The sequence below is a fragment of the Carya illinoinensis genome, chromosome 10 (genome assembly GCF_018687715.1).
Source record: "Carya illinoinensis cultivar Pawnee chromosome 10, C.illinoinensisPawnee_v1, whole genome shotgun sequence".
Taxonomy (NCBI): Eukaryota; Viridiplantae; Streptophyta; class Magnoliopsida; order Fagales; family Juglandaceae; genus Carya; species Carya illinoinensis.
In genome coordinates this window covers 28,811,450-28,883,538 of record NC_056761.1, presented here as the reverse complement: position 1 = coordinate 28,883,538, position 72,089 = coordinate 28,811,450, and the positions used below count along the sequence as shown (strand labels likewise).

At 36.5% G+C, this 72,089-nt stretch overlaps 2 protein-coding genes, 1 long non-coding RNA gene and 1 other non-coding gene across 5 annotated transcripts in view; 1 reads left to right on the top strand and 3 right to left on the bottom strand.

The window, feature by feature from the left end:
- Positions 1-14,938: 14,938 nt before the first annotated feature.
- LOC122278605 (zinc finger BED domain-containing protein RICESLEEPER 1-like) lies at positions 14,939-18,517 on the bottom strand. The gene is made up of 3 exons (XM_043088786.1): positions 18,355-18,517; positions 15,256-17,324; positions 14,939-14,971 (listed from the first exon to the last, which is right to left on the bottom strand). Exons 1-3 carry the CDS (start codon positions 18,515-18,517, stop codon positions 14,939-14,941), a joined length of 2,265 nt encoding a protein of 754 aa, XP_042944720.1.
- A 13,829-nt stretch (positions 18,518-32,346) lies between these two features.
- Positions 32,347-47,876, bottom strand: LOC122278053. Of its 2 annotated transcripts, none has more exons than XR_006229279.1 (2): positions 47,717-47,876; positions 32,347-34,076 (listed from the first exon to the last, which is right to left on the bottom strand). It is a non-coding gene; the product is annotated as an uncharacterized LOC122278053 (long non-coding RNA). The 2 variants fall into 2 exon arrangements; XR_006229280.1 differs by lacking the exon at positions 32,347-34,076 and adding an exon at positions 45,314-47,097.
- Positions 47,877-54,621: 6,745 nt separating this feature from the next.
- Positions 54,622-54,728, top strand: LOC122280294. The gene has a single exon (XR_006229872.1). It is a non-coding gene; the product is annotated as a small nucleolar RNA R71 (small nucleolar RNA).
- Positions 54,729-68,785: 14,057 nt separating this feature from the next.
- LOC122278604 (heparan-alpha-glucosaminide N-acetyltransferase-like) overlaps positions 68,786-72,089 on the bottom strand; it is a 3,959-nt gene continuing 655 nt past the window's right edge. Inside the window, exons 2-12 of the mRNA XM_043088785.1 lie at positions 71,397-71,481; positions 70,957-71,033; positions 70,620-70,729; positions 70,311-70,419; positions 70,041-70,160; positions 69,853-69,920; positions 69,685-69,751; positions 69,517-69,598; positions 69,319-69,410; positions 69,045-69,188; positions 68,786-68,932 (exon numbers count right to left, since the gene is read on the bottom strand). Of these exons, the coding sequence (XP_042944719.1) occupies positions 68,786-68,932; positions 69,045-69,188; positions 69,319-69,410; positions 69,517-69,598; positions 69,685-69,751; positions 69,853-69,920; positions 70,041-70,160; positions 70,311-70,419; positions 70,620-70,729; positions 70,957-71,033; positions 71,397-71,481 (1,101 nt within the window). The remainder of the gene's footprint in view (positions 68,933-69,044; positions 69,189-69,318; positions 69,411-69,516; positions 69,599-69,684; positions 69,752-69,852; positions 69,921-70,040; positions 70,161-70,310; positions 70,420-70,619; positions 70,730-70,956; positions 71,034-71,396; positions 71,482-72,089) is intronic.

Sequence of the window (72,089 nt, the reverse complement as noted above, 5' to 3'; positions counted from 1 at the left end):
AGTTTTCCACTTGCTGGTAGCACTCATCATCTAGGAGCCACTTAGCTTCAAACCTGAATATCTTTGTTGCCAAGGGGCCTGGTCTTGGTAGTTGGTTATAGGTGATCTACAGTGGACTATGGTCAGAACTAAGAGTTGGAAGTATGTGAACTCTTGCATCATTGGTTTGGTCTAACCATTGGCCATTACAAAAGGCTATGTCCAACCTTTCTTTAATGAAAGCTGGTCTTTGTCTCCCATTGTTCCACGTGAACTTACTTCCAACATACCCATATCAAAAAGGCCACACTTAGTCACTGCTTCTTGGAACCTATCCATTTGTTTTTGTGGTCTTGTAGGGCCCCCCTTCTTCTCATTAAAATGGAGCATTTCATTAAAATCTCCAACACATAGCCATCCTAAATTGGCACTAGGATTCAAACTTTCCAAAAGCTCCCAGCTACCCCTTCTGGCTTCTGTGACAGGGTTTCCATAAAAACCAGTTAGAATCCAGTTCTTTGGTACATTCCCGGTTGAGACTTGTAAGGATATGTGTGAGTTAGTGTATGAGATCACCTCTGCCTCCATAGAAATGCAACACCACCTCTGGCCCCTACTGATCAACAATAAAACTGTTTTCATACTGCAACACTCTCTTGACAGTTTCCACTCTAGATCTTCTGCTCTTTGTTTCCATTAAGAAAACAAAGGTGGGAGACTTTGATTGCACTAAAAAATGCAAATTATTCACTGTCCGAGGGTTCCCAAGCCCTCGGCAGTTCCAGCTCAAACAACTCATAAGCACTGGTGGGGTTGGGATCCAGCCACCACCATCTCATCACCATTTTGTTGTTCTGGTTCCACCCCCTCCTGTTTTATTTTTTTCCTGTGTAACTTGACAGAGGAAGAGTCCTCATGGTTCTACCTTTTCCTTGAATATGGAATGGCATTTTCTTTGTTACTAGTTGCCTCAGTAGTAAGGTTGCCCAAATTTCTGTCACGAGCCTTTCTCTTCCATGTGGCCTTTTTCTTAATTCCTACAGCACTTACACCTGATTAGAGACAAAAAGGGCTAAAGATGACACTTGGTCCTTAAGCCCATCAGTATGGCCTTTTCCCACTGGGCCTACCTGAGGCCTTTTTTGTTGACAGGTTTTCATATCACTCTTTGGAAATTCTGGTTTGTTGCTTTTTCTCATTAAGCACGGTTCAGTTTGGTTTATATACTCAGAAGTGACATTATACATAGGTAGCCTCATTGTTTCCTCTACAGGAAGGAAGGTACCTTTTACAAGTGATGGGTTGACAAAGGTCTTCTTGTTTCCTCCTTGAGCTGCTGAACTGTCTGCATCAGTGTGTTTTGGTGTCTGCATGGTTGGTGAGATGTCAGGTTCCTTGGTAGCAGGGTCATCCCTGACCTCCTTGTCTGTTTTCCATTGCTATTTACCGTGGTCATGCTTGCTGCTGTTTGTTCCATACTTTTTCTTCTCACCATCCATAGGTCTGGTTGCTGGAGCTCGTAACCATGGTCCATACTACCTCATTTCACTACCTATGTTGTTAACAGAACAGCCTTTGGCATTGTGCTTTATGCAGCCACACCTAAAGCACAGGTTGGGCAGTCTTTCATACTTCAGAACAATCCATGACTTCTTCCCTTCAATCGTAAGGAAATGACCTCTTTGTATTGGCTTTGTAATATCAAGTTCCACCTTCATACGTATGAATTCTCCCCAGCATATCCCTCTGGTATCTGCTTGTACTTCTAAACATTTTCCAATGCTATTACCAATCTGTTGGCCAACTTCAGTATTCATGCTTGCAAAAGGTGTGTTGTGTGCCTGCACCCAGAAGATCTCCATGGAGAAAGTGATCTCTTTAACCGACTTCTTTCCATCGAATGAATGTAAACAGACCCACCATCTATCAAAATACCATGGCCTTCCTTGTAGCACCTGTTCCAGGTCCTGTTCTAGGTGAAATTCTACCAGATATTGGTTGCTCCCTACTTCAAAAAACTGCATCCAACTAGTGCATTTCCAAACTTTTGCCATGGTGTTTTTGAAAGCCTCCTTATTGACAGCCCTCTCAGCGATGACCATAGCTAGTAGACAATGTTGTCCTTGTTGCACCATCCTTTCCTTTGAGCTGTGTGAGATGACAACCACTCCTTGCTCCTTTTCAGTGAGGCTGAGAGCCTCCCATTTCATAGCTAAATCCTCTTCCATATCCTCTTCAAACTAACCGAGATAGCTTAAGAGACCAGACTCTTCAAGAGAGAACAAACCTCACCCTGAACTAGGAGAGGACTCGGCTACCATTGTACGTTATTCTAAGAAAAAGGTATATTAATCTTCATAAACATATAGGTATAAGGTATGTTCTGAATAATCAACAAGAGTACGCGTACGTAATAAATTAATACGATCACCGAGACATGTTGACTAATTTCTAATCACCCAGACAATCTGGGTGATCTTTTAGTACTATAACAACTACGTAATCGATCTAATTAACAGATCGACATGTTCCACTGAAGACGTACGAAAGGATATTTCATAATACAATATGTAAGAAAAATGAGTATTTATGATAAGTAATCATTTGTAATTAGAATGTACTGGCCATTTTGATAAGAAACGATCAATTTTATTACATATAATTGATTATAAATAAATATTCTTCTTTTAACTAGCTAGCAGATTATTTCCGCCTCGTTTGGATAGGTATTTTTTTTTTTGTTAAGTAATAAGAGATTTTATCAATGCAAATAAATAGACATAGTCAAGTACACATAAAGTATATAAGCTGAAACATCTAAATACAAGTTATGAAATAGGAACCAGCAAAATCCAAAAGAAAAAAAAAATTTTAATTATCTTCATTCAATACAAGAACTTTTGCCCAAAAGTTAAGCTCTTAAGTTCTCATGGTTAACACACATATTCCAACTAAGGAAAGAGCTCCATATCAGCAAGTTATAGATGGAAAGTCAACTTCCATTTCTACTGGAATCTCTCAGGATCAAGCCTCAAATGGGAACTAATTCTCCTTTTGATCTTTGTAATATATTCCTTATTGTACACAATCTATTGTATCTTTTATTTCTTTCTCTGTTGTACTTTCTATACTAAGTGTAAACAACATTGCTATTGTTCATATATGTATATTCAATGATATACACGTTGGTTTGGTGTGAAATTACCAAATTATTTTCTCATTTCTTTCATGGTATCAGAAAAACCATGGACCACGCCTCTGATCTTGCTCTAGAAACATGGAATCCAACTCTAACTCTCTTGCTGCCACACCCATTGCAACTACACTTGCATTGCCCAGCATCACACACCATATATCCACCAAATTAGATGGCACCAACTACCCAAATTGGGTGCCACAACTTCTCCCAATTCTCAGAAGCCATGAACTCATGGGTATTGTGGATGACACTGAGACATGCCCATTGCAGTTCCTTACTGATGCTACAGGGAAGAGCACCACAATAATCAATCCTGATTATTCTTTGTAGTAGAAAAGGGACAAGTATCTCCTTGGTTGGTTCACTACAACACTTTCTGAAAATGATTTGTCCTCTATATATGGACTGAACACCTTAAGACAAGTGTGGACATCATTGGCAGCAAAATTTGCTTCCCAATCTCGCTCAAGGCTTGCTTATTTGAAGCGTCAACTGTAATTGTTGCAACAAGGTTCCCAAACATGCTCCCAACATCTTGGTCAAGCCAAGTCTTGGTTGTTGGCAAACTTGTAGCCATCAACTTATGCTGTTGGCAAACATGTGGAAGATGATGATCATATGATGGGCCCCAAGGTGGACCAAGTCTTAAGGATCAATTACAAGATTAAGAGCCACGAAGATTAAGGGAGCAATGCAAGAATTGGTGCAATCCAATTGGGATGAAACTAGCAAGAGCCCAACACACATGATGGGCTTGAAAGAATGAGAACCAGTTTTGATCCACTTAATCCAAGCTATGGAAGACACGACTTGAGCCGATTGTTATTAAAGACAATGGACTTATTTATTTCATTGAAATGACTTATTTTATTAGTCAAAGGAATTATTCTAGAATAATTGGGCTTGGGAGATGTCTAGCCCATATGTCTTATTTCTAATGAACTAGGGTTTTTGGGAAGGCCTTGTATTTTGGCCAAGGGCATATTCGGAAAGTTATTAATTTATGTGAACTAGGGTTTTAGAAGTTACTGTAGCGCGGCACTGTTCACGCTACAGTACCCGCGGCACTATTCCTTTAGGGTTTTGGGAATTGTTTATTTAAGGCACTTGTAGCCTCATTTGAGAGGTAAGACATTTTTTTATTGAATTTTCATTGTGAGTGAGTTTTCTCCTCTTGTTCTTAATTGAACTCTTGAACTTATCAAAGGTAAATCACAACCTTTGTGGCGTTCCTCCTTGTAATTTGGGTTCTTGAGACGGGATTTCATCGGGTCTAGATTTTAATATAATCTAGGTTCTTGAAACGAGTTCTCAACGGGTCTAGATTCTCCATCCATAGACTTGAGTTTGGCTTTCTTGGGTTTGTTTTTCCAATATTAATGTTGGGTCTCAAAGCGAGTCGATTGGGGTTCACATCATTTGGTATTCAGAGCAAGGTTTCCAATCAGGTCTGATTCTATCTTTTTATTTATTGTATTGTTAATTCTAGGGCTTCAATGTTCTAGAATTGCCCAAAAAAAAAAAAAAAAGCACAAAAATTCATTTTTCCTAGGGCTGCCAAAATTTGCACCATCTGGGTTTCATTGATTTCCTTCTATTTCCTTGCCAATTTGTATGTGTTTGAATTCAATTGTTTGATTATCACAATTGAATATTCCTGTTTGTGGTTGAATTTTTGAGAAAAGAAAAGAAAAAGAAAAGAAAGGAAAAGAAAAGAAAGGAATAGAAAAGAAAAGAAAAGAAAGGAAAAGAAAGGAAAGGAAAAAAGAAAAGAAAAGAAAGGAAAAGAAAAAAAAATTCGAAAAAAAAAAAATTTCAAAAAAAAAAAAGGGAGAGAGAAGGAAAGTAGAGGTAGCATATTCAGTGGTTGCTATATAGTTACAATAAAAGAGAAAGAAAGAAATTTGTTGATTGGGTCTTGTCCTTAAAGGGGCTGAATTACCTCTTGTTACCTCTTTCTAGTTGGTATCTTCTCTTATAGTTACCCTTCCATTCCAATAATTTCCTTGATTCCCTTGTCATTTTATTCATTCCGTGTTTCTCTTGTTCTTGTTTCTTGGATCTAATTATTAGTTGGGATAAAACAAGGTTGTATTGTCTTGATTTAGTTCAATTAGTTTTGAAAGAACTTGAGTGGGAAAACTCTTGAGGTAAAAGGCAAGAGAATGTGAGATCATTATCGGGAAAAAGCCAATTAAGAGTGAAACACGAGTGGAGTGCCATTATTTGAGTGTAAACACGTGAGGGAGAGCGTGTGAGGTCTTTTTCCACTAACATTCTTTTTTGTGCAGCACATACAATGTCTCATTAAAGTGACTCATAACCAAAGGGGATGTCAGACAATTCATTCTTTTTGTTGCAGTCCATGCAACAAAAGTTTGAAAGGTTAAATTTGAAGTTGGGGGAAGTGATGTATAAGATGGAACAACAAGGTGCATTGATTAGAAATTTGCAAAGTGGGAGAGATAGGAGGAGATGTGAGCCTAGTATTGAGAATAGGTACAATAAGAATGAAGAGTATGGCGAGTCTCTTGTTAGGCGTGCTCCCAATACAGAATTTAAGATTGATGGTATAGAGCAGCAAAGAGAGAACATTTTTCGTACTAGATGCCACATCAACAACAAGGTATGTAGTATGATTATTGATGGAGGGAGTTGTACTAATGTTGCTAGCACTACTTTAGTTGAGAAATTGAATCTACCTACTTTGAAACACCCTAGACCATACAAGTTGCAGTGGTTGAATGATTGTGGGGAGGTTAGGATAAATAAGCAAGTGCTAGTTTCTTTTTCAATTGGGAGGTACAAGGATAATGTACTTTGTGATGTTGTGCCTATGCATGCTGGCCATATTTTGTTGGGGAGGTCGTGGCAGTGTGATAGGAGAGTGATCTATGATGGGTTTAGAAACATGTACAGTTTTGAAAAGGATGGAAAAAGAATCAAACTTGCTCCTTTAACTCCAACACAGGTCCATGAGGACCAACTGAAGTTGAAAGGTGAGGTTGATCAAAAAAGAAATAGTGAGGCCAAAACCTCAAGAGAAGGAGAGAGTGAAAAGAACAAAGAGAGTGAAGAAAAAATTGAGAGTGAAAAGAATAAAGAGACTGAAGCAAAGAGAGAGAGTGAAAAGAAAAAAGAGAGTGAAAAGGAAAAAGAGAGTGAAGAAAAAATAGAGAGTGAAAAGAATAAAGAGACTGAAGCAAAGAGAGAGAGTGAAAAGAAAAAAGAGAGTGAAAAGGAAAAAGAGAGTGAAGAAAAAATAGAGAGTGAAAAGAATAAAGAGACTGAAGCAAAGAGAGAGAGTGAAAAGGAAAAAGAGAGTGAAAGAAAAAAAGAGAGTGAAAAGAAAAATGAGAGTGAAAAGAAAAGCTGGAGTGAAGAAAGTGAGAGAAAAGCAAAGAGAGAAGTGAGTTTTTATGCTAAGGCGAATTTTACTACTAACGGATTTAATGAATCTTTGCCTAGTATTGTTATCTCTTTGTTGCAGAGATATAAGGTCGTAATTCCTAGCGGAGTGTTTAGTGGATTGTCATCTATTAGAGAGATAGAGCATTACATTGATTTTATACCAAGTGCGACAATCCCTACTCGACCTTTCTTTGAAGAACATGAGTCCTTGACGCACTTGAAAGGACACTGTAAGTTGAATAGAATGCATGACAAGTGGGTGCAACTCATTGAGACATTTCCTTATGTAACTAAGTACACACAAGGTAAAGAAAATTTTGTGGTTGATGCTTATGCAATAAGGTACGTCCTTGTCATCATTATAGATGCAAAGTTATTGAGACTTAAATATGATAAGAACTTGTTTGTTAATGATGATGGCATGACTAGTGTGTATGGAGTACGTAAGAAAGCATCGTTTTCTCATTTATATAGACTAGATTGGTACTTGTTTAGAGAGAAAAGATTTTGTGTGCCTACTAGTCTTATGCGTGAGTTGCTTGTGCATGGATGTGGTCTGTTGGGAAATTTTGATATAAAGAGGATTTTAGACGTGTTGGATGACCATTGGTGGGAGTACTACTTACCATTCATTGAATTTGCATATAATTGGAATGGTCATTTTGGTACAAAGAAAACCTTAGATGCGTTTCATGAACGTTTGTGGGAGTATCATTTGCCATTCATTGAATTGTTGGATGAACATTTCTTTTGGCCTAAGATGAAAAGAGACGTCAATTGCATTTGTGGCATGTGCATTACATGTAGGAAGGCCAAGTCTAATGTTTTGCCACATTGGTTGTATACACCCTTACCCGTTCCTAGTAAACCATTGGTAGGCATATCTATGGACTTTGTTTTGAGGCTGCGTACAACTAAAAGTGGTAGTGATTCTATTTTTGTGGTTGTGCATAGATTTAGTAAAATGTCACATTTCATTCCATGTCATAAAATTGATGATACCACAAACATAGCTAACTTATTTTTCAGGGGGATAGTGCGACTTCATGGTGTACCTAGGAGGATTGTTTCTAATACCCAGCTCTTATGCACTGTTCTTCATAAGAATTTAAAAACTTGGGAGGATTGTTTGCCATTTAAAGAGTTTGCATATAATAGGACGTTGCATACTACTACTTCATATTCTCCTTTTAAAGTTGTTTATGATTTTAATCCACTTACTCATTTAACTCTAATACTTTTGTTTGTGGATGACAGAAGTAGCTTGGATGGACATTTCCAAATTCTTGATAAAATTAATGATATTTCATACCTAGTGGATCTTCCAGGTATGTATCACGTGTTTGCTATCTTCATTGTTACTGATCTTTTTCCCTTTGATCCAGGTGGAGATTCGAGGTCGAATCCTTTTGAGGAGAGGGGGAATGATGGGCCCCAAGGTGGACCAAGTCTTAAGGATCAATTACAAGATTAAGAGCCACGAAGATTAAGGGAGCAATGCAAGAATTGGTGCAATCCAATTGGGATGAAACTAGCAAGAGCCCAACACACATGATGGGCTTGAAAGAATGAGAACCAGTTTTGATCCACTTAATCCAAGCTATGGAAGACACGACTTGAGCCGATTGTTATTAAAGACAATGGACTTATTTATTTCATTGAAATGACTTATTTTATTAGTCAAAGGAATTATTCTAGAATAATTGGGCTTGGGAGATGTCTAGCCCATATGTCTTATTTCTAATGAACTAGGGTTTTTGGGAAGGCCTTGTATTTTGGCCAAGGGCATATTCGGAAAGTTATTAATTTATGTGAACTAGGGTTTTAGAAGTTACTGTAGCGCGGCACTGTTCACGCTACAGTACCCGCGGCACTATTCCTTTAGGGTTTTGGGAATTGTTTATTTAAGGCACTTGTAGCCTCATTTGAGAGGTAAGACATTTTTTTATTGAATTTTCATTGTGAGTGAGTTTTCTCCTCTTGTTCTTAATTGAACTCTTGAACTTATCAAAGGTAAATCACAACCTTTGTGGCGTTCCTCCTTGTAATTTGGGTTCTTGAGACGGGATTTCATCGGGTCTAGATTTTAATATAATCTAGGTTCTTGAAACGAGTTCTCAACGGGTCTAGATTCTCCATCCATAGACTTGAGTTTGGCTTTCTTGGGTTTGTTTTTCCAATATTAATGTTGGGTCTCAAAGCGAGTCGATTGGGGTTCACATCATCATATCTCATATAAACTGGGTGGAACCAACCCAACTTATACTGCATTTATCACTTCATTTCATTTTGGAACTCATGAACTTTCCAAGATTTTCAAGCTGAACTCTCAAACTATGAAACACTATTAGGCACTCAACATCACAATACTGCAGACTCAAGCAATTTTGCCTTGTACAAACAGAAACCAAAGTCATTTGGATCACACTTCAAGGGGAGAGGCTTTGTACAAAACAAGGGTCATTACAAACAGAGTAAAAAATGACCAGAAACTAAAAATTCATTCAATGGCAGCTCAAACTCCACCAACTACAGCAGAGCACCTTGTCAAATATGTGGAAAACGAGGTCATCAAGCTCTTGATTGCTACCAACGCATGAATTTTGCCTTCCAAAGAAAGCATCCACCTGCTCAACTTGCTATCATGGTTGCTAGGACAAATTCCAACATAAAACATACTCAAGAACAACCATGGTATGCAGATGGTGATACTAATAGTCATGTAACAGCAGCTTTAGAGAATCCGTCAATCCAGGAGCCTTACCAAGGTGATGAAGAGGTGGCTATAGGTAATGGAATAGGTTTTTCCATCTTAAATCAAGGATCCACAATATTGTATAACTCCAATACTCGATTAAACAAAATTATGCATTGTCCCTAGGCTACTGCCAACTTATTGTCAATCCAAAGATTTTGTTTAGATAATCATTACATATTTGTTTTGACTGACTCTCATTATTTTGTGAAGGACAAGTGCACGGGATAGATTCTTTTACAGGGTCTAGTAAGGATGGACTCTACCCAATCTTCTTGTCCAAATCAATGAACAAAGCCAAACAACTTACTGCTTTCATTGGAACCACAGTTGATCCAGTCACATGGCACAGAAGATTAGGTCAGCGTCTTCTACATTTGAAAAACTAAAGAGTCTAGTTCAGTTTTCACATAATAAATCCAACTTGCATAAGTCCCTTTGTGAACCATGTCAGTTGGCTAAGTCTAAGTCTCTTCCTTTCTCTGAGTCCAATATTGTAACTTTTGAACTTCTTGAAATAATACACTCAGGTATTTAGAGTTCTCCTATTATTGCTAACAATAGATGCAAATACTACATGATTTTCATTAATAATTTCTCTTAGTTCACATGAATTTATCCTCTCCACACCAAATCCCAAACATTTGAATGCTTTGTTAAATTCAAGTGCTTGGTAGAAAACATGTTGACTAAAAGGATCAGGGCCTTTCAATTTGATGGAGGAGGAGAATTTACTTCTACTCAATTCACCAAATTTATTGAAGCCAATGGCATCTTGCATAGAATATCTTGCCACTATACTGCCCAACAAAATGGGCTAGTTGAGAGAAAGCATAAGCATATAGTGGAAACTGGTTTGGCTTTGTTAGCACAATCCAAACTTTCTCTTGAATATTGGAGTGATGCTTTCAGTACTGCTAATTATCTCATTAATAGGCTGCCCACTATAGTTTTGAAAATAAACCCCCTTATGTTCAGCTTCTTCACAAACTACCTAATTATTCCCTTTTGAGAGTCTTTCGTTTTGCTTGTTTTCCCCTCATTTGTCCTTATAACACTCACAAGCTGATTTACAGATCTAAAAAGTGCATTTTCCTTAGCTATTGCTCTAATTACAGGGATTACAAATGCTTTGATCTTGTAACTCGAAAACTTATCCTGAGTAGACATGTGATCTTTGAAGAGGACTCATTCCTAGCCCAAGATTGGATTCCATCTCAGCAAAGGCCCTTTGCACAAGAATCTTCTCTAGCAACTACCACTTCACAGGTACTGAATGCTAGTCCTCAGCACATTCAAATTATTTCTCATGTCTTACCAACTGCACCTGCAGGTTCTCACTACAAGAATTGTTGTCTTTAGCAGCATTAAGAATAGTCGTCATTGGTCGCACAAAACGTCAGCAATTAGCAACCCCTGCATTTATTAAGTGCAGCGTGATGGAAGAGAAAGAAGTGTGGCCCTTACGTTGAGGCGTCGTTTTCCTGTTCTTGCTGTTAAATATCCTCTATTTGCAGCACCAACAATTCACAGCCAATATTCCATAACTATGCCGCAAATGCAGAGCCATTTGGTCCTGAAAAATGTCGTAAATATGCTATTTGCTCCGTTTTCATTACTTAGCTGATGCCCATCTCATTTGCTGCAAAAGGCCAAAAACAACTATGACGTTTAAAGAGATGCTGGTGATATGCCTTATAGGCAACATTGACGGTATGCCGCAATAGTTATTTCTGACGTTGTAGTTAGTTAAAGATAACAATATTATGCCCGTTGAAGTAAGTTGCACAGTAGCCGCAAATAGCCCATGTTGGGTTTTAATTTCCTTTTTTCATCACTTTGTGTTTGCTGCAATAAGCCTGGACAATGCCGCAATAACTTAACATTCATGATAAGTACTGTGAGAGGTTTCGTCAATGTTGTAAAATGCCGTGTAAGATATTCTTCCTCTTCTTCTTCTTCTTCTTCTTCTTCTTTTTTCAAAATTTATATTATTGCATAATATTCCTTTGGACATATTGTTTGATAGTTGGTTTGTCATCAACCCGATGGCCTAAAAATATATATATATATATATATATATTAAAAAAACTAGTATAAAATAGTACTAGTAGTGGTCTATAGTGGGGGGGTGGTACTTAATTAATACCCATTTCCTGTATATAAGAATACACAATTTAGCAACAATATTAATTACTAATGCAGTTAAAACAAATTGATGATGATCCTAACAATTAGTTCTTATAATTTTTTTTATAAGTACTTATAATAACTTCTCGTGTACATAATTATAAGCACATAATAATTGGACCCCTGGTAATGGGACATATAAATTAATATATTACCTACTTTACATGAAAAGCAAGCCCATAAGGAACATGTCACACAGTAGGTCTGAGACTGAAACAAGTAGAACTTATATATATTCAACTTCATTATAGCACTTCACATAGTTTAAGGTCGATAATATCAAAATACCAACACATGGATTCAAGGGCAGCAACTACCACCCTATTACATTGAGACATCCCTCTAGAATAGATAGAAATCGTGCTACCCTTGGCGTGGTGCATTAATCCATGCTATTATCAATATATCAACATTACTCCAATTAATCTATATTAGTTAACAGCTGGAAAGTCTTAATTTCCATTTACAAGAATATGAGTATGGCATATTAGGTATGAAAACTTCAACTTCATACCAACTTAAGTCCTTAACTTGTAATGATTGATGGTGTTGAGGGTGAGCTGGAAGATCCCTACTACTTGTTGGCATCTTTATAATCAATACGAAGTCTGTGTTTTCCATTTCCACCATACTATATCCCCATTAGATCCAAACATAAATTTGAGAAATTTGCACCAGAAAACCATGAGACAATTCTGCACTTCATTTTCTACCACACATGTTCTCACATAGTTTCCATCAACCCCATTGGTGTGCCATTTTACTCATCAGTTGGTACCTTTAATTTGTGCATTAGTGAAACTAATTAAAGTTATATACTTCTAAATACACATGGTTGACTAATACTAGTAAACTAAATTACAACATTTGCTAGGGAACAATTATCCTGAGGATGCAAATTAGTAATAATTGTTAATCATATTTTCTTTTGAAGAATAATTAGCTTGAGAGAGAGGGGTAAGAAGTAAGATGAAATCAAGATGTGAATTGTTGACATAGCCTTTTTTACTCACTTAACAGATTGTAAGATAGTGTTAAATTCTTAAGCAAACCTTACACCCGCCTTGGAAATTTAGGAGAATAACTGCAACTCTACTACTAGTAATCTAGCATGCATCTAATGCTATCCCATGTATTGTATTCTACACATGCATCAGATTAAAAGTCCCGACACTTAACCATTATTATTTTTTTGTTAATATACTTAAACAACTGGTGTGACAAAGAAAGTTTAGTCTAGACAATTAATTTATTTCTATGAACCATGATTTTAAGTTGCCAATAAACTATAGTAGAAATCCTAAGTCTAAGGGAACCTCTCATGTAGGGGGTAGAAATCCTAAGTCTAAGGGAACCTCTCATGTAGGGGTAAAACTGAGCCATGTATTTTTTCATGTTTTTACAACAAATGTAATCTAGCATAGGAACATACTTGCATGTTCTAGTTCAAAATTTAATTCATTGTATTCTAACTACCCCACAATAATGCCAGTTAAAATTTCAATTATAGTTCCTAACAGTCCCACAAGATTACAATATAACTTCTACTGACACATTGTAAACTTCTAATGTGTCCACCAATCATTAAACGTTGAAATTAACCAATGGTCACAAGACATATATTACCTGCTTGGTCCAGCTTTTGTTGTCCATGATTAAATTTTAACACTATGTGCAACAACCATTTGGGTTATTTTGCCAGCCAAGTTCTGATTTTACATTGCAGAGTGTGTGGATCACCAACTCCTCACCTATGACCTCCTAACTGTTTTCATTTAGAACCTATGATTACAATCTCTAGTAAGTAGATATGCATTTTTGTCCAGAACTAAATTAGTCAAAATTATAAAATTTTTAAAACAACTTACCTTAATTGTGCACACATTAACACCACCATTTTGGCCACCTATAGATCCCTTAATACTATAAGTTTCAATAAATTTATATTTGTACTGGGACATGAGTTATATAGTCCTGCAGTTGTTTGGTATACAAAAATACATAATGGACAACCAAGATGCACTTAAACCCCACATTGGTCCTCCCCTCCTCTCTTGTCATTTAGTTAGCTCCCTAAAAAACTTATACTCAGTGTAGACTCTCACACCATTAATCCAAACAGATTATCAACCTTATTGCCAAAAACTTTGAGGCATTTTCCTGCCACCTAACTACCAAAAATTCTCAAAAAGGGACATCCACAAGCTGCATGCAGCTCATGGAGTCAACTAGGGTTGCAAACGAACCGAATCGAGTCGAATTCGAACAGGGGGTCAAGAGCTCGTTTAGCATATATATCTACTCGAACTCGACTCGAGCTTGAAAAAGATTGAGAATTTCTGATCGAGCTCGACTCGTCTAGTGAAAATTCTAATCGAACTCGACTTGAACTCGACTACAAAAAATACTCGAGTTGATACGAGCTCGAGTAGCTCGACTCGAGCTCGATTTAAATCAGACCCACAATTTTTTATTTTTTATTTTTGTTGGCTGAAGTAAAAATGAGATTATTTCTCCTAATGAACTTTAACTAGAATTATGATAATATATATTAAATTGAGTTCTTAATGGTTATTAGACATAAATTAATGATTCATCACTTACCACAATATAAGTAAAACTTACAAATAGGTAAAATAATAATTCCAACATATAAGACATCATATCACAATAAATTACAATTTAAAATGGTAGATCACTAATTACAATTACAAAATCTAGCAAACTTACAAAAATAATAAATTATAATTTCAAATGATAAATCACTAATTACAGTTACAATTTCCAGCAAATTTACTAAAAGAATAAACTAAGTAGCTTCAAAAGCTTACAAACTTACAAATAATGCCCATTACAAATATAACACAATTCAATGACTTAGTTCTTAGTAGCTTTAGAGCTTGACAAATAATAATAAACAGAAAATTATTACAAATAAATTAGTAGATTGATAGAACAATATCAAAGTCTCCATGGCACACATTCAGAAATCTGACTAAAAATTAGACGAAATATTAAAAAACAAGCCCACTTACCTTTGTTTACAAATCTCTATCAAATAATAAATTCCATTTCTTTGATCACCAAGTACAAAAAGAAACACTACAAAATACCTTCTTATAATTATCCATATTTCTCCATTCAACACAATTATACTTTTACAAAAAACTAGGGCTGCAATTCAAGTAAGTCAGATATTCAATTAATGAAATCACCTAGATCCAAGCTTCCAAAAAATCCCAAATTCCCAACCTTGTCTAGTTGGACAGCTTCAAGCCTCCAACCTCCAATGAGTCAATAAGTTTGATCCATAAAAATAATTACAACTTTTGTCTTAAATAACATGTTCTATCATTGTTCCTTGTAGTATTTCTACTAGATCAATTCACAAAAGGAAAAAGAGATTAAAAACTAGCCAAATGCCAATCACCATCAACCTATAATGCAAAACACACATGATATAATTAGTAACATGATATAACAAAATAACAATTCAAAAATAAATAGCATTATACTACAAGGCAAAAATATACAACTTGTCACTTGATTCCCCATCAAGGCAGTAAAATCTCCTCATAAGTTGGTTCTTCTCTCTAGAAAATGAAAGAAAAAATTAGTTAAGACAAGTTCTCAATAATTTAAGACAAGTTATAGATGGCAATAAAAAATCATTAAATAAAGTTATACTTACATTCGATGATTTTTTTAAACCATGAAGTACCCGAACCCAGTCAGCCCCACATAATAACATTTCTACTGTTTCAACAGACATTGATGCGCGATAAGGATCAATTACTCTACCACCAGTACTAAATATAGATTCTGAAGCCACTGTAGTAATTGAAATTGACAAAATATCACGTGCCATCTTAGATAAAATGCGGTATTTTAAATCATTAACCTTCCACCACTCCAAGGCATCAAAATGTAAATCTGAATCCTCACTACAAATATAGACACCTTCCTCTAAATAAACATCCAAATCAGATTTCACTGGACGAATGGTATCATTCCTTCTAACGAATGATTCAAATATAGACTTGCCACTCATCACATTCTTCCCCACAACATTGATAGAGCCACTACAAGAAGAACCTATGTCTCGAGCATTTTCATGTCCACTCGACTCCACATTAGCTAAATTATAATCTTCAGCATACTCATCATACAGCTCATATAAGATTCTCAAGATGGTGTCTATGTTTTTAGTGGCTTCGGGTTCTGAATAAATTACTGGAAAACAAAATTGAACTAGCATCATCTTGAACCTTGGATCCAAAACAGCAGCCACTGCCATAAGCAAATTACATTCTCCCCAATATTTATCAAATTTTGTATTCATCTTCACAACCATTGCTCGTATGTAATCATTTAGGTCAAGAGACTTCTTGTTCAACACCTCTTTTATTCTCCATACCTCAGGAAGGAATAAGTTAGCAGTTGGATACTCAGTTCCTGAGATAATGTTTGTAACCTCATTAAAAACTGCCAAAATTTGACAGACATTTTCCACTTTGGTCCAATCCTCAACACTTGGAACATAATTAAAGCCTTGATCTCTATCTCCATATCTCGGAAAGACTTCCCTAAACTCTAAGGCTGCAGCTAGCATTAGATAAGTGCTATTCCATCTGGTAGGAACATCCAAAAAAAGTTTCTTGCTTGGTAATTGCAATTGTTTTGCAATATCACTAAACTGCTTGATACGAGCTTCTGATGCAACCAAGTACTTCACCCCTTCTCGAACACAGTCGACAATTTCACCAATCTCACTTAGTCCATCTTTGACCAATAAATTTGTTATATGTGCGCAACAACGCACATGAAAAAGCTGCCCCCCGATAGATAACTTCTTTTTCAAACTGAAAACATCTTTGAGAACCCTTAAAGCTACATCATTATATCTAGCATTGTCCACTGTTATTGTAGATACTTTGTTCTCAATTCCCCAATCAATGAAACACTTTTGAAGAGCATCAGCAATAATAACCCCGTTGTGTGGTGGTGGGACATTACAAAAATTTAAGACTCTTTTTTGTAAATGCCAATCAGGATCAACAAAATGACAGGTAATAACCATATATGAGATCTTTTGACCTGAAGTCCACATGTCGGTTGTTATACTGACTTTATTCACACCTCTCAATATTGTCTTCAACTTCTTTTTCTCAATCTCATAAGTGGATTGACAATCATTTCTAGCTGTAGTACGACTTATTTTTTGCCAATAAGGAGTATTAGCTCTCATAAATTTATTAAACACCACATGTTCCATCATGGAAAAAGGATACTCGTGATAAAGTATCATGTTAGAAGCTAGTTCTCTTACCTTTTTCATATCATACGAGAAATTTTTTACAAGATTCACACATTCAGAACCCTTCATGTCAATAGTCAAAACCTTTTGTCTCTTAGAAGCAGCTATGTGTGGAAGACAACTAGTCAAGTGCCTATGAAAGTGAGTTGTAGAACCTGATGAAGAAATAGACAAGAGATCTTTGCAAAAGTTACACTCAGCTTTCTTGACACCATTCTTCTCCACTATTTTAAAATCTTTCCAAACTGCAGAAGTTTTCTTCCTAGGCTTCCTTTGGTATGCATATTTTTGGGGATCTATAGGGGCACTTGGGTTTTCTTCTCCACCAATAATACCATCAACTTCATTATTCCCATCATTACTATCACACTCTATAGCATTAAATTCTTCTCTACCAGTAATACCATCAACTTCAATCTCTACCAGTGGACTTGCAGATGAGCATTCAACAGTTGGTACTTGTTCAGACATGTCTAAACAAAAAATTTTATACAAGTAGTGGCAATGTTAGACACAAATATTGCAGATTAATATTTTTTTAAGAAGAAAATGTAGCTACAAATAGCTAGAGTAAAAAACTAAAAATAAAAATAAAAACAGATGTCTTCGCTCAATAAGGCGCTCGAGCGCAGTGTCGAGCGCGTGTCGAGCATTCAACTCTGCCTGAATTCGCTCGAGCGCTCGAGCAAACTCAGGCAGAGTTGAACGCTCGACAAGCGCTCGACATTGAGCTCGAGCGAACTCAAGCAGAGTTGAACGCTCGACACGCGCTCGACACTGCGCTCGAGCGAACTCAGGCAGAGTTGAACGCTCGACACGCGCTCGACACTGCGTCGAGCGAACTCAGGAAAAGTTGAACGCTCGACACGCGCTTGACACTGCGCTCGAGCGAACTCAGATAGAATGTGTCGGCAGACTTTCGCTTGACACTTCGCTCGAGCCAATGTTCTAGATCTCCCCCCCAACTTCACAACAACAGAAGCAAATCCAAATGTTTTATCATTATGGAAAAGGTAAAGCTATAAGAATTATCAAATACCAATTTAAGAATCTTAAAACAAAATGGAAATTTGTTAACTTAAGAAAGAAAATCCACAAGAAAGCAAATCCATTCTCAAACCTGTGAAGTATGCAGCTCAGTAGCCCCCACAAGAAAGCTCTACTTCTTCAAAGCCCAATAGCCACCATCAGAAAAGCTCTACCTCTAAGACGATTTGGCTCTTGGCTTTGGCTCCGGTTGATGATGAAAAGAATAAGAAGAAGATCACTCAATCTACAAAAGAAGATGAATCCGCTGCTTCAAAACCCTCTGCTTTTGTTTTCCTTAGATATATTTCACTGGAAATCAGATTAATGAGGAAGAAATATAAAGGGAAAAGAGGAAATCCAAACAGAGCATCCTACGTGTGAGCTTCATCTTAAAACAGAGCACTATCACACAGAGATGTTTGTGTAACTGTGTTAGCTTCAGCCTTCATCTTAAAACAGAGCAGTACCTCTTACCAATCCAAAAACTACCGAAGAAACAGAGGAACTGGAATTGGAACTGGAACCGTGCTTGCTTGATGAGCTGAGGAACTGGAGTTTGGAACCGTGCAAGTTTGGAACATTTGGCACGCTTTCTCGCTTTGCAGTCTGACTTCTGAGAAGCTCGACGACTATCCATCTTCTCAAGCCGTAAACGTCCCACCAATGAGCTGTTGGGGAACAGCGCCGTGCAAATAAGCAAAATTCAAAATAAGGGAAATAAACAAACTAAGGTGCTAAACAATCTAAAAGGAAAAGGAAAAATATTCTAATATATTTGAAATTGTACTATTTTATTTTTCTATAGAGTCATGAATTATAAACTAAAATGTAATTAAAATTTTTATTTTTGTCAAGTACTTTTTTATTATTTTTAATCACTAAGAAAAAAATTAAAAAATTAAAAAATTTCACTACTAGTCACTACTAATAGTGAAATAAATAAAAATGCATATGGCATCAAGAATGCCTAATACATTAAAGTCATTTAAAAAATTACATAATAAAGCTATTAATTTAATATTAAAATATTCAATTATCCTTAATATAATATTAAATATAGCCAAATAATCAAAATATGATTAGTTAAGAAAGTGTCGCAATCAATTAGAGTTGTTTATTTTTATAAACATTTAATTACAATAATACATTATTATTGTAAAATACTAAAACATGTTACTTATACATAAACTTAAACTAACAACATATATTATTTTATATATATATATTACTTAACATATATATAAAGTATAAAAAATAATATATGTATAAGTATAAAATATATATAATAAAAGAATACATGTAAGTATATATGTAAATATATATTAATATATATATATATATATATGTATAAATATTACGAGTACTATGACGAGCTCAAAACGAGTTGAATCGAGTTTATACGAATATTGTTCACGAGCCTAAACCGAATCGAGTCGAGATTATACGAGTTTTGCTCGTTTAATATTCGAGCCAATATTAATGTTCACGAACAACTCATTTATTAAATGAACCGAATCCGAGTTGAATTTATACGAATCGATCTCAAATTGTTCACGAGCGGCTCTGTTCATTTGCGGCCCTAGAGTCAACCATGGAGTGGGTGAGTGATGTGAACCCCAATAGACTTGCTTTGAGACCCAACAACAATACTGGAACAACAACCCCAAGAAAGCCAAACTCAGGTATATGGATAGAGAATCTAGACCCAATGAGAACTCGTTCAAAGAACCTAGATTATATTAAAATCTAGACCCATTGAAGAACCCGTCTCAAGAACCTAGATTACAAAGGAAGAACGCCACAAAGGTTTTGATTTACCCTTGATAAGTTCAGAAGTTCAAGAAGAACAAGAGGAGATAACTCAACTCTCAATGACAATTCCATATAGTCTGCCTCTCAAATGAGGTTACAATTGGTTTAAATAGACAATCTCCAAAAACCCTAAGTAAACAATGCGTCGGGTACTGTAGCGTGAACAGTGCCATACGCCGTGCTACAGTAACTTCTGAAACCCTAGTAAAACATAAAATTATAAATTTCCAAATAAACCCTTGGCCAAAATACAAGGCCTTCCCCAAACCCTAGTTCATTAGAAATAAGACTTGTGGGCTGGACATCCCCCAAGCCCAATTATTCTTGATTAATTCATTCGACTAATAAAATAAGCCCTTTTAATGAAATCTAAGTCCATGGCGTTCAATAACAATAAGCACAAGTCGTGTCTTCCATAGCTTGGATCAAGTGGATCAAAACTGGTTCTCCTTCTTTCAAGCCCATCATGAGTGTTGGGCTCTTGCTAGCTTGATCCCAATTGGATTGCACCAATTCTTGTATTGCTCCCTTCCTCTTCGTGGCTCTTAATCTTGCAATTGATCCTTAAGACTTGGTCCGCCTTGGGGCCCATCAGTGAGATTGAATCTGAGGAGGCTAGCTCCTCAGATTCTGATGCCGGCTGCCCATGTGATTCAAACAAAGGCTGCCTTGTAGATTTAGTCCATGGCTGCCTCTGCTACGTTTCTTAGCACAATTGCATTTTCGATATTAAGGACATCAATAATTTTTCAGTTTGAAGTTGCTTCTCCATCATCTTATTCTTAGATTCACGTTGCCTCTCCATCATCTTCCTCATATCTTCCTATATAGCCTCTAGTTCATCCTTGTGAGTTTGAGCATCTTTCTTATGTCGTTCTACCAATTCCACATACTCCTTATCTCGTATACGATCATTTTCTCTTGTAGAGTTTGAAATTACCATTTCTCCTAACCCTCGTGCATAACTTGCTCTTTGACCAAGTACCGACCTAAATATTTCTTTCGCTGCTTCATCCGTCCATTTTTCAAGCTCTAATGCATCCATTCTGCTGGTTATCTTGTTCTGTAACAACATTAAAACATGCATGGGTATGTACATTCTATTCCCATATTCATGGTAACACCATTATTTCAATAATTATACTAGATATGAAACATTACGACCATCTCTGAAAACAGTATGTTACTCACATAATTATGTTCCGTTGCTGGTGTCACGAACTTCTCTTTCTTCTTTGACCTGGGAGTGTGTCAATAGAAGTCCACTATGTTGGTCCTGTCTACTCGCTAGATAGTGTGTGGCATGGAAATTGTAGGCAAATGAGTAAACACATAACAAAAATAGGTGAAATTACACAATCTAGCCACACATGATAATAGGTGAAATTACATGTGCTGACATCAAAAAGCAGAATGAATAAACATGTGACAAAGATAGGCAACTTCTAACCTTGCTACTATAAACTGAACTGTGGCAAATAATCTAAGACATTTCCACAAAGATATTTAAATAAAGGTCAATATATGACCGCTCAAGTTTTGTATTATTACAGGGCATACATTTGGGGGTATCTTTTTATGTAAAAACAACTGATCATGCTCATAACCGACGAAAACACAAAATGTCCGAGACAACCAGCAACATGAAGATTAGTTTACCAATAGAGAAAATGAATATCAAGTGTGAGCAAATGCACAGGATGCCACACAAGTACATATATGATTATACATTCCAAACCTATGCAACTCAGATGATTGGAATGCAATTTGGTGAACATGATAATCAATAGATTGATATAAAGAAAAACTAGATACTGAATTCGAATAACTATTGACAGGAAAAAGAAATATTGAACCAAAAATATGAACAACATCAATGCATTCAGTAGCAATAAATATAATTTATTAATTCAATCAACGGAAGAAATATAGCCACTATTGCCTTTTCCTTCTGACTTATATAAATCATTTACATTTTTCTCGAGTACCCTAACAAATGACTTACACCCCAATGTATGATTAACATTGAGTTTCTTATGACTCTCTCTATTTCTAGCTGACATTTTCTACCATGATACCAATGTCAGTTATATTCTTGGAGTGAATTAGCATAAGAATATCAATTATGTCTAAACTCAACATATATATGTATAGATTCACAAATTAGTATCAATGGATATCTTGAAGGAATCACTTCCCCATCTCTCACAAAGTTTAGTCCATACTATTGGGTTGACCATACTAGTCTCGGAAGCCAATGCTTCTTCATGAGTGGCAAACTTCATATACTTCTTGTGCAGATCATGGTGATAAGTGTTAAAACGCTTACGTAGGGATTTCCAAACGGCCATTTGATGATTGTTCTTCTCTCAATCCAATTCAAAGTCACCCTACACACTTGAGTTTGTTAGTAGCATACTTGCATTTCTATATTCATCAAGTAAAGAATTTAGAATGCATGTATAAGCTGTCTTACTCGGATGCACTCCATCAACTCATCCTTCTCAGGCTTGGATACATTCGTCCACCTTGCGTGACTCATGTCTGCATGGTGTTTCAATATCCATGTTATCCTTGTTGTGAACATACCGGCATTAGAACAATATGGTGCCATCTCCCCATCATTGATCTTCAAATGTATTGGCCCGTGCTTACAAAGCTTCTCGAACTAAGTGCATTTGGTTGGGTCACGTTCATGTTTCTTCTGTGCCGGGGTGGGTACCAATACTGTTACATCCTCTGTGACAACATCCCCTAAACAACCTACCAAATACTTTCAACTAAAACTTAACTTGTAAACTTATCTTAAGTGGCAATTAATTAATGTAAAACATTATGAAATAGCCAGGAAATACTCATAATTTTTCTTACCACTATCGGCAGTTGTAATCCATGGTCTCGGGATCAAATAAGGATGGGAAGTCTCCTCTTCTATGATTAGAGATTCTGTAAGAAGATTAAAGGTTGGCCCCACAACTGGCTCTGGGGTGCATTCCCTCAGGATTGCACCACATGGTCGACATGGAAATCCAGGGGATCAACTCTATATAGGACGCACTCCCCTTCCTCTCCCCCATTCTCGGACACTTTGTCCCATTTGTTTACTTGAGTAAAGCATATATTTGTAATTATAAACAGCGATATATGGACATGCATGGATTGTTAACGTAATATTCAACCAACCCCACTCATACAACAATTGGTAAATCTAGTGATATGGAGGAAAAATTAATGTGTTATTGAAATTGTACCTTTTTCACCCATGTTAGTCCTCCTTTGCCTCACTTTCCTCGCAAATTTGTGGACTTAAGTAAGCATGAGATCGATTGTTTGTGAAAGTATTTGTTTACAGTATCAATATGCTTTCAATTGTGACTCCCTGTCCTACACTGGAGAAACATTAGTTTTATATTATAGAATGAATGTCATATCTATTCAAATAAATTGTAAGCAATTTTAAATCATAAGGCTAGGTACACACATGGCACAAAAATTTAAAGTCTTGCCTCACACATGACACAAATGTGGACATTATTCACCATCTTCATTCATTGTGTATGCTTAGTAATCATGTTATTGTTGGTGTAGAACTTTGAACTTAAATCAAATACTACCAAATCTTAATAACCAATACAATCAATTCAGGGAAGATTATGTCATTTTCATGCATTCCAACATAAAACACATCCAGTCAAAAACAGAACACCAATGGCAAGTTAAAATGCACATAATGCACCATTGTGATGAGAAATACAAACTCTTTTATATTTCAAATCACTAATTGCTAATGGACTTTCTTTATGGAATTTAATGTGTAAACGCATTGGGAAAAAAACATTTGGAGTGTCAAAGCAATTTTTTTTTGCAATTATGTTCTGTAAGGGACAGAATAACCATTAAAAGCGATATTTGGAACTAGAAATATAACCAACATTAATTCTTCCTGACTAACTACCATATTGTGGGCTTAACTTAAAAGTAATTTCCACATGCATATCAACTATATAACCATGCATGCGGATTTTGAGGTAATGATGCTGTAAAGAATCCATGTGCATTTTCTAACATAATAGAGCTTATCCCCATGAAATAAGCTCCGAACGTTCATAAAAAAATAAATGGGGCAAACCCATCAATATATGAGTATTGTCTGGACTAAGAATGAAGAATAACAAAATTAAAGCTTTGCAAGAAATCAGGAAACCACATGTGCTACATACCTTTAACTAGACTTTATTTACAATGCAAGAAAGGGATATTCTATGAAATGCACGAGCCAATTCACCCACCAACTAACCCAGGCAGCAGTGCAAAATCACCCAGCAACAATGCTAGCAGGCTACTCTTATGGTGAATCCTTCTGATTGCTGAAACGAAGGAAGATTTTAAAGATATCTGTGATGACCCGCTTTTACGTGTATTTTCACTGAAGGGTTGTTTTTAATTTAATTAATATATTTGATCAGCTTCAAGGAGCAGCTGTGTTCTCGAAGATTGATTTGAGGTCGGGATACTACTAGCTGAGGATCAGAGACAAGGATGTGCCTAAAACTGCTTTCAGGTCGAGGTATGGGCATTATGAATTTAAGGTGATGCCGTTTGGGTTAGCTAATGCCCCTGCTGCTTTCATGGATTTAATGAATCGAGTATTTCGACCTTATCTGGATTCCTTTGTGGTAGTGTTCATTGATGATATTCTGATTTATTCCTGAGATGTTGAAGAGCATGTGTATCACCTTCGTCTGGTACTTGAGAAATTGAGAGAACACCAGTTGTATGCCAAGCTCAGCAAGTGTGAATTCTTGTTGGAGGAAGTTAGATTTCTTGGGCATGTGATTTCCCTAGACGGAGTGGGCGTTGATCCTAGTAAGGTGGAAACCATTTTGTCATGGCAGCGTCTGACTACAGTGCACGAGATCCGGAGTTTTTTGGGGCTTGCCGGATATTACCGAAGATTTGTAGAGGGATTTGCTCGCCTATCCGGACCTCTCACAGCTTTGACTCGGAAGAATATAGAATTTGTTTGGTCAGATAAGTGTGAGAGAAGCTTCCAAGAATTAAAGAATAGATTGACGACGGCACCAGTGTTAGCGCTTCCAGAACCGCATAAGCCATTCGTAGTATTCAGTGATGCATCTAAGTTTGGTTTGGGTTGTGTCCTTATGCATGAAGGATGGGTTGTTGCCTATGCATCTCGTCAGCTAAAGGACCATGAGAAGAATTATCCGACGCACGATTTACAATTGGCTGCAATTGTTTTTGCTCTCAAGATCTGGCGGCACTTCTTGTATGGGGAAGCTTGCGAGGTATACACTGATCACAAGAGCTTGAAGCATTTGTTTTCCTAGAAAAATCTGAACATGAGGCAGAGGCGATGGCTAGAGTTAATCAGTGACTACCAGTGTGAGATCAAGTACCATCCGGGGAAGGCCAATATAGTTGCTGATGCTTTGAGCCAAAAATCGCACTTGGAAGATGAAGCCGAGCCGTCGGAATTGGATTCTTTGCTCTGTGGGATGAGAAGGCTCCTTATTGACAATTCGCAACAAGAAGAGATTTTATCTTCAGTTCTTGATATTCGGGTAACTGATTTTGAAGAATTGAAGACTCTTCAAAGGAAGGATTCGAAGCTGCTGAATATCAGAAAAAGAGTCAGAAAATCTCGAGGGCCGTTGCATTATAGCATGGATAAAGATGGAATACTTCGGTTCCGAGATCGCAGAGTGGTCCCCAAAGATTTAGAATTCAAGGAGCGGATCATGGCAGAAGCTCATGTGGCCCCTTATTCAGTTCATCCCGGCAGTACAAAGATGTATTGGGACTTGAAGAAAAATTATTGGTGGGATGGAATGAAGAGGGATATTGCCTTATATGTTGAGAAATGCCACACATGCCGTCAAGTGAAGGCCGAGCATCAAAGACCCGCAGGTATGCTCCAACCCCTCCATATTCCTTAGTTGAAATGGGATGACATCACGATGGACTTTGTAGTGGGTTTGCCGAGAACGCCTAGTGGGAAAATTTCTGTTTGGGTGATTGTTGACCAGTTAACGAAGAGTGCTCATTTCTTGCCTGTTAATAACACCGATTCCTTGGGTAAGTTGACACGCTTGTACGTGAAAGAAATAATGCGGCTGCACAGCATACCAAAGAGTATACTGTCGGATCGAGACCCAAGGTTCACGTTGCAGTTCTGGAAGAGTTTGCAGGCAACTTTGGGTACTAAGTTAAAGTTCAGTACTGCTTACCACCCACAGACAGACGACCAATCGGAGCGCACCATTCAGACCCTTGAAGACATGTTGCGAGCGTGTGTCATGGAATTTCAAGGGAGTTGGGAAAACCATTTGCCGCTCATAAAGTTTGCATATAATAACAGCTTCCATGCAACCATTCAGATGGCTCCCTATGAAGCTCTTTACGGGAGGAAGTGCAGATCGCCCTTGTGTTGGGATGAAGTTGGGGAGAGTAGGATAATTGGACCTGAAATAATTCAAGAGATGCAAAGCCAAGTTCGGATCATCAGAGATAAAATGGCGGCAGCTCAGAATTGCCAGAAAAGCTACGCTGATACCAGGAGGAGAGAGTTATCTTTTGAAGAAGGTGATTGGGTTTACCTCAAAGTCTCTCTCATGAGAGGTGTTAAGTGTTTTGGTAAGAAGAGGAAACTGGATCCGAGGTATGTCGGCCCTTTTCAGATTCTGGAGAAGGTATGGCCCGTCGCCTATAGAGTTGCTTTGCCAGAATATTTTGAGGATATTCATGATGTCTTTCACGTATCGTCCTTAAAGAAGAGCTTTGGACTATAAGAGCCACGCTTTGTCGACCTAGAGAGTATTCAGTTGCAACCGGATCTCACTTATGAGGTTGTTTCGTCGTAGATCATAGATTGGAAGGAACAACAGTTGAGGTCCAAGACGATACATTTGGTTAAGGTGGCATGGAGAGATCCATTAGCTCAAGACTTCTCTTGGGAGCGAGTAGCGGACATGAGGGAACAATGCCCATACTTGTTTGAGTAAAGACGGTACGTTTCTTAATCTTGGTCACAGTTGGTTTATGTGATTTTATGTGGCTTGTTTTAAGTTGGTGGTTGATCTTGCAAATTTCGAGGACAAAATTTGTTTTAAGAGGGGAGGATGTGATGACCCGCTTTTACGTGTATTTTCACTGAAGGGTTGTTTTTAATTTAATTAATATATTTTAATTGGTTTTTATTTATTTGATGCAGTATTTAATTTAATTAGTCGTTTTACGGTTTCTAACGTCGTTTTCGGCGGATCTGTTTTAGTTTCCGGAGTGAGGATTGGACCTCATTTCTTCCCTCCATCTTTTCTTTTCCTTTTTTCCGTTTTCTCTTTTTTCTCTTTTCTTTCTTTTTCTTTTTTTTCTTTTTCTTTTTCCCTTCCTTTTTTCCCCTCCCCTTCCCTCGCGTAACCCCCCCGTTCGTCTCTCTCTCCTCTCCCATGTCGAAAATTTCTTCTGCCCAGACCCACTGCCGCCAGCCACCGTGCGGCACACCACCCCCACCAAAATCTTTCCCTCCCTCCGGTGAACCACCCCACCAATTTTCACCGCCAACGGAGCCGCCGTTTGGCCGGAAAAAGTCCAGCAAGCCTCACAGATTTTGCTCTGATCCGCCGCCGTCGCTCCACCTCCGGCCACCACCTCTTCACCACTTCATCACTGACTTCTTGCCATCCTAACCCACCCATTTCCGGCCTCTAATAGTCACCGGAACAGCTCCCACGAGCTAACTTTCCATTTTGAGAAATCCGACCATCAACCACCGTTTTCGCCGCCACCCACGGCCAAACTCCACTTCCATTAGCTTCATAAACATCCTTAGACCCTTCCCTATCAATCCCAAGCCTTGGTTTGTCCCCGTTCAAAAGTGGGTATTTTACAACCCACGGCCACAGTGAAATTTCACTGTTACGTTGCTTTCCTTCCGCCGTTTGCAACGCCGCGTGTTTTCTAAAAATACCATATAACGCTGTAAGTATTTTCCAAACCCTACTTTTAGATTTAAATATATTTTTCTCATTCAATAAATATTTATCTGCTGGTTGGTTGATTCCAGACTAAGTCCGAGGAGTTCTGGGGTCGGATGGATTGAGGACGGAGTGCTTGGTTTTGGTTGTTTGTGATTGCTTGATTATTTGAGCCATGAGGCGTGAATTGCATATTGTGTTTATGTGCATTTTGTTTTAATCGAGAAAATCTCATTTTATGGGCGTAAATGGTTTTTGGGTGCGTGTGTCTCACGAGCCCAAGCCGGGATGGGTTATTATCTCGGTGGAGCTCCTCTGGTCACTCGGGAGTGGATAATACTGAGTGACATCCCCTGGATTGTCGCAGGGCGACGATCGGATCGCATGATAAGGTAATGCTGTCCTGTCGACTCCGTGGTCCCTAGAGTGGCAGGGACTAGAGGATGGCCTGGCCAGGTATGTGCAGGGCGCGAGTCTGGGCATCGCTCGTTTAGGTGTCACATGCGTAGTCGTTACCTGCAGTGTGGCACAGAGCCAGGGTGTGCGGATGATCCCTAGGGGAGATCATGGTGCATGCATAACCGGTTTGTTTTTATGGTTTTTGGATGTGGGTCATTTTCTGGGAAAATGGCGATATTTGGTTTTAAGGATATGTTTTTGTGGGCCAAATGGGTTTTTGGCGTGCGTGAAAAAATTATGGTTTTATGGCGCATGTGCATTGGTTTTTCTTTCACGCATATTGTTTGAGTTTTATATATTTTTATCTAGTGGTGTTTGGAGTTTTACTTACCTGCGGCACCATTTTTGGTAGATTTTGGTGCAGAGATCGAGGATGAGGAGGAGGAGGTTGAGCCCGAGGATGCGGCTCCGCCGGGATGCTGATGTTATGTTTTGTATTTGGTTTAAATTTATGTTTGTGTTTTGTAATATTTATTTAAGTATGTGTTGAACAGCTTTGTATTAAACAAGAAAAAATTCTGGTACTTAGTTATTGACTTGCTTTTCGCTGCGTATTTCTCGTGCACATTTGTCGCTTATACACACACTTGGCACACGTCGATAGGGTGATGACCCGTGATGTCATCATACGGATGTCTCGATTTTCCCGTGTTCATGCGTGGGGATTTGGGCGCGTCACAATATCAGTGATCTTTAATCAACTAGAATAATTTCAATGCTTTGCTGGAGTGGCCGGTGATGTAGTGGGAGATTTCTTTCATTGCTGATATATCGAAGATAAAAGGTGAAATTGTAAAACTGAAGATATTGCATGCAGATAGCAAAGCTGGGAGCTTTGTAACTTTTAAACTTTATGATTTTTTTATGGGAATGGTGCAAAATCACTGAGCTATGTATATAAATTATAGTTATACCCTTAAAAGCAGTAAACTTCTACAAGTATCTCGCCTTTGATATGCACCATTCTGCTATTTTCCCTCTTTTGTAGTACATTTTTCCCCAACACATTTTTAAATGTTTAAATAACCTATTGTGAATTTTACTGACATCTGAAATTTCAGTAATTATACAGAAAATTAAAACTGACCATTTTCTATCAAATTGTGGAATCTGCATCAATATTTAAATATTATTAAAACTTATAACTCCATGTTCTAGTTCAACTTTTGGAACCAAGTATAACAGAAATTGTAATATGATGTAAATTAATATGAAAAAGTTCATTCCGATCACTTTATAAAAGACAACAAATGGCAAAATCCAAAAATGCATTGGTGTGTTTGAAAATTCAGCTCTAGACCAATTTGTCCATGATGCCAAAAAATAATTTAAAATGGTTGGCACACCATTGATGGTACAACAATATTATAAGATATGTGCAACTCCTGAATACGGCAAGCCTATGTTCATCCAACTCACCCTTGTTTAACAGTTCCATTTGTGAGGTAAATTCCAGTAGTTGCACTAAAGTTAATAGAAGTAAATTAAATTATCCTTTGTTTCCAATAAAACGCAAAATTGATAGTACGTGAGGTGTATTTTCCAACCTATTGTCCGTCCATTTTTTAGAAAAACACACTGGTTTGTAAACCTGCTTGATGAACTTCCATTCACAAAAGGAAAAAGGATGCCTTGAGTAACCATCAATATTGTTTGCACCAGCATTCCAGGTAATTATGAACATACTTTATAGCTGTTTATATATACCATTTTGCAACCTGCTTCTAATCTCAACCATCATGTCCTATACACATTATTAATTTTGTTCATGGAATTGCACCGTGATTGGAGGCCATTTCCATTTTCTAACATTCATTCTTGCTGCTTTGTTATACTGGCAATCAACAAGCTTACAATGCTATATACCAGTAAGTTGCAATTTTATATCCATAAATATTATGTCCTCTTAATAGAAAGGTTGCGTGGTCATTAGCCATTTATGTATTCTAATTAAAATAGGCATTTTTTTAAGATTTTGGGATTTTCGGGGGGGGGGGGGGGGCAGCATCATTAAATATTTATCATTTTGTTAGATTCAAGCTAAACATTATAATTTCTGGACGGAAGGCTCTTGCCAGCATCACCGAATTATCCCCAACACATATGAGGCACAACCATTTTGATGCATAGTTGTGGCCTGCATAAATATATGAGCATTAATATGTTGGTAGATTAATTCATAAAGCTACACAAACAAAAAGATTCAATTACCACATTATTCACGTAGCCAAATTACTACAAGATTGACTACGATTGATAGATCCAGCATTTTTCTAACATCACTGCACATGAATAAATAAATCTAGCATGCATCAGTTAAGAGAACTCGCAGCTAAACACATAGGAACATACATTATCTTAATTGTTAGTGACCTGTAATATACATATGTATTTTTCTAAATACAATGGGTTCAATATCATTCCTACTCAGCGGAGTTGGGACAAGCACATCATGACCCTGGACAGGTGCATAACAATGTGACGATTCATTCTCTTGATAGGCATCAGCGTCACTTGATGCATTCACATCTTTTTCTTCTACCACTATTGTTATTGGTGGAATATCGTATACATTTCTATTTATGAATTTCTACACTATATGCCAATTACCTTTGACCCGTACATCTTTTATGTAAAAGCATTGGGAAGCCTGGCATGCTAGGACGAATGGTTCATCCTTATACCAAGTCCGGTCCATGTTGACACTAATTATATGATCATTCACTCATACCCCTCATCTTCGAGCACCAACATCAAACCATTCACATCTGAATAGGAACACGTGTCGCCAACCCATGTAGTATATCTCCAAGATGTCATGAACCACACCATAGAAGTCTACATTATTAGATTGATTGTCACTAGTTACAAAAACCCTTGAGTTTTGTGTACGTCTTCTAACTTCATGCCGCTTTGTGTGGAACCATTTTCCATTTATAATACAACCAACATATGATGCAACCCAATTTTTGGGACCATAGGCTAGTGCGTATAAATCAGCGGACACATCAAGTGGATTGATGTTACATTGGCCTATAATCTATTACAATATTGAAAATTTGAAAGAGAAAGATAACCAGTTCTATAGTGATCACTATTCAAGAAAATTGTAAATGTGACAAAAATACCCATAGCATAGAAGAAAGCTTACATGTGTCTTGAACCATAGTTTGAAGTCCTTCTTATGTGTACGATCAACTGCAGTTGGGTTCATCCGCTAACACATGTCAAGATGTTCTCTTCACACAAATCACGATGTGGCCAAATTGGTAAAATCAAGTAGTGGATAATATGCATAGGCATTGTAGGTAGTGGTAAAGCTCAACAGAAAGTAAATAAAGGACATAGATAATAGGTTTACATACCATAGGTAGTACGCTATCTATGTGCAGTTATTAAGCACGTACCACCGGGCTGAGGCAAGGAGTTCATGATCTAAAGGGATATTAGAGGCAACTCCCAAAGGATGGACTTTCTGGTTGAAAATGGCAAATCCATCCATTGTCTTCTCTTATAAACCATGAATGTTTTGATCTGCTCGATTGAACTTCGTCTCAACATATTCTAAGTACATTGAGCAAAATGTCAAGCATTCAAGGTGAATGTAGGCCTCTGCAATTGAACCTTATAGGCGAGCTTTATTCTTAACATACCGTTTGAAATTACCTAGGTATCTCTCAAATGGGTACATCCACCTATATTGCATTGGACCACCCAGTATTGCCTCACAAGGCAAATGGACAGCGAAATGGACCATAACATCGAAAAATGCTAGAGGAAAAATCATTTCCAGTTTGCACAAGATGAGGACAATATCATTTTCCAATGGGATAGGCCATTTCTATCAAGTGTTCGTGAACACAACTCCTTAAAGAAGGTGCTAAGCTTAGTCAATGCCAAGGAAATGTTATTTCTTAAGTACCAGCCCACTGTTATAGGAAGTAGTCATTGCAGAAATACATGATTATCATGGATTTTCAACTCAGAGATTTTGCAATTGCTCACAGAAACACATCGTGAGCTTTACCACTACCTATGCAGCAAATGGCCATCGGGGAATTTTACATCTACCAAACCGCTTACAAAATTTAGTCCTTTCATCACCATGCAATGTATAAGAAGCATGTGGCACTGTAACCCTTTCTCCTTCAAGCCTCAAACATAATTCTTTTCTTACACCTAAGATCTCAAGGTCATGTCGTGCATTAATATTATCCTTTATTTTTTCAGGAATGTTCATTAAAGTGCCAAAGATGTTATCAGTAATGTTCTTCTCAATATGCATAACATCAAGATTGTGCCGCAGCATCAATGTTGACTAGTAGAGTAACTTGAAGAAAATGCTACTCTTCATCCAGTTCAACTCATTAGCACTTCGCTTTATCTTCCGACGAGATTTACCAAATTGGAGATCATCGAGCATATATAGTTGGCTTAATATATCTGAACCTGATAAAACCTGTGGTGGCAGTCGGTGATCTTCTTTACCGTTGAACAAATTCTTTCAGCATCTCCAAATGTGGTCTAGCAGTAAGAACCGACGGTGTCCCATATAACTATGCTTTCGACCATACTTCATCCAGGTTGAGTTTGTATCTGCATTTCATGGTGGACATGCTAGTTTTCCTTTAGTTGATCACCCGGAAAGATTCCCCAGGGCTAGAAAGTCATTTATTGTCCATAATAATGCTGCATGCAGCATAAATGTTTTCGATGTGGACACATCATGCGTAGCTACCCCATGTTCTCAAAGTTCAAACAATTCATCGATCAACGGCTGCAAGTAAACATCAATATCATTTCTTGGTAATTTCGGCCCTGGAATCATGAGAGATGTCATAAAGAATTGGTCTTTCATGCATAGCCACGGAAGCAAGTTATATGGTACGAGAATAACTGGCCATATGCTATAAGGTTTAGCCATATTGTTGAAGGGGTTAAAGCCATCACTAGCCAAACTCTAACATTCCGAGCATCCTTTGCAAACCATCTATGGTCTTTATCAAAATTATTCCAAGAGTCTGAGTCGGCTGGGTGCCTCATAACAGTCTCATCTAAAGCTCGTTACTCTTTATGCCATTGCATATCAGTTACTATCTTTGCAGACATATATAGCCGCTGCAGTCTAGGTTTCAACAGGAAATTCCATAAAACCTTCTGAGGGATAACCCTTGTCCCATGTGTATTTGACATCCACCTTGAAGCATTACATATAGGGCATGCATTCTTATCAGTACTTTCCTTCCGAAATAATATGCAATCATTGGGGCATGTATGGATTTTGTGATACTTGAACCCTAGCCCTCGCTCTAATGACCTTGACTTCTCATATGAGTGTGGTAACTCAGCATCAGGAAAGGCAGATTGCAACAAGTTAAGGAGCCTGTTGAATGACTTTATTGACCAATGACCAATGGTCTTAATATGTAGCAGCTTTACAATGAATGACAACTTTAAAAATTTTGTAGAATTGGGATAAAGTGGACAACGAACATTATCGAGTAGTTGTGCAAAGGAAGACATTGGGATGTGTTCAACCATGGGTGGTCAAGTTGGCCCCGACGTGCTGTCGTGGGGCGGGTCGAAGAATGTACCTGCTCGCACATCGTCTAACAGTTGGTCAATGTCATCGATGTATTTGTCCCCACCATTATAATCTAACTCATCATTAGATCCAGTATTGAAATGTTGTCTCTTCTCCTCCCCATGAAATATCCATTGTATATAACTTGGATTAATCTCGGTTATGAACAAATGACTTTGCACTTTAGGGAAAGATAGCCATAGATTGTTACAATAGATGCGGCATGGACACCGTATGCGATTTTGGCCCTTTGCATGGTTTTGTACAAGCTTTAGGAATTGGTTAACTCCTACGGCATATGTAGGTGACAACAGTCTATCGCTCAAGTGTATCCAACTTTTGTCGACCTATAATTTAATATAAACAGCCTTAATGTTAGGGAGTAATAAAATGTCTCTAACTAATTAGCTACAGAGAGTACACAAGGAACATTGTGTATGGAAAGCCTTTTAATGGAAAAAGGTTTTCAAATCTATTGAATTATATAAAAGTGATGAAACAGATGAGTTGAAGAAATGGTTGATGAAGTTCATACCATGCACAATAGCCACAGTGGAAGGTAGTGGAATTTCGGTCTTGGTTGAGAAATAAACTAGTTGAGACATATTATTAGATAGCAAATTTCTTAGAAACGTTATTTAGAACTTATAAGCTACTAGGAAATTATTCAAGTTATGTGGGTACCAAGCGGATTCTGATTGGTGGGCATGTAGTTGGTATACAATATACTTTTGATTTTCCATGGCCTAAATCATCGCGTAATTATTTATGCCAACACTACAGAGAATGTATAGGTGGCTAAGGTCTATGGTATTGGAAAAATTGGAGGGTAGTACTAGATCGTTTCAGGTGGAACCACACAAATAAAGTCTCAAGTTTAAATATTACATACCAGCTGGCTGAAAATCTTGTAAAATATATATAATATATACTCTATCAGGGTTTGAGTGCAATATGCATGTTGATCATATGTTGACAAAATTTTTTGTCAGTGGAGAAATTATGCATAATCTCTCAACTTATTTGTTCTGCTTTTCTATCATAATTAAAATGATTAATTATGAAAGAGGATAATACCATCACCCATTAGAGAATGACTTTTAAGATCTCGATCTAATTAGATTTGAAAACTAGGATAACAAAGACAGTAAAAGAATAATGTAATAATCCCTTGGGCGGAAGATGCATAACAAGGTAGACAACCATATGGCATATAATTTACCTTCACATCACCAAGGCAAAAATATAACAAGATTTAGCAAAAAAGTTCACAATGGGTCCGATGCAAAAATTGAAGGCACCATGTTGCCCCTTCAAATACAATAAAAAATCCAGCATGAAGTTAAGTAAAAAGCTAGAAAGGAAGATAATATCAATCAATAATCCAAATCTGATGTTGAATAGCAACTTCTAGCTAACACAATTAATAAAGTTGAGATCATCTATTAAACATCAAAAATAGGTTGTTTATGTGTATCATACGTTTATAATAAAGAATATCCCCAAATGGAAAGTCAAATAATGCATGTATATCATGCTTCAAATAAAAGGGAAGATATGACATGTTTCATAGAAAATCAGGAAAAAAAAAAAACCTGTATAATTTTAGGGGAATAAGGCATAAGCTATAGAATGACATGCTTCATACAAAATCAAGAGAAAAAGAACAATCATAAAAGGGGAATAAGGCAAAAACTATAAAAAGCAGTCTGAATCAAAGAAACTCATAAAAATACTCTCTCTAACTTCCCACAAATCAGCTATTATATATATCCATGTGTCCTTTGAACATGTGAAATGCATGTGCTTTTCTGATAGGGTTGACGGCGCTAGATTAATAGAAGAAATGGTTTTTGATCTTAAATGGAGTCAAAGGTGGATTAATACATTGATCCTATTAAAAATATAATGTACCTCATATGTTCAAAGGACACATAACATTTAATAGGTTGGTTTGGAGGAATTTACACATGCACTATGCCCAATTAGTTAGAATTAATTAAGACTCTGAATAAGTAGAATTTACTTGTGGTATTTGTCATTGTATCAGTGCAACTTAGGTTGTATTAAAAAATTTTGCCTGTTGCTATGTTATAATGGTTTTGGTGTCAAACACAGATTGTTGCCCAGATGACTAACACAAGAGGGGGGTGAATTGAGTTGTAAAAAAAATAACAATTATAAATCAAATATATAATATAAAATATAAACAAAATATGAAATAACAATAAATATAAAGAGTAAGGGTAAGAGAGAAGCAAACTCAGTATGTTAACAAGGTTCGGCCCCACTGCCTATGTCCTCGCCTCAAGCTACCCCTTAAGGATTTCCAAATTCACTATTCAACCTCCTTCAGGTGGAGATAGAAACCTATTACACCTTTGAACAACACCGCTACAAAGGATCCGTGTAGAACACCCTCTACACTTGCAATCACCTTACATGTGGTGATTCAACTATTCCACGTGTATAATATTTTCTACACGCACAAGGGTTATACACACCATTTTTCTGATACAAAAGCTGATAGTGGGTAGGTTATCAGAAAACACTCCTCAATGAGTGAAATAAGAACAATACAGCGCAAACTATATCTCTCAAAATGAACAAGGATTAAGGCTCAATGCTTAGGGAAGAGAGAATGAAAGCTTTGAATGAATGTTGTATGCTCTTGGTGTTGTGAATGTGAAGCTCTCAAATGATCTATTTATAGGCATATGAGACTTCATATTCAAATTTAAAAAGATTCACATGTCAAAGACAACATCATTCACTTTTTTAAAAAATTCAAATAAAAGATTCTTTCTTTTCAATTGTCAAAGACAACATCATTCACTTTTTCAAAAAAATCAAACATAATCTTTTACTTTTGGCATATGACAAAATGAGCACACTTTCCTTTTCAAAAAATTCAAACCTAATCTTTTACTTTTTGCATATGACAAAATGAGCACACTTTACTTTTCAAATTTTTCAAACAAAATTATCTACCTTTTGTATAAGTCCAAAAAAGCATCAATCACTTTTGAAATATTCAAATAAAACATGCACATGTGAAAGATGACAATCAATCATCTTTAATATTTTCAAAGTTCAATCCTTTAATCAAGGCATGCACATGCAAAAGATGACAATCAATCATCTTTCAAAATTTTCAAATTTAATTTTCAAAAATATTCATGCACATGTGGAAAATGTATTTTAATGCTTTATGATAAAATATTAATTTTGAGCATTAATCCTAATTTCGAATTTTGAAGAGATTGACAACATTACTCTATAATTTTAATGTGAACTTGTTCCCTTCTTGCTCATGCTTGTTTCCTTGATGTGCTTGACTCCATTGTGTAGACAACTTGAGCTTGAGACTTCTTTATTCTTTGAATTTATTTGTTATCATCAAAATCCATGTGTAAATATATAATTACACAAAACTTGAAATCTTGGGTTCAACAATCTCCCCCTTTTTGATGATGACAAATACTTGATAGAACCTGAAACCTGTATTAATACTTAAGCTCCCCCTGAGAATGTGCGTTAGTTTTTCAAGCAAAAGTATAAATATAATTCCAAATATATATAATAAGTTTAGCAATTCAAACAATGTTAATGTTCTAGTCTAACACTTCTCCCCCTTTTGGCATCATTAAAAAGAATCCGCAACAAGTAAATGGACTGAAGAAAACGATGCGTTTAATAGTCACTGTAGATAGTTGAAAAAAAAAAAGGAGCCGTCCGTGACCCGACAAATGCTACAAAGTCTCGAGGCCTAACTCTATGAATATTGTGCAGCTGGAGATTTAAACAATCGCCTGATGTTGTTGACAAACGTGATTGAAAGCTCTGAGTTGCTATAAAAAAATGATCATTTTCATCTATCGGATGCCAAAAAAAAAAAATTATCGCTTCTTGACCTGAGTTCTGTTTTTCCACAACGATAGAATGACTGAGCAATTCTCTTCCACTAATGTTCCAGACTTGAATCAGGAACCCTTGACGCATCAATCATCAATCTTCTCTCCTGAGGCCGTCAATACCATGATAGGAGTAGTGAACCATTTTTCTAGTAAGGCTGATTCTGAGATTATTGCAGAATCAAGAATGCTCAGTAGTCAATATGCTGCCTCTGTTACGATCATGTCTCGGAGGTTAATGGCGAGGGTGAGTGAGATTGATCATCTTAACATGCAAATATTTGAGTTATGACAGAAGCTTGCTAATAAGGATAGTGAGAATAAAAGGCTAAAGCAAAAAAACCAAGAGTTGAAAAAATTTGCAGATTGGTATGCTCATGATCTGCAACCACGAATAGAGGAGCTGGAACGAAAAAGGGTTCAGATACAAGGTCAACATCGGCAGATAACAACAGAGGTTCATCGTTTACTAGAAAAATAGGGACAATCTACTGTTAATCTCGCTGGCTTAGTAAGAAAACTTTTGACAATGTGTGTCCAGCATATCTTGTATTTCTTTTGACTAAATAAGATTTGAAGAGACAATAGTTTGTCTTATTCTTTATGCTATCTCTATAAAATCAGTCCTGAAGTTCGTCCAATCCGCATCAAGTTTTCATCTCATCTCTATAACTCATCTGCATTCCTTCAGCATTCTCGTTTTAAGCCTTCTATTCTTTTCTCAATGGCTCATTCTTCTAACATTTCTCTAGATCCATCCATGAGGCATTCTGCATCTCAACCTCCTGTCCTTTCTGCAGCTGCCATTGGTGCCATGTTGCAGTAAGAAAATAATAATCTGACTAATAAGTCAGATTCTGATGCTATTTATGACTTGGTGAGTCTTGGGACTCGCTACTCTTCCTCTATTGTTGCTTTTTCTTAGCGGCTACAAGCCAAAAATTACGAAGTTGAAAAGCTCAAAGAACAAATTGTTGTACTTCAACGAATTGATCAAGAGTCTCACACAAGGGAAGGAATCATTTGGCAGAAGAATAAACAGTTGAAATCTTTATTAGATTCTTCATTCCGCTTGCCGGTTCCCATGGATAAGAATGACATGATATTGTATGAAGAGAATGAGCGTCTCAAACATGAGGCTAAGAATCTCAAGTTTATGTAAAAGTATTAAAAAATCTATCTCTATTTTTATTGACTCTAGTCTATCTTTTAAGAGATATTCATAGCATGCATCATACCTATTTCTCTTCTGATCATACATAATCTATCTTCTGGTAAAGGCTTTGTGAAAATATCTACTAACTGATCGTGTGTGTTTGTGAATTCTAGTACTATATCGTCTTTCTGCACATGATCTCAAAGAAAATGATATCTTATTTCAATATGCTTAGTTCTAGAATGTTGTATTGGGTTCTTTGAAAGATTTATAGCACTTGTATTATCACATTTGATTGGAATGTGATTATACTTGAGTTTAAAATCTTCAAGTTGTTGCTTCATGTAGAGAACTTGAGCACAACAACTACTCGCAGCAACATATTCTGCCTCAGCAATAAATAGTGCAACAGAATTTTATTTTTTACTAAACCAGGAAACTAATGCATGACCTAAGAAATGACATGCTCCACTAGTGCTTTTTCAATCTATTTTACAGCTAGCATAATCTGCATCTGTGTAGCTGATTAGATCGAAAGATGTGTGCTTAGGGTACCATAACCCTAGGTTAATTGTACCACTAAGATATCTAAGAATGCGCTTAACTACAATTAAATATGATTCTTTTGGAGATGATTGAAAGCGTGCACATAAGCACACACTAAACATAATATCTGGTCTACTGGCTGTTAAATATAATAAGCTACCAATCATACCTCGATATATCTTCGAGTCAACTGGCTTACCGGATTCATCTTTATCAAGTTTAGTTGATGGGCTCATTGGTGTTCCAATTTCCTTAGCATTTTCCATCCCAAACTTTTTCAGTAATTCCTTAATATATTTTGATTGATTGATGAATGTCCCACTTTTTGCTTGCTTAATTTGCAATCTAAGAAAGAATGTAAGTTCTCCCATCATGCTCATATCAAATTCTTCCTGCATAGTCTTAGCAAAAACTTGACACATATTTTCATTAGTAGCACCGAATATTATATCATCAACATAAATCTGAATCAAAAGAATATCATCATTTTCATATTTAATGAAAAGAGTTGTGTCGATTTTTCCTCTTGAAAAACCTTTTTCAATCAAGAAACCACTGAGTCTCTCGTACCAAGCTCTAGGAGCTTGTTTAAGTCCATATAGTGCTTTTGTGAGTTTGAAAACATGATTTGGGGAAATATGATTTTCAAAACCTGGAGGTTGTTCAACATATACCTCTTCATTTATAAAACCATTTAAGAAAGCACTTTTAACATCCATTTGAAAAAGTTTGAAATCTTTATAACAAGCATATGCAAGTAGCATTCGAATAGCTTCTAATCTTGCGACAGGTGCATATGTCTCATCATAATCGATTCCTTCTTCTTGATTAAAACCTTGGGCTACAAGTCGAGCCTTATTTCTAGTAATGACTCCGGACTCATCTTTCTTATTTCTAAAAACCCATTTTGTTCCAATAATAGTATGATTTTTGGGTCTAGGAACAAGTGTCCAAACATCATTTCTTTCAAATTGATTCAACTCTTCTTGCATAGCTAGAATCCAAGATTCATCAAGAAGTGCGTCATCAATATTTTTGGGTTCAATTTGAGATAGAAAAGCAGTATGATTGCAAATATTTCTAAGAGATGATCGAGTACTTACATCTTGTGAAGGTTCTCCCAAAATTTGTTCCACTGGATGATCTTTCACAAATTTCCACTGCTTGGTTACATCTTGTATTAAATTTTGATGATCTTTCCTGATGGCTCCATGTTGAACTTCCTTTATTATTTTCTCTTTGTTGAGATTGAGACTTTCTGTGTTATTTATACCTTTTATTTCTTCATCAATAGATTTCTTGGAGAGTGGAGAATTAGATTCATCAAATACTACATACATAGATTTTTGTACAGTCAAAGTCTTTTTATTGAATACTCTATAAGCTTTACTATTAGTAGAATACCCGAGAAAGATACCTTCATCAGATTTTGCATCAAACTTGCCTAAATTATCTCTGTCATTCAAAATAAAACATTTGCATCCAAATACATGAAAGTAACCCATGTTGGGCTTTTTCTCATTCCAAAGCTCATAGGGGGTTTTATCTAACTTAGACCTTAGCATAACTCTATTTATAACATAACATGCAGTACTTACTGCTTCGGCCCAAAAATAACTAGGCAAGTTGTTCTCATTGAGCATTGTTCTTGCCATTTCTTGAAGAGATCTATTTTTCCTCTCTACTACCCCATTTTGTTGAGGAGTTCAAGGAGCAGAAAAATTATGCACAAAACCGTTTTCATCATAAAATGTTTCAATATTTTTATTAACAAACTCTTTTCCCCTATCACTTCAGATACTTGAAATAGTATAGCCCTTTTCATTTTGAATTCTCTTGCATAACTTGGTAAAGACATTATGTGCCTCATCTTTATGAGCAAGAAAGATGACCCAAGTATATCTAGAGAAATCATCAACAATAACAAATGCATAATATTTTCCTCCTAGACTTGCAACTCTATTTGGTCCAAAAAGATCCATGTGTATCAGTTGCAATGGTCTAGTAGTGGAAATATGTTTCTTAGTTTTAAAAAGAAGTTTTTGTTTGTTTACCAAATTTATATGCATCACAAATTTTATCTTTAAGATAATATGTTTTTGGTAAACCTCTCACAAGATCATTTTTTGAAAGTTTGGAAATAAATTCTATGTTGGCATGACCTAATCTTCTATGCCATAACCAACTAGTTTCATTTTGAATTGAAAAGCAAATAGCATCTTGTGAGGTAATTTCTTCAAAATCAATTGTATAAACATTATTGTTTCTAAAAACAATAAAACAAATATTACAATCATGATCATTCAAAATAATGTACTTATCCATTTTGAAAGTAACTGTAAATCCTTTATCACATAATTGACTTATACTCAAAAGATTATGTTTTAGACCTTCAACAAGTAGAACATCTTCAATTATGAGAGAAGATTCATTACCAATTTTACATATTCCCACGATCTTTCCTTTCGAGTTGTCTTCAAATGTCACGTGTCCTTCTTCTTTAGATCTAAGTTCAAAGAACTTAGTCTTGTCTCCCGTCATATGTCTTGAACATCCACTATCTAAAAACCATTTGTTTTTACTTGTGGAAAACTTCATGCATACCTATAAAAACAATAAAAATGATTTTTCTTAGTACCCAAGTTCTTTGGGTCCTTTATTTATTAGTATTAGAAGAAATAAGATTTTTAGGTACCCATATGGCCCTAATAGTCATTGTATGATTTCTTCTAATAGGACAAGTATGATAATTATGACCATTTCTATTACAAAAATTGCAAATAGCATGTGACATATATGAAAAACTTAAATGATTATAATAATATCCTTTTTTGACAAAATTATTTTTATGAAAAGAATTTTGAATATTAGTCTTTGATGTAGAATGATTATCAAAGAAATTTTTATAAGGTTTGTATTTTTGTTTTGGCATATATCCCAAACCTGCCTTGTCAAAAACACATCTTTGACTACCAAGAAGTTTTTCAAAATTTCTTTTTCCATTCGTAAAGTTTTCAACAATATTTTCTAAATTGGTTTTCTTCTTATTCAATTCAAGATTTTCATCTTTCAAAATGATACTTTCTTTTCTTAAAATTTCAATTTCATTTGTTAAAAAAAAATTTTTCTTTTTCAAAGCAGTATATTTGATACCCAATTTTTCAAATTCCTCATAAACATCTTCTAAAACATTTTGCAATTCTTCATATGAAGGATTTTCAATATTATCAAAATTTGTTACCTCAATGTCATCTTTAGCCATAAGACAAAGATTTGCTGATTCTTCATTGATTGCTTCACTATCTGAGCTACTTGAATCATCATCCCATGTAGCTTTCATTGCTTTCTTGCCCTTGTTTCGATCTTTCTTTAGCAGAGGACAATCTGACTTGATATGACCAAGTTTATTGCATTTATAACAAATTAAAGTGTCATTTTTACCTGAATCTTTCTTGGAAAACTTTTTGAAGGATTTCCTTGGAGGAGTTCTATTTTTCTTCAAGAACCTCTGAATTCTTCTTGTTATCATCGCAACTTCTTCATCTTTATCGTCATTTTCCTCATCTTCATCACTTTCACTTTCATGAGGAACAACTTTAAGTGTTAAGCTCTTCTTTGGCTTTCCTTCTTCTTCTCCTCTTTTCAATGTGTACTCATGGGTGATAACTGACCCGATGAGTTCATTGACTTCGAGCTTCTTGAGGTCTCTAGCTTCAAGAATCGCTGTAACTTTTGATTCCCAACGTTTTGGTAAAGAGTTGAGAATTTTTCTTACTATCTCCACCTTGGAATAAACTTTACCAAGAGTTGTCAAGCTGTTTATGATATTAGTAAAACGAGTGTGCATACTAGAAATAGATTCATCATCATTCATCTTAAACATTTCATATTCATGAGTAAGAATATAAATTTTTGATTCCTTGACTTGCGAAGTTCCTTCATAAGTAACTTCCAAGTTATCCCAAATTTCTTTTGCCGTAGCGCAATTCATTATTCTATTAAATTCATTTCCATTAAGAGCATTATATAATAAATTCATAGCAGTTAAATTTAAAGTATAAAGTCTATCGTCTTCACGATCAAACTCTTCTTCTTCCTTTTTGACCTTTACTCCATCAACCACTTTTGTTGGAATATAAGGTCCATTTACAATACATTTCCAGATTTCTCTACCTTGAACTTGAAGAAATATTCTCATTCTAACTTTCTAGAATGAGTAATTATCTCCACAAAAGAGTGGAGGCCGACTGCTAGATTGACCTTCACCAAATGAAGCTGCAATGTTAGCCATAACATCTTAACTCAAAAGATAGTTAATCTTATAATAGAGCTCTTAGCTCTAATACCAATTGTTGCCCAGATGACTGACACAAGAGGGGGGGTGAATTGAGTTGTAAAAAAAATAACAATTATAAATCAAATATATAATATAAAATATAAATAAAATATGAAATAGCAATAAATATAAAGAATAAGGGTAAGAGAGAAGCAAACTCAGTATGTTAACGAGGTTCGGCCCCACTACCTATGTCCTCGCCTCGAGCTATCCCTTAAGGATTTCCAAATTCACTATTCAACCTCCTTCAGGTGGAGATAGAAACCTATTACACCTTTGAACAACACCGCTACAAAGGATCCTTGTAGAACACCCTATACACTTGCAATCACCTTACACATGGTGATTCAACTATTCCCCGTGTATAATATTTTCTACACGCACAAGGGTTATACACACCATTTTCTGATACAAAAGCTTATAGTGGGTAAGTTATCACAAAACACTCCTCAATGAGTGAAATAAGAACAGTACAACGTAAACTATATCTCTCAAAATGAACAAGGATTAAGGCTCAATGCTTAGAGAAGAGAGAATGAAAGCTTTGAATGAATGTTGTATGCTCTTGGTGTTGTGAATGTGAAACTCTCAATTGATCTATTTATAGGCATATGAGACTTCATATTCAAATTTAAAAAGATTCACATGTCAAAGACAACATCATTCACTTTTTTAAAAAATTCAAATAAAAGGTTCTTTCTTTTCAATTGTCAAAGACAACATCATTCACTTTTTCAAAAAAATCAAACCTAATCTTTTACTTTTGGCATATGACAAAATGAGCACACTTTCCTTTTCAAAAAATTCAAACCTAATTTTTTACTTTTTGCATATGACAAAATGAGCACACTTTACTTTTCAAATTTTTCAAACAAAATCATCTACCTTTTGTATAAGTCCAAAAAAGCATCAATCACTTTTGAAAATATTCAAATAAAACATGCACATGTGAAAGATGACAATCAATCATCTTTAATATTTTCAAAGTTCAACCCTTTAATCAAGGCATGCACATGCAAAAGATGACAATCAATCATCTTTCAAAATTTTCAAATTTAATTTTCAAAAATATTCATGCACATGTGGAAAATGTATTTTAATGCTTTATGATAAAATATTAATTTTGAGCATTAATCCTAATTTTGAATTTTGAAGAGATTTACAACATTACTCTATAATTTTAATGTGAACTTGTTCCCTTCTTGTTCATGCTTGTTTCCTTGATGTGCTTGACTCCATTGTGTAGACAACTTGAGTTTGAGACTTCTTTATTCTTTGAATTTATTTGTTATCATCAAAATCCATGTGTAAATATATAATTACACAAAACTTGAAATCTTGGGTTCAACATAGATGAACACATTTTTTTGGTTTATTGAGCAATGCGCATGATGCTATCATTCTAGTATATTATTTACATTGCGTGCTAAGTTTTGTAGGAATTTTTTGTTCAATACTTGCTCTGTGCATTTTCTGTTTTGTACAATAATCATTGTATCATGTTACCAGTAATTGTCATCTTTCCCATGAAGATTGGTGTATTTCTCTTTCAAGAATTTAGAAGAACTAAGGGAAACATAAACTCAATGAGGGAACATGCAGAACTTCTGAGTTCAGTCAAGGATGATATTAGCCATTATAAGGTAAGCCTGGATTAAATATTCTCCTTATCTCCTAATTATGGTAACTGTAATTTTTCTTCTTTCTATATTTGTTTTTACTCTTATTGTTGTCTTGCTTTACAAAACTAAGATTGTGTTACTCTCCTTCATGCAGGTCTTTGGGAGTATGTCTCCAAGGATGCCATTTCTACAGGAGAGAGCAGCCATCCATGAAAGTATATCTCATGTAAGCTTAAATTCTATTTTGTTGTGATATTGCTGGCTGTATGCTTTTGGAAGAAACTTTCCCATTTTCATTTTTGACAATTTATCATTCTACTTTATGTGATGTGAGGAATGAAATTTGTTAGGTCTTTGACCAGTGATAAATGAATGGATAGGGTAAGATTTGATGTCAGTAGTAAAAATTTAGATATGTGACCACTTGGATAGTTGAAATATATGTAGTGAGGACCAAACGAACACGTAGTAGAGATTTGATTTTGAAAACGTGAAAATTGTAATATGGAAAGCAAACATTTATTAGTGTTTGCCATCGTAATGGAGATGGCTCTAGATTTGACCGATTTAGCTCAACAAGTAGTTTCTAATAATCAAATTAATTTGAGGTGAATGCTTTGTTTGAGGGTTTCCAACAATCTTATCTGAAGGGTATTGAAGCTTATGAAGAAGACTTACTACCTTGTAGTAAGAATTCATTGGAGTTTATTGGTTAGAAATGTATATATTCTATCATTCAGGTGAGATAAATCCTATGTCATAATTACGATCTAGATGCAATGACTTTAGGCCTAACAAAGAATGAATAAACTCTCTTATGGAAGCTTTCTCCCCACAAGATGTGATTTTACTTCCTGACCATGATCTATTGGTGTGAGTCTATTACTCACAGACCAATATTGTCTTCTCACTTGAGGAAAAGGAAAAAAAACAAGAATTGATCATTATGCAGTTTGAAATGGAAGCTTCCCAATTAAGTATATATCTAGGCTTGCCGCCTTATGACTTCTAATCTACTTTCTTGAGATCTAGATCTCAAGTTCACAATTCCTGGTCTTCAGGATTACTCAATAAAGCTAGACTGCAGGGCTCTTTCATGTTTGGGAGTTTCAGTTCTGTTTAGTTTAGCATGGAGATTTATATTGTGTACTTTTGTTTCAAATACAATAAACAATCTGGAATGAAGTTAAGTAGAAAGCTAGAAAGGAATATAATATCAATCAATAATCCAGACCTGATGTTAAATAGCAACTTCTAGCTAACACAAGCAATAAAGTTGAGATCATCCATTAAATGTCAAAAGAGGTTGTTTATGTGTATCATACGTTTATACATAAAGAATATCCCCAAATGGATAGTCAAATAATGCATGTGCATCATGCTTCAAATAAAACAGAAGAAATGACATGCCTCATACAAAACTAGGAAAAAAAGAACAACCATAAAAGGGGAATAAGGCAAAAACTATAGAAAGCAGTTTGAATCAAAGAAACTCATAAAAAAGCTGTCTCTAGAGAATATTTTAGTGTAGGTACCCTGACAGAATTTGAGAATGAACTAGATTTATTGACACCCAAAGAAGAGAATAAAAATCTTATGCATTGAAAGATATTAGTGCCTTCTAATTCATTTTAATCGAATAAGCACACAATAGAAACATTGATTCCATAATTCATTTGAACAAATAAGAATGGATATCAATATTTAAAATCCCATTAGCCCTAATTATCATTCAAAGCAAAATGGGAAAAATAGTACCTAACCTTAAATGCTCTGACAGTGAAGTTTTCTCCCCTACAAGGGGTGACAAAGCAAGATTTTGCAGGTAAATAGATAAACAAATTGTTCAATTACCTATTCCACAAGCCTGAACTTGTAGCCAAGAAATAGCAACAATTAAATTTGTAGTATTGCAAACAATTACTTGAATAGGCTCACTCGTTCTATTCTACTGTATTACTTATTAAATAAGAAAATAAATATTCATACTAAAAAAATTTATACATTTTAGAAGAACTCAATCTATATACAACCATATATATATATATGTAAATACAACTAGATGCAAAAATGACAGAGAGAATCTTAGTCATCATTTGGGATCCTACTCCAATACTGCAGAAGGATAATTATGGCATTCCAATCACACTAGTACTAGTACGGGGACATTTGAGTATCTTCTTCCAGTCTCTAAAAGTACCAATTGGGACATTTAAAGTCTCAGTCGCCAGTACTAGGACTGGCGCCCAATCCATTTACACTAGTATTTTTCAACTCACTGATCTTCTAATAGATTGAGAACATAAAAATTTATGCATGTTTATTCTTGGTGAAAACCCCACAGATTCATTATATAGAGTGGACATCTTTCATCCCAGAACCAAGAAGGATGCTAAAAGCGAGAGAGACTTACCAATCTTGACGGAAAGTTGAAATCGCCGCTCGAATGAAGCTCTGTTGGTCAAATGGGGGCAAATGTCAAAAATTAGGTAGGGATTGCAAAAGAGAGGAAAGGGGAAATATCGATCGGGCTTCTATTCTACATAGAATGTCTATTGCAAAGATTTAATATTTAACCGCCGCAATAATTACTTAATATCAACGGCTTGTAACAATCGCTTGAGTAATTTTCTTTTGTAGCAAAAGAAGTGACACAATAGATCAATTAATCGTCAGAAAAAGAAAACGGTACTCTTCTCACAGTGTTTTATGTTACTATTTATTATATGGCTGCAGCAAATTAAAAAGCGCCACATTAACACCTCATTACCGGCGGTTTCTGTGACAACGTTTTAGTTTTTGCCATAAAAAGGCCTATTCCTTGTAGTGGATCTATACCTTCCATCAGGACTGCTCTTTTGCTACTAACTCTGATCCTCTCCATGAGATTCATGCAACCATTAGTTCCTTACCCACCTATCATAGAACCAGAACTTGATGCTTCAATGAACATATCAGAAACCTTTGCTCACTCTTCTGCTCAACTTGTCCCTTCCAATCATCCCATGGTAACTTGATCCCAAGATGGCTCTAGAAAATCGAAAACCTTTCCTGATTTCCAAATGTACTACTCCACCAAACATCCTCTTCAAGCCTTTCATTCCATATCTATGCCTAGCACTCCAAGAATCTTTGCTCAGGTAGTGAAACAACCACACTGGCACATGGCTATGCAGAATGAATTTCAAGCTCTACAAGCCAATCACACCTGGACTTTGCCCTTGACCACTCACCAGAATGTCATCACCAACAATTGGGGTTTTAAGATCAAGCAAAGGGCAAATGGCACCATCGACAGATTCAAGGCCAGATTGGTGACGAATTTGAGCATAAAGATGGGATAAATTTTACTAAAACTTTCAGTCCAGTAGTCAAAGCCTTTACCATTAGGACTATCCTTGCTCTTGTTGTCCAATTTAATTGGCACATACAACAATTGGACTTGTCCAATGCTTTTCTTCATGGCTTTCTTGAAGAAGAGGTCTATGTGGAGCAACCTTTAAGCTTTGTAAATCTACACTACCCAAGGCATGTTTGTAAACTGCCAAAAGCCATCTATGGCCTTAAACAAGCCCTTAGAGCCTAGTTTACTAAACTGTTTAGCACTCTTCTCAGCCTCGGGTTCATTGAGTCCAAAGTGGACTACTCTCTCTTCACCTTCCATCAATCTAACATTCACATATTCTTTCTCATCTATGTTGATGATATCATTGTTACTAGTAACAGTTCATTTGCCATATCTCATACAGTTTCATGTGTACAGCAGAATTTTTCCATGAAGGATCTTGGATCCTTAAACTTCTTCTTAGGCATTCATGTAACTCGAACTCAAGAAGGTCTCCACCTATCTCAATCCAAATATGTTGCTGATATTCTTGATCGTGCCAAAATGATTGGAGCCAATCCTGCCAAGACACCTCTTCCTATTGGTTCCAAATTATCTCAATCTAATGGGGACCCTCTTGACAATGCTACAGAATATCGACATCTAGTTGGAGAATTGCAGTATTGCATACTCACTCAACCTGACATTGCCTTCTTTGTGAATCAACTGTGCCAATTCATGCACAACCACACAACTACATACTAGAAAGTTGCCAAAAAGGTCCCTAGGTATCTCAAGGGTACCTTTAATCAAGGTTTATTCTTGGCAAAGGTCCCTTACATATGCAAGCATTTAGTGACTTTGACAGGCAGGCAATCCTGATGATTGAAGATCCACTTCTAGTTATGCCATCTTTCTTGGTTCTTCCTTGATTAGCTGGAGTGCCAAGAAGCAACTTGTTGTCTCTAAATCTAGCACTAAGGCTAAGTATCGAGCTCTTGCCACAGTTACTATAGAACTTTTTGGGCTAAAGACGTTGTTTCAAGATCTTAAAGTCCAGTTGCTTAGTACTCCTACCTTGTGATGTGACAACTTGGGTGCCATTTCCATGGCTTCCAACCCAGTATTTCATGCATGCACCAAGCATATGGAGGTTCACTATCACTTCATACGTGAGAAAGTAATGCAGAAAGATATACAGATTCATTAGCTCCCTGACCGGTGCAAAACTGCAAGTGCACAGTATTGTAGTTTTATAGTAAAGTAATAAGTAGAGTATCGTCCTCAGGGATTGGTACCTTACTCTTGCCAAATACCAAAATTATGCTAATCTCAATTCTATCTAGAGGAATCGCTAAGGTTTTTGTAGTAGCAAATAAAACTAGATCAACTCAAGAGAAATAAGCAAAGAAAGTAAAACTGATGTTTGAAGATCAAATTCAATAGGGAAGAAAACTTCTAGGAAATCGATTTCACCATAATTCTTCACTATGCTTTTCTCATCCAGCTAATTTAACTTAAACCTCTTTTGTCTATTAGCAAATCTCTAATTCATCCAAAAGCCTCTTTCGATAGTCAATTGGAATTGATTCTAGTTTATCAATTCACACAAGAGTATGCAAATTAAATAATCAAGAACGCAATAAGACCAATGATTTAATTACTACACAGGTTCATACAAGTCTTTCGATCTCTATACTTACCTATGCTGAAATATCCAAGATCTACCCTATGATTCCCTCTTTCGATAGCAAATCACAAGATTAATAATCATCTAATCAATGGCCAGTTAATTAGAAGCATTAAACTCAGAATAAATCAGATAAACAAAGAGAGAATTGCATTAAATTAGCATGGACAAACAAACATAGTTCGGAATTAGGTTACATCGTTTTCCTAGAAAGAAGAAAATTTAGCTCATACTAGAATTGGAATTCAACATAAACGAATTCACCATAATTGTTCTGAGAAGATGGGAAGAAGAAAATAAACACTGAAAAATCCTCCTTGCAGCCTCAACTGGTCGTCAAAAGCTCAAGAGAACGATTCAACGCCTTTCTCCCGTCCGTGCTCGTGTATGAATCCAACGTACGTGCAATAAATTGGAATTCCGTCTCCAAAACAAATGATTTGAATCCCTCTAGCTATGTTTTTCTCTCCCAAAGAGTGTTCTCCAGTCAAAAAACCGCGGCTCTAGAGTGAAGAATGGCCTTTTATATGGTCCCACGGCGGAAAACCTAAAATCTGTCAAAATACGATGTTCGCTCGAGTCGAGCGCGCGTCGAGCGTTCGACTCTGCCTGATTTCGCTCGAGCGTCCTATCGAGCGCACATCGAGCGTTCGACTCTGCCTGATTTCGCTCGAGCGTCCTATCGAGCGCACATCGAGCGTTCGACTCTGCCTGATTTCGCTCGAGCGGCCAATGTCTCCGCTCGAGCGATCTTCGTTTTTCAGCAACCTGCTCGAGCTCCCTGTCGAGCGGCAGTCGAGCGTTTGAATCTGCCTGAATTCGCTCGAGCGGCCAAAAGCCTCCGCTCGAGCGAACTTGTAAAATCTGCAATATGAAATTTTGCAAGCCATCAAATACCCCCAAACTTACAACTTTGTTTGTCCTCAAACAAAAAGAAAAACAAATGATAGTTTAGGCAATATCAACTCGACCCCAAAGAGAAGTATCATCATTCACCAAGCTTTTATGAATTTAGATTTCATCTCTAGTATCTTACTCTTTTAACATCAAAGATAGCAAGAAAATCAATCAAAAATTTTGCAATTTGTCAAGCAAGAGTTAGGTGTTTACTTCAACCTAAAGCTAAGACCTTGAGTGTGTGTGTGATATAGTCAATTTAACCTCAAACCACCTGCAAACTCAGATAAAAGTAGAACAACCAAAATCAAAAGAATTCTCTTAAAACTTAACTTCATAAGTCCAATTTTCAGAAATCCTCTCCACTAATGTAGTCAACACCAAAATCAAAGATCACAAGGTCTTTATTAAGGTTGTAATGATAGGCCACAGGGTGAGGGTTAAGAAAGAACTGGATATGGGAAATTAAATCAAACTGGAAAAATACTTAGTGAAAAGAACATTAAAAGAGAAACTCACATGATTCAAATCATAGCTCTTTCTTGGCAATATGCTCATACTTGTGGCATTAAAATTGCTGTAATCACTGATGTAATACCAACACTTCCCTTAACAAAATTTGAGGTAATTCACTTTCCGCTTGACGACTTCTTTTTCTTTTCTTTTCTTTTTCTTTTTCCTCTTCTTCTCTTTTTCTTTTTTTTTTTTTTCAATCACTTCCTTTCTTCTTCTTCTTTTTCTTTGATCAAATAGAGCAAACATAATACGTTTCATCATGAAACCAATTTTCTCTTTTAAATGTAACTCTCCACCAAAGTATTTTCTCAAACTATCAACGGTAGATTCATTGTTTTTCAGGCTTAGAGCGGGCATGGTTTATGTAGTTTAAAGAATCAATAAAGGCTCATGAAGGCTCAAGGGGGTTGACTATGGAAACACACCATGTAATGATGGCATGACATTTAGGACGGCTGGGAAAGCTTTTTGGTTATGCCAAAGAAATGCCTAGATCATTTCTCTAATATTTGGTCTCGACTAGGATTTCGCCTCAAGGACCCATCAACGGATTCTAGAGCAAAGCAAAATAGAACCTCCCTCTTTCAATTAATTCAACTTCTTCTCTTCATAAGCAAAATGGAATAAGAGAAAAACGACTATGTGCTCAATTGTGTTCAAGGTCAAAGATTTAAACCAAAGTACCCACAAAACTTCACTTGACATAAAAGAAATTTTTGAAAATTTTTCTCAAAACCATCTTCAATCACAAATTTCAGAGTCATAGAGAATTCAATCTTACTCCAATGCATGCTTGGTAAGAGACTCAAACAACCCATCAACAACCCAAGACTTAGAAAACAAGAGGATCAAATGATTATAGGAGTTTACACCCCCAAACTTAAACTAAGCAATGTCCTCATTGTGATGCAAAAGTAAAAAGGATTGAAGAAATAAAGGAACTTCCCTGGTTTCATGGTGAACCTTCCGAGGTTTAAAAATTTTCCAGCTCTTTATTCTTGCTAAATAAACCTGCATCAAAAACCAATTTATTAAAACTTAAATAAATAAAGATAATAAAATAAATGAAAGAAATAAAGATAGATCTATGGGTTGCCTCCCATAAGCGCTTGTTTTAAAGTCTACAGCCAGACTTTTCAATCTTCCTCAATCGGGATCTCTAAGAGGAATAAGAGTACAGTTCCTCTCCACTTCATTGCTAAGTGATGTATCTTGCTGCAAGGCTCGTTCTAGGTGATTGGCTGGTGCATCTTCTTTAAAGGCCTTTTCTTCACATTGCTTAATGTCATCAATCTGAAAACAAGTGCTTGGCTCTTCTGGAATTCTCATGGCTTGGTAAATGTTGAACAAAACCTCTTCCTTGTTCACTCTCAATGTCAACTCACCCTTTTGAACATCAATCAAAGCCCTTCCCGTGGCCAAGAATGGTCGACCAAGAATTAGTGGGATATCTTCATCTTCCTCCATATCTAACACCACAAAATCAGCAGGGAAAATAAATTTATCCACCTTTACCAATACATCTTCTATGATCCCACGTGGATACTTGATGGATCGATCCGCTAGTTGCAAGGAAATTGTTGTATACTTCATCTCTCCAAGTCCTAATTTCCTGCAAACAGAAAGTGGCATAAGATTAATGCTAGCACCAAGATCACATAAGACTCTATCAAAAAATGAATCTCCAATAGTGCAAGGCAAAGTGAAACTCCCCGGATCTTTCAATTTTTGAGGCAATTTCTTTTGAAGAATGGCACTGCATTCTTCAGAAAGCTTCACTGTTTCAAACTCTTCCAACCTTCTCTTCTTGGAAATGATGTCCTTCAGAAATTTGACATAATTTGGCATTTGTTCCAAGGCATCTGCAAAAGGAATATTAATGTGAATTTTCTTAAAAATATCCAAAAACTTAGAAAATTGCTTATCTAGTTTTTGCTTTTGAAAACGCTGAGGGTAAGGAAGTGGAGGAGCAAGAATAGGAGGATTGTCAGGAAATGAAATTGTAGGAGCAAAGTCGGTCTCCTCTAGTGTATCTTTGACAATCTCCTCTTCTTCTACTTTATTCTTGCTTTGGCCAATGTTCAAAACTGTAGGGGTGGACTTTCTCTCCTTCAATGGTGACCTCTCTATTTCTTTTCCACTCCTAAGTGTGATGGCCTTGCATTGTTCCTTTGGATTCACTTCAGTGTTGCTAGGAAAAGCTCCTCTTTGTTGGGCATTGATGGTAGTGGCTAGTTGCCCAATTTGCACTTCAATATTCTTTATAGCAGCTCCCATATTGTTACAATGAGTCTCAATGTTGTCCAACCGTGAATCAGTCTTTTTAAACCTTGCATTGGTCTCCTGAACAAAGGAAACCATGGCATCCTCAAGTGACATCTTCCTCTCGCTTGGTTGGCTATCAAATCCTGGGGGAGGTTGAGGTTGCAACACATTCTTCGTATTTCCATATGAAAAATTCTCATGATTTCTAAGTCCTGGATGATAGTAATTTGGCAAAGGATTACCACGATAGTTGTAGTTCCGATTGTTGACATATTGAACTTGTTCTTGACTCGCCTCATTGCTTGGAACTATCATACTTGTAGATGCAACATATTCTGTACTTTGTGGTATCCTTTGTGTTGTCAAGGCTGAAATCTGATGAGATAGAGTAGCTACTTGAGCTGAAAGGGCTGCTATCGGCTCCAAGTCATGAATTCCAGCAACTTTCTTAGCCAAAGTCCTCTCAGTTGGCCATTGATAGTTGTTTGAGGCCATTTCTTCCAAAAGTGCAGTAGCACCTTCAGCTGTCTTCGACATCAATGTTCCACCAGAAGCAGCATCAACTATAGTTCGAGTTTGCCCATTTAACCCATTGTAGAACATCTGAACTTGCAACCAATCTGGCAATCCATGTTGTGGGCAACGTCGAACCAAGTCTTTATACCTCTCCCACGCTTCATAGAGTGACTCAAAATCATTTTGCTTGAACTGGTCAATCTCACTCCTGAGTTGGGCTGTTTTTGCAGGAGGAAAGAATTTAGCAAGAAACCTCTCAGCCATGTCTTGCCAACTAACGATGCTTCCCGGTTGTAGAGATTGTAGCCAACCTCTAGCCTTGTCCCTCAAAGAGAAAGGAAACAATCTCAGTCTAATGGTGTCTTCAGTAACACCATTGATCTTCACAGTGTCGCAAATCTCCAAGAACATTGCCAAGTGAATATTGGGATCATCAAGTGGCGATCCACTGAATTGAGCCTGCTGTACCATGCTAATCAAAGCTGGTTTGAGCTCAAAGTTGTTGGCATTGATTGGCTGGCGCATTATGCTCGAGTAATTTCCACTCACGACTGGTCGTACATAGTCCTTCAAGGTGCGTGGTAGTACCTCACGATCTTCTTCAACCATAGCTAGTATCTTATTTCTTCTTAGTGATCTAAGAGTTCTCTCAATCTCCGGATCAACAGGAATAATGTCACGAGATCTAGTACGGCGCATCCAATGTCAAAAACACACCTGTAGAACAAATTAAAACAAAAATCTAAATTAAAACCAAGATTACTTTGTATCGATATTGACGAAAAGAATAAGAATAAACCAATCCCCGGCAACGGCGCCAAAAACTTGACCGGTGCAAAACTGCAAGTGCACAGTATCGTAGTTTTATAGTAAAGTAATAAGTAGAGTATCGTCCTCAGGGATTGGTACCTTACTCTTGCCAAATACCAAAATTATGCTAATCTCAATTCTATCTAGAGGAATCGCTAAGGTTTTTGTAGTAGCAAATAAAACTAGATCAACTCAAGAGAAATAAGCAAAGAAAGTAAAACTGATGTTTGAAGATCAAATTCAATAGGGAAGAAAACTTCTAGGAAATCGATTTCACCATAATTCTTCACTATGCTTTTCTCATCCAGCTAATTTAACTTAAACCTCTTTTGTCTATTAGCAAATCTCTAATTCATCCAAAAGCCTCTTTCGATAGTCAATTGGAATTGATTCTAGTTTATCAATTCACACAAGAGTATGCAAATTAAATAATCAAGAACGCAATAAGACCAATGATTTAATTACTACACAGGTTCATACAAGTCTTTCGATCTCTATACTTACCTATGCTGAAATATCTAAGATCTACCCTATGATTCCCTCTTTCGATAGCAAATCACAAGATTAATAATCATCTAATCAATGGCCAGTTAATTAGAAGCATTAAACTCAGAATAAATCAGATAAACAAAGAGAGAATTGCATTAAATTAGCATGGACAAACAAGCATAGTTCGGAATTAGGTTACATCGTTTTCCTAGAAAGAAGAAAATTTAGCTCATACTAGAATTGGAATTCAACATAAACGAATTCACCATAATTGTTCTGAGAAGATGGGAAGAAGAAAATAAACACTGAAAAATCCCCCTTGCAGCCTCAACTGGTCGTCAAAAGCTCAAGAGAACGATTCAACGCCTTTCTCCCGTCCGTGCTCGTGTATGAATCCAACGTACGTGCAATAAATTGGAATTCCGTCTCCAAAACAAATGATTTGAATCCCTCTAGCTATGTTTTTCTCTCCCAAAGAGTGTTCTCCAGTCAAAAAACCGCGGCTCTAGAGTGAAGAATGGCCTTTTATATGGTCCCACGGCGGAAAACCTAAAATCTGTCAAAATACGATGTTCGCTCGAGCGGGGTGTCGAGCGCGCGTCGAGCGTTCGACTCTGCCTGATTTCGCTCGAGCGTCCTATCGAGCGCACATCGAGCGTTCGACTCTGCCTGATTTCGCTCGAGCGTCCTATCGAGCGCACATCGAGCGTTCGACTCTGCCTGATTTCGCTCGAGTGGCCAATGTCTCCGCTCGAGCGATCTTCGTTTTTCAGCAACCTGCTCGAGCTCCCTGTCGAGCGGCAGTCGAGCGTTTGAATCTGCCTGAATTCGCTCAAGCGGCCAAAAGCCTCCGCTCGAGCGAACTTGTAAAATCTGCAATATGAAATTTTGCAAGCCATCACTCCCCACCATTGACCAGTCTATTGATGTTTTTACTAAAGGTTTAACCTCAGGACATTTCTTACTCCTTCATGACAAGCTAAACGTGTGCACCACTCCTATTAGCTTGAGGGAGGATGTTAACACATATATTCCAGCTAAGGAATGAGCTCTATATCAGTAAGCAATAGATCAAAAGTCAACTTCCATTCCTACTGCAATCTCTTAGGATCAAGCCTTTGATGGAACTAATTCTCCTTTTGATCTTTGTAATATATTCCTTGTTTTACACAATCTGTTGTATCTTTTATTTCCTTCTCTGTTGTACTTTCTATACTAAGTGTAAGTTGCATTGCTACTGTATATATATTCAATGATATACACGTTGGTTTGGTGAGGAATTACGAAACTATTTTCTCATTTCTTTCACTCACATTGAGCATTCTCCATCATCAAAATATCGTCCATTCCTTTTTAGCCATAGACACTATATTAAGCACAGATGAATCATCTTCCAGATATCATCAATGCGATGGCTGCCCATAAAACCTTTCCTACAGACCAAGAGTTTCACCGCTCTCTTGGGCTTCACCCAAGTTATACCGACTTGCTAAAAATCTCATCCCAATTAAAGAGTCTTTGCCACCTCACAATGTAGTGATAAATGATCAATCAACTCCCTTCTTGCATAAATAACATCGGTTCAAACAAATTATACTGTGCTTTCTCAAATTATTCGTTGTCATAATTTTTCCAAGGGACACTAACTAGCAGAAAAAGCAGTTTTACTCAGTACCTTGGACCTCCAAATACAGTTCCAAGGGAATTGGTTGACATAATGACACCTGAAAACTTATAATAAGAGCTAACAAAAAAAAATTAGAATTTCCAGCATGTTCCCACAACATTCTGTCCTCTCTTTCCTGCACCATTTTCATGTCATACAACCACCTACTGGAAAAAAAAAAAAAAAAAAAAAAAAAAAAAAAGGAGCAACAACCAACACTTCCCAATCATGGACGTTTCTAATAAATCTCATATTTCATTGAGGGATATTATTATAAAAAGTTACAATCGACACTTCCCAACATTGACATCTTTGTCCCTTGGAATTAAAAGGGGGAATTAAAAACATTCTTGAGAGCCAAGTCCCCACACTAAAGATCATGCCAAAAACGAATCCTATCTCCTCCTCCTTAAATGAAACATGGTTAAGAAATTCCCCATAGCCATTCCAGATGTATTTTGAAACAAAGCCATATCATACACACTTCTAACCAAGGTTTTGAAATCTATTCTGTTCTGATCGGAATGGCTGAAATTTTTCATGCCTATCTACCCAAGGTAGGTCACTATTCCATATTGGGTCGAATTTGGTCGTTATAGTTGGCTTCAGACTATTCGGGTAAAGTTGAGGTGTTCTGGCCGAAATAGGTATTTCATACAGGAATCTACATGCTTGGAGGTTGAAGACCTCAAGGCTAGTATGAAAATCAAAGGCATAAAGACAGAGAAAGAGAAATGGCATTGGAACATTTTGTCTTTGAAAAGAAATGCTGACATCTCCACTTAAGCAAACCCATTAAAATATAAACTTTTAGAAATTAGCTGGCTAAACAAAGAATTACAGACCATAGTTTAAAATTTTTCTCATTCTCTCTCTTTAATTTTATTGAGCAACGTATAATCTTACTAATAAAAATAATCTCTTTACGTTTTATTATAGATTAAAAAATGCTATTTATTATGTTCACTTTCAAACCGGTTTGAATATTCTTTATGAGTGTTTTAACATTTTATTGTATTTTTAAAACTTGTAATGCTATTTTTAAGATTTCGAATATAGTTATAGTACACCGAAATGTACCGATACTGCAATATTCCAATCTATTACGGAAGATTCTCTTAATTATACAAGCCACCCCAAAGGGTAAAGGAAAAAGGGGAAGCTAATATATTGGAAGATCAGACAACATACTTTTAATGAGGGTAATTCTTCCCCATTTGGACAAACAAATCGTTTTCCACCCAACCAACCAACTTTCTATTTTCTCAATCACTCCATCCCAAATCGACAAAGATTTATAGGGGGCATCCAAGGGGAGGTCTAGATATTTCATGGGAGATCTTACAACTCAAAATGTTTGCTAAATCCCTAGTATTCGAAACATTGCCCACTGAAACTATCTTTGACTTAGATAAGTTGACTCTAAACCCAGAAACAACTTCAAAGCATAACAAAAGAGCTCTCAACCATCTGAAGTTATCTTGGTTTGGGTCTATGAAAATAAGAGAATCTTCAGTAAAAAGGAGGTCTCAGATGTGAGACCTTGAGGCTACCAAGAGAGTCCTCACCCACAAAAAATTAAAAAAACCGACATGAAACTCCTGTCAATAACTACATCAATCACTCTACTCAAAGCATCCATGAAAATAATAAAGCGAAAATGATACAAGGGATCACCTTGCCTCAAACCTTAAGATTGAAATATTAAAAAATCTAGTCGGGGAGTTGCTCAGCAAAATTGAAAATTTGACCATTGAGATATTATGTCTGATCCACTCACACCACTTCTCTCCAAAGCCATGTCTCCGAAGTAAATAGAAAAGAAACTCTTATTTAACATGATCAAAAGTCTTTTTCATGGCTAGCTTAACGAGAATGCCTGGAACTCCCTCTCTAAATCTGCTTTCCAAACATTCTTAGCAACTATCATCGAGTCAAGGATTTGTCTCCCCCTAATGAATGCTTAAAGGTGGTATTAAGGATTTTCTCATGTTTCATGTGTGCATGAAACTTGATAACAACCTTCATAATATCCTCTCTCACAACACCCTAATAATCTTGGAAGAAAACCATAGAAAAACAATCCGAACCCGGGACTTTGTCTCGCATCATTCCTCTAACCACATCAAGTACATCATTTTCCTCAAAAGTTTGTCTCCAACCAGTCCATAGAATGCTAGTCATTATGCCCAAAATCTAGCCCAATCAAGTTTAGGTCTCTAAGAGTAATCCTCACGAAAAAGCTTGCCATAGAAGTTAATGATGTGATTCTTAATATTCAAAGGATCCAAAAGAATACTGTCACCTGATTGAAGAACTTCAATTTCATTGTCTCTATTGTGAGGGTTCATCATACAATGACAAAATTTAGCACATTTGTTACATTCCTTAAGCCAGAGAGCCCAAGATTTTTGTTTCCAAGATATCTCTTCCAAAATCTTCTTTAATTCAACAACCACCTCACCCTTTCTCAACCTATCCTCCTCCAAAATTCCCCTCAACACCTCTCTATCCTCCAATGATTGCAAGGGACCAAAAAGAATGTTCCTCTATTTATCAGCATTTCCAAATATTTCCACATTCCAAGTTTTCAAGTCATTTTTTAAAACTTTGAGTTTTGTCGCCAAAACAAAACTTGGAAGGCCAAAAAATTGATACGATGACTACCAAGCCCTCACCCTATTCATGAAACCCTCATCTTTCAACTACATATTTTCAGATTTAAAATATCTGCTCCCACCATTAATACCCACAGAATCCAAAAAAATGAAAAATTGACCAAAGCATAATCTTGAAAGCATTTTTAACATAAATCAGAAAAATGAACCTCCTAAGAAGAGGACACCAAGAATCTATCCAGCCTCGACCAAGACCTCTCATTGGAAGAGGTAGATGTGATGACCTATTTTTACGTGTATTTTCACTGAATGAGTGTTTTTAATTTAATTAATATATTAGTTATTTTATTTTAAATTATTGTATTTTAATTAGTTTTATTTTAATTGATGTGGTGTTTAATTTATTTTAGTCGTTGTACGGCTTTTAAAATCGTTTTCGTCGAATCAGTTTTTGAACTCCGGGGGTGAGGATTGGACCTCATTTTCTTTCTCCATATTTTCTTTTCTCTTTTTTCTTTTTCCCTTTTTCTTTTTTTCTTTTTCATTCTCTTCTTTTCTTCTTTCTTTCTTTTCTTCTTTCTTTCTTTTCTTCTTCTTCTTTTTCCTTCTCCCCTCCCGCGCGCTGCAGCTCTCTCTTCTCTCTTCCCGTCGCCAATCTATCTTCGACCCAGAACCACTGCCGTCCGGCCGGCGTGGCCGACACCTCCCATCTAGAAAAACCCCCCTCCGTCCGATGAACACCCCCACAAAAAATCAGCCCCATCCAAGCCGCCGTTAACCCCCTAGAGCCCCATCTTTCCGCACGGTTTTGAGCCATTTTCAGCGCCGTCGCTCCACCTCCGGCCACCATCTTTTTACCACTTCATCCCCTACTTCTTGCCATCCTAACCCACCCATTTTTGGCCCCGATCCGTTGCCGGAGCAGCTCCCACGAGCTCAACTCTGATCTGCCCTTTTTTGCACTTCCACCGCCACCCACGGCTAAAACTCACTTCCATTAGCTTCATAAACATCTCTAGACCATTCCCTATCAATTTTGTGTCTTGGTTTGTCCCCGTTCAAAAGTGGGTAATTGATAACCCACGGCCACAGTGTAAAATACACTATTACGTTGCTTTTTCTCCGCCGTTTGCAACGTCGTAAGCTTTCAAAAAATATCTTATAGCACTGTAAGTATTTTCCAAACTCTGTTTTAGATTTAAAAAATATTTTTGCTCTTACAATTATTTATTTGACTAGTTGGTTAATTCCAGACTGAGTCCAAGGAGTTTGGGGGTCGAATAGATTGAGGACAGAGTTGCTTGATTTTGTTGTTTTGTGATTGGTTGGTTATTTGTGCCTTGAGGTGTGCATTACATGGAGCATTCATGTGCATTTTATTTAAATTGAGAAAAATTTGCTTTTTTGCGTAAATGGATTTTTGGGTGCGTGTGTGACATGACCCCAAGCCGGGATGGGTATTATCTCGATGGAGCTCCTCTGATCACTCGGGAGTGGATAATACTGAGTAACATCTCCTGGGTTGTCGCTGGGCGACGACCGGATCACACGATACGGTAACGCTGTCGTGTCGACTCCGAAGTCCCTAGAGTGGTGGGGACTAGAGGATGACCTGGTCCAGGGACGCGCTGGGCGCGAGTACTGGACATCGCTTGTTTAGGTGTCACACACGTAATCGTTACTTGCGGTGTGGCACAGGAGCCAGAGTGTGTGAATGATCCCTAGGGGAGATCATGGTGCATGCAATAATTGGATTGGTTTTATGGATTTCGGATACAGGCCGTTTTCTGGGAAAATGAAGAGGTTACATTGAGGCTTTGTGATCCATTTTCTGGGAAAATGGTGGTTTCTTGTTTTGGGCCATTATCCGGGATAATGGCAAGGACTGGTTTTAAAGGTTACGTTTTGGGCCAAAATGGGATTTTGGCGTGCGTGAAAAAATGTATTTTATGGGGACATGTGCATTCATTCTTTCATGTATATTGTTCGAGTTTTAATATGTTTTTATCTTGTGACATTTGGATCTTACTTACCTGCGGCATCATTTTTGGTACCGTAGATTTTGATGCAAAGATCGAGGAGGAGGAGGAGGCTGAGCTCGAGCAGGCGGCTCCGCCAGAGTATTGAGTTGGAGTTTATGCCTTGTTGTTGGGTTTGAAACTATATTTGTGGCTTGTAATATTTTATTATGTATGTTTTGAACGGGTTTGTATTAAACATAGAAAAATTCTGGTACTTAGTTATATGACTTTGTTTATTCGCTGCGTGTTTTCTTTTGCACCCTTGTTGCATGTATACACACCTGGCACTTGACGATAGGGTGGTGACCCGTGATGTCATCATCTGGACGTCTCGACTTCCCCGTGTCCGTACGTGGGATTTGGGGGCATCACAGTAAAATTCCCTCCAAACATCATGTGTAGATCAACAAGATCCAACTTGAAAATAAGATCTTAAAAATCAGTCATCGCTGAAGAGAAAGAAGATTTGCCTAAACACTCGCTAGGAAAAAGAATAGTGTTGAAGTCCCCTCCAAAACACCAAAGAAGATTCTAGTAACCACAAAGTCCCGTCATCTCATCCCACAAAAGGCTCCCACTGCTATCCATACTGGGGCCATAAATACCTGCAAAAGCCCACTTGAAACCATCCTCCACATTCTTAAAATGGCAAGCCACAAAGAAATCTCCCACAAGTTCTTCAACCAGTTCCACTACCCTCATATCCCACATAACTACAATACAACCCAGAGCCCTTTGGAGATCAAGCATTCCAACCCACATAGGGACAAACCCATTAATTATAAATAAGATTTTGATCAACAAACTTCGGTTTAGTTTTCTAAAAAAAATAACATCAATCTTCCATTTTCGTTCTTCACTCGAAGGTGCTTTTAAAAATTATTCAGCCCCCAAACATTCCATGAAATGATTTTGGGTTCATGAGAGGCTAGATGCTTAATTAATTGTATCCCAAGGAAACGTTCCTCAACAATTTTGGGACGATGCTTTCCTTATAGCCTGTTACTTAATTAATCGTATGCCTACTCACACACTTCAAAATCGTAATCCATATGAGGTTCTTTTCAAATCTCCATCTGATTACACTTTTTTAAAAATATGTGGCTGCACTTGTTGGCCTAATCTCCGACCATACAATACCAATAAATTTCAAAATCGTTCTCTTCCGTGTGTCTTTCTCGCGTATAGCCCTTTACACAAGGGATATAAGTGTCTCCATGTTCCCACTTGCCGTGTTTATATCTCCCGTGATGTGCAATTTGATGAATTTACATTTCCTTTCAAAACCATCACAACGTGCCACTCTTCTTCATCTCAATTCCATAACGGTCATCTTCTGAGTCTATCAGATACAAGGGTCTTGACAGATGCAGCTTCTCCAAGCAGTCTCTCAATCAAACATATAGACACTCCTCTCCACAGCCAGCCCACAAGCGAACTAGATACACCCAGTCCAAACCCATCTCTAACCTCACCACATATAATTGAACCTATTGAGCCTTCCCCCACCAACCCACGACCTTCACTACACTTAGAAAATTCTCCTCCTTCCAACACTGATACCCAAATAACATCATTACATCTAATGATCACTCGTTCCAAAAATAATATCTGAAAACCCAAACATCTTCCTGAAGGCATGATCCAATATCTAATCCCACGAGCTCTCCTTACTAAATCTTCCCAACAGCCTACTAAGCCTACCTGTTATACCTCAGCCATAGAAGATCCACTATGGCGTCAAGCAATGAACATTGAATTTGATGCATTGCTAAAAAATCAAACATGCACCCTAATTCTTCCTAATTCAGCTTCTAACATCATTGGCTCGAAGTGGGTGTTTCGCATCAAACGACATGCCAATGGTACTATCAAATGCTATAAAGTGCGTCTTGTTGCCAAAGGCTATCATCAACGACTAGGTATTGATTTTGGTGAAACATTTAGCACTGTTGTTAAGCCTACAACAGTATGTATTGTTCCTTCCTTAGCCATCTTGGCTATCAATGATTTATTATAAGCTTTACACAATGAATTTGCTATTAAAAATCTAGGTACTCTACATTTTTTTCTTTGTGTTGAAATGATTTAAAATTCCAAGGGCTTCATTTTATCTCAACATTGATATATCATTGATATATTGAAATGCACCAATATGCTAGAAGCAAAACTAGTTCATTCTACTATGGCCACATCCACAAAACTTTCAAGGTGAAGCATTTTTAGACCCAACACTTTACAGAAGCACTATTGGTGCTCTTCGATATCTCTGCATCACCAGACTAGATATAGCATTCACGATTAACAAGCCATCCTAGTTTCTTCACAAGTCGAAAACACTCCATTGGCAGTCAACCAAGCGCTTGCGGCACTACCTTAGCAAACCGTGGATTTTGGCCTCCAATTTCACAAGTCACACTCCCTTTCACTACAAGCCTACTTCAATGCGGATTGGGCTGGTAGTAGTGGTGATAGATGCTCCACAGGTGGCTACTATGTCTTTCTTGGGGACAATCTAATTTCTTGGAGTTGTAAGAAGCAAGTTACTGTAGCCCGGTCTAGCACCGAAGCTGAATATAAAGCCTTAACAAATATCGCTGCTGAAATCACATGGTTATGCTCTCTTCTGACTGAACTTGAGTCTCTTCCCTCTACAACTCCCATTCTTTGGTGTGACAATTTGGTGCAACATATTTATTCAAATCCATTTTTTCATGCTCAAACCAAACATGTCGAGATAGATTTTCATTTTATTTGAGATATGGTTGCTCGTGGTACATTAGACATCTGCTTCATTTCTACTAAAGATTAGGTAGTTGACATCTTCACTAAGCTGCTATCTTCATCTTGGTTCTCTCTCCTTCATGACAAGCTAAACATTGCCTCTGCACAGTAAAGCTTGAGGGGGCGGCGTGTTAGAGGCTTATCCACAGCAACAACCAGCGGCTCCTCACAAAGCAGTTACACGAAGACCAATTCAAATATTTCCCAGGATCCTTGATACGTTTGTTTAGATATGTAATTAGTTTAAATTCAAATGTATTCCTCTATTTTATCTTTTCATGATTTGGTTGTAACAGAATATATTTTACATCTTTATAAATATACACCTATACCTGCGTTTAAGGTAAGGCATCAATTCTCCAAATATTTGAAATTCTATAAATATAAATTTTTAATATTATTTTTGTTTTAAAATTTGAAAAAGATGGATTATTTATTATATTTTGTATGAAAATTTGATAAAGTTGTAATGATTAGATGAGATGAGATGAAATAATTTGGTATTTAGTAACCAAACCAGGCTTAAAAGGAAGCTATTACAAGAGTAAATTTCAGGTCTCCCAATATTAGTATTGGATAAGGCCATAACTACTTAGTGTATCACATCCTGTATTCTGGTTGAGCTCTTTCAACCTGAAATAAAAAATAATAAAATTAGTTTAACTACAAAAATCCTCCAATATCAAATATCTCAACATTCTCCCAAAGAAAATGTCCTAAATACTAATAATTATTCTCTCAAATATGGGAATTAGTCTAATGCCACATGGCACTCATCTTATATATTTCTTCAAATTATTTTACATGCCATCTATTCCAATTGTCACAACCATCAAAGTCATCTGAAAAATAGTGAAGATAACCTAGCGAGTTATAAACAACTCAATAAGTAGCGAATCTATACTAGGGTGTTAACACGAGATATTTACAGAATCATACAGAATAAAACAGTCTAAAAAGTAACAAAGTGGTAATTCAAAAGCTTTTAATTACAAGAAAAAATAGACAAAAGACCTTTGGTATAAGTATACTCAAACAACATCATAACATAATAGAGGCCATGTTTTACCCTTATGGTAGGGTTGTGCATTCCGCCGACCAACCGAGTATAAACAGAAAGTGAAATATTCTCCTTTTACACTCAACGTGCCGAGTGTACACATAGAAAAGACCCAACTAAAAGAACCACTTTGTTTCCAAGTGGGTACAACAAGAAATTACAACAAAGATGCAGTTGGTACCAACATAATAATAGAGACTATATTTTACACCCGTGGTGAGATCAAAATAGAAGCAGAAATAGAGGGGAGTGTGCACTACTCTGCTTCCTAATGGTACACCACATGCCATCCCCACTGAAGGCAACTCAAATGGGGTTTTTGTACCGAGCCAGGCCAAACCTAGCCCACTTTCCTGAAACCAAAGGCCCCTGACTTGGAGAGCCAAGAAGTGAGAGGAAGGAGACCCAGCTTGACACAAGAAGAAAGGAGCAAGCAACCTCTGTACTCTCAGACGCACCACATTAATGAGGAAAAGGTCGGTTGGGATCCTATGCCCAACAAGATCAGCCACATTAAATGCAACATCAAATAGCCCGTACTAGAGGTTGAGGGTGAGGTCTTATCCCAGACAAGAACAACTGTATTAAATGTGATGCCATGTCGTTTGAAACAGAGGGTGATCATGATGGAGGCAGGGAAGTCAGAGAGCTCTCAAGAGATGTGGGTATAAATAAGAGAATGTTGGTAAGGGTAAAGGTTAATCACTATCATCAAACACTTAGGTCTTCCTCTCTATTCTTTCAGTGAGATTATTTTTGACTTTGGCATCAGAGGTGTCATGGACGTACCTGACCACCCCCTTTTATTCTTTTGCAGGCACTCAACTTGATTCGTAGCTGGTGGTTACAAAACATGCCTTAACATCAACATCATAAGAAATATCTTTATTGTGGTGCTTGCTGCACCTCATACATGTAGTGCTACTTGCAACCTACATCATGCCATGCCTTTGTGTGTGGCCTAGTTTGCCTTTATTTCCCCGTTGGTTAAATTAACAATAGACCACTTAGCTTGCTAGAGAATATTAGAAATTACAATATGGAAACAATCTAATTAGTTTTGATACCAATTTTAGAGAATCCAAAGATAGAGCAAAACGAAAACAATATTATCTTAAGAAGCATCAATCTTTGATTAAGATTATGCCACATGCAAGTTGTTCTTCGTCTTTTCCAATGTGAAGCTCACTACGTGATTACACCCACATAATTTACAACTTAAATGTCACGTACTAAAGAGATACCAATATAGTGATAGAGATTTTTTATTCTTATAAATTGGGTGCATCAATAATATTATGCCCCTTGCACTAAGGAAGGAGGGATTGAATAGTCGCTCCTTGTGTAGCCGATGGCTGGGCATTATACAAAACCATTTAAAACACTACCCACTTCAAGAGTTTGGTCTTTCAAGACCAGGTCTACTAACTAGGGGTAGCCCACAATCCACACCCACTTAATTACAATATGTTAATTAGCACATTTTAGGTTCCATTTCGATATATAATAAAAGTGTTTCATCTCATCTCATTTTATCATTATAATTTTTTCAAATTTCCATATAAAATATATAAACAATTCAATTTTTTCAAATCCCAAAATAATAATAATATTATCAAAAGATAATATTCTAATAATATTTTATTCAACTTTCATTTAAAACTATCTTATCTCATTTCACTATCCAAACTGCACATGAATGTTCCTGATCCCAATGGCCAACATCAATTGGTTGACAAAGCTTTTTATCGAGGCACATCTCCTTGATTTCATTACCTCATTTCCAAGATGAGACTGTTTAACATCATTTCTCCATCTCTAGAGGGAGTACTCTTTGAAGAATTTCCTTCTCACGATCAATTAACTTCAATAAACATTCGATTGTTATTTGTTTAGTCAGCATTTCTCAATTAGTTAGCCAACTGTAACGCCACAATAGAATGTCTAAATCACATGGTCTATACTTCAAAATAATTTGTCAATAATACAATTAGAGACCCATTGAATTCTTATAAAGAGTAAGAACCTATGCTTCCCAACCTACTCTTCTCCTTATCATAATGGGTATCACAATCTCCCCCCCTTTAAAGTCCTGACGTCCTCGTCGGGCTAGTCAATCCAACATGGCACGGCTCAAATCTCATATTTCTGATTGGGATAGGCTTTGGTACAATTTGTAACGTTCCAATGAAAGGTCCAAACCACATAACCTATACTCCAAAAAGACTAGTTAATAATATAATTGGAGGCACATTGAAACCTTATAAAGAGTATGAACTTCTCATTCCCAAGCATGTAGGATCACATACACCATCTATTCTCATCCTTATTATATGAGTTATCACACCAACTGTCATTATTAGTATAAACAACTAAATTTTGCTTTTATATAGAAGAGATCCATTATACTTAAATCTACCATACACATGAAGAGGATGAGTATCCTTCTGAATCCTAAGAAAATTCCCTATTCTTACAGTAATTTACATTCCGTTTTGGATTCTTAGGCATGTGAAATCTATTACATAGTGTCAAATTGCAAATTTTTGTTCTTTGCCTCCATCTCTTTCGCGACCAAATTGAGCGTAGCTGAATATATTTAAAAAGGAAGTTTAAAGAAATGGCTGAAATGTAGACAAATCCTAGATATATATAGCCGCTTCAAATTTAAAATAACAAACGCATCAATTAAACAGAATCCGTAAATAGTGCTAATTAATATATTGGTACATGATATGTGAACTTTGGCAACTAATTGCAGGAATATCAAAGAAAAGTACATAGGTCCTCCATTAATGTTTTGTTGCAACTTTTGCTTGAACTTCTCACAGCTTCCAATATATTCCAAGTTTGTGCAAGATGCCCGAAACGACACCCCAAAATGTGATTTCAGCAAATATCACATATAAGAGGGTCCCAAGCCTCTTCGAATGCCAAACAATGATGAAAATATGATCCTGAATCCAATTGACCTAAACACAATTTTGAGTACCCAAATATGGTTAACATAATATTTTATGAAATTAGGTTTATAATCGAAAGAATCAGAATTGATCAGTGCAATGGATTATTAGTGCTACTTACTAGAGTTTTATCTGGAGTTTCATAATACCATCCGTTTACAAATGCCGCAAAGATGCCTTGGGCTGCCATTACAAACACTAGCATTGCATACATGCCTATCCATTCAAAGAATAAGAATGGTGTACGAGGCCCCCAAACATCAATCTGTTCATTCATGAAGAAGAAAGATATGAAAGAGCTTGTTAATAAGATGGAGAAAAAGAAAAGATTTCCCGGAAGAATTTATAAGATTAGGGTATTTAAAACTGGATAGGTGGGGATCAAATTTTCTTACCAGTATATAAAAAGCAGAGAAGACAATTCCAGCTGCACCTCCTGTGAAACAAACGTAGCTGAAGCTGTAGAGTTGCTTGTTCATAGGAATAGCTGCAAATGGAAATTATTAGTAAATGAATCCCTCTAAATATAATTCGATATTTTGAGGCACACACATTTCTTAATCAAAATAAGGCACAAGGTCAAGAAAGTTCACCATCTGTAAAGTGGAGAACGATTGCCACAATGAGCAAGATGAAGCCCATCGAGACCCATTGCTTAAGCCTCTCAGCGTGACCCTGCACAAGACTCCACTTTCGATCTTAAACTCAAAATTAACCGATGATCAGGAGTACAATTCTATGTAAGTCTGAAGTTTTGTAACCTTAAAATGAATCAGAACGTGCCCATAATGGATGCCAATGGTCCCATGGAGGATAGCCGAAATTGAACTAAGGGAAAACAGAAATCAATAAAGAAAATAGTGATTTTCGTTTCGATGTCTGCTAGAAATATATAATAGCTTCTTGTTTGTGTTCATATCCCAACAAACCTCAGCAGGCCTTCAGGTTCGAATGGAGTAAGGCAACAACTTGGAGCATTCTCCCCATAGTTGCAAACCTATGAATTTGTCAAAAAATATTGATACTAACAATAATTAATGCATTGAAATTAATCCTTTTTGTTGAAGAATTAAGTGAAAAGATAATTAGAATCTAAATTTTTCCCTTCAAAGCTGACCTTTAAGCGTTTCCAAACAGGGTATGAATAGAGATGATTAACTCCCCAAACTTGTCTATCAACATGCCCAACGGCGTTACATGCGGATCCTAAGTGCCCTCTGATCATTCCACATTTAACCTCAAATTAGGGTTAAAATTTGTCAGTTTCTTCATATTTAATATGATCAACAAAATGCAATGTTAATCTTGTCTCATATACTCCAAAATGCATGTATAATATATATAGTAATAGATATATGTACTGTGTGTAAATGTATCGGTTACATACTGTGTATCTCTTAGCTCCATCATCCTTGTGTAACACGAAACTCCAATCTGGAACATATAGTGCATACGTCGTGACCAAGTAAACAAGAAAGGCAACGAAACCTTCAATCCTACACCATGGATATACCAAAATGAAAAACAAGCTAGTTCACAATTAATATTAATGCAATAAACGGCCTGCATGCAGGTATTCAGATCGTAGTTTTGAAGTTTTAAATTGGAATTTTTCTTGCAGAGTAGCTTGAGCTTAGACTGAAATTAAAATTTCTAATCTTGAATTATTAATGAAAATTATGTCTCTTACCATTGCCATCGATATGCAGTGAAGATAGAAATGTGTCCGGCCTCTAGGACGACTGGTCGGCGCTTAGTTGTCAAGGTCTCTATCATGGCAACAACAAAGTATACCAAAGCTATTCTCTGCTTAGAAAAAAGTAATGAAAATATATGTTATTTATTATTTTATACTTTACATCAACTCACATTTATATATATATTATTTAAATATTACCACTCAGCTTTGGCTAGCTAGCATGCACGCATCATATAATCAATATCACTCTTCGTAAATAATAAGCATTAGATCAATAATTATATGTTTTATTTTCGGAACGATGAAAAACGAGGGGGAGAAGGAATATTAAGACCTGGAGGATGCCAAACCATCGGATTCGCTTCATGTCAACACCATACGACAGAACGTCAGGTGCATGAGAGTATCCTCCTGCGAGACGATCGAAAATACAGTACAATTAATTAGGCAAAAAGGTTAATCTTTAGTACTACGTACCTTTTGATCCAATGCATGCAAAGTTTCTTAATATATAATTTGTCTAGTTTATATTTTGAAAAGGGAAATATTTTAGATAAAAAATATTATACAAAATAACTTATAAATTGATGTGACTTGATATAATACGTCATATTATAAAATTACTTTTATTATAAAGAAAAGTATAAAGCAGATTTAACGTCGGATCCCATGAAATGGCCATATCAGTTTATGGACTTATTTTTATGTAATCTATTTATGTCCATAACAGTTCTCTTTAGAAAATATTCATTATTGGCACTTGTAGGCTGGTACCTTGCAAATTCCCCATAACAGAAGCTTCAAGCTTCAATGTCCTGATAACAATCTTCTTTATGGCAACATCGATCTTGGGTATTTTCTGCAATAATATACATCAAGATTTATAAGGATATCGATACCCTGGCCGGCCTCCTTAGAATGGAAAAGCCAACTGCACGATATATATGGAGGTGGTGTTTTCAAGCCCTAAATGACTACCAATATTAGACCGGAAGCCTCATTTTATTTTTATTTTTATTTTTTTGAAGGTTTTGATATTTTATAATAAGATCCTAATCATGTGCATCGAGCTCTATTCGTTTAGAAAAATGAATATTCAACATGATTCCACAAATCAAACTATATATATATATATATATATGCCCTATTCAACATCGATCTCTATGCCGTTTTTGTTTTACAAAACGTAAAGGTCTCTCTAGCTAATATTGGTTTACGATGACTATAAGTACTTTCTTTCAATTTGCATATGCATTGCGACGTACTATGATATTCATAGTACTAATTAACTGATCTATCAAAACGTAAACGGCCAAATGAATCAGACAAAAAAGGAAATTAAAAAGATAGAAACAATAATTTTAATAAAAAGAAATATTGACCTATCGAGAAAACAGGATTTGAAGACAAGTAAATTGCACCAATGTTATCACAGTAGAGAAGATATTGACAGCTATCTTTCCATCC

Coding starts and splice junctions, on each gene's coding strand:
- LOC122278605 (XM_043088786.1), bottom strand. CDS start 18,517: ATGGATAGTCGTCGAGCTTCTCAGAAGTCAGACTGCAAAGCGAGAAAG. Junction 17,325..18,354: donor CTTCGGTAGTTTTTGGATTG/GTAAGAGGTACT, acceptor TTTTTTGTTTAG/ACATGTCTGAACAAGTACCA. Junction 14,972..15,255: donor GTGGGGCTGACTGGGTTCGG/GTACTTCATGGT, acceptor TTTGCATTATAG/GTTGATGGTGATTGGCATTT.